We start from the raw sequence: 63,504 nt of genomic DNA on the forward strand, positions 1-63,504 counted from the left end.
TATATGTATATATATTTTTTTTTACCTACTGGATTTTATAAATGCCGCGGGATTTAACGGAGGTTGACAGAGAAAATATCCACGCTGATTCCTTCCCATACAATATGTACATAATATAATATGTAAGTATTGTATTGTATTAGGTGGGTATTGATGCGAAGAAACCGACATTGTGTATTTCGGACACGCGCGCGTACATTAAAAATACAATGAACGCCACCGTTACAATTATTATTATTATTATACTTGCTCCGTCTTTGTCCTTTTTCACAGCGTCGTGTTCGTTGTAAGCCCTCTCTCTCACTTTTTTTTTTATATATATAGAGAGTCGCATTGTACACGACGTGACGTGGAAAGCGCTTTTTTGTTGTGCTCGTTTCACATCGAAAGTCTTTGAAATTCCGCACGGTGCTCGACTGACAATGCTGAACGAGGAGCGGTCGAAAGAGAAGGCGAGGGTGTGTTTTCCTCGTGTCGCGTGCTAGTTTTGGGGAAATAAGTGTAATGGACGGCACGTTTCGGGAAACAACATCCGTTCGATACTCGCATACGGTCACTGCTTGCAAACAAGGAAGTGTACAATTGCGTAATGGCGTAACAAAAACAATAAACCCCGTTTACGACAACACGTGTAAGTATTATGATGGTACTTTTTAGGCGAAATCCAGTAGCAACACGAAATTCCGTTCGGTATGTCAATTAAGTCAAACGCAAGTACTGAAATCCTCTGTAGCTGCGTAATAAACGTGGTAAAGCGTAAATTATAATTGGTACAAAAGTGTTAGTCAAATTCACGTGCGTACCTATGTCACGGTTCTTTTGAATTCGCGCAGATCGGACGGGTTGATCGTACCTATTAGGTCAAATTTAACGTTTAAAATAGAAAAAATCGCGTCCTTTGGAAATTAACGCCTCGGCAAATATTATGGGTTTTCCTTTGCGGCGAGTGTTATTATAAGATCTACCCGCCGGTCACAAGCGTTGACAAAATGACCTTTGAATAACAAAAAAATTTAATGATAATGTCAACGCGGAAATCGTTTTTCACGGCTCGTGCTCTCGTCGAATATTTCATCTGTTCCGACCGAACGAGTCGGTCGTTTATTTTGCATAATCGTTGTCCCCCGCAAAAACTTTTTGAATATTAATAATCGCAAAGAGGAAATCAAGCGTTCAATTTTTTATCACTAGGCGTGTACACACAATAACAATTTAGTAGCGCTGATTTATAATCACTTTGTTTGATGAGCTGAACGAGCTATATAATTGCGTTATTTTTAACCCGATATCGTTCAAGAATATATTTGTTATACCATACGTACTCTAAAAGTTAATTTTTTTTCTTCATAATAAAATTATCATATCATATATAATGATACCTGTTAAGGTTTTTCTACTTTTTCGGTGCAATATTGGGGTTTTTTTTAAACAATTATAATTTTGTCTTAGTAATAATTTGAAATTCATATTTTCAGGGGAAAGCGCTAATGTGAAAAAACGTGACTATCAAAGTAATTTCACACTTTATCGATATAGACTCAGCGTACTATCTAGTTGAAATCTATAATTTTTCAAATTCAGCAACATCGACGTCGATCATTTTAATATCTCAGCTCACCCCATTTAACATAAATATATTGTTATATACGAATAAATAACACCCTGCTGTCATACGCCAGAGTGTCCGGCCGCAACAAGCTTACGGGCAACAACGCAATATTGAGAGGGTGAGAATTATTAATTAAATAATGATACAATTCACTACACGCTAGCTACACCCGTTGCGTAAATGACGGCATTTCAAATAATCCATAATCGTTAATTTATGTATAAAATTTACAATCATTAATAATATAATATATAATATTAATAATAAATAATTCCATTACGTCGTACGTTTCATTTTGTACACTGCAAACTATATAAAACAACGCTCCGTTTACGCGATTAGCTTTTTTTTTTAATGACTATAATCGTATACAATTACTACATAACGTTTTTGTAGTTGGTAATACTTAATGTTATATTATATACGTAATGGCTGGTATGTTTATTTATTAGCATAGTTTGAGTAAATATTTCCAACGTATTGATAAAAAAAAAAAAATTGTAGAAATACAAATATCGATGTATGTAATTGTACGTAGGGATAATAATATACTTAAAAATGTATTTTTGGAATTAGGTACAATACGATTAGGGTACATTGTCTGTCTATAATAATTTACTGTCATACTTACCTATAAATCGTAATTAACCATATCAATGAAAATATTTTTAAATACCTGTTCACTGTTGATTCACTCACACATAACAACCTAAATATTGACTACTGTCAAAGTGTAATTTTGCTTTATTTTTTGTTTTTCCTTAATAAAAAAAAATATATAATGAAAAGTTTCCACCCTTTCTATGGGTTTATGATATTTTTTTTTGTTTTGTCAACGTCTATTGGTAGTAATATGTCTAAACTCTAAAGAATATTCCCTACTAATTTGGAACTAATTCGACCATTTTAAATAAAGTTATTATATAGTTGAAAAATATTATGTACAATATTTGGGTATTTTCTCGATTTTGAAGGGGAAGGGGTGGACTTTTTAAATTATTGACCCATTAAAGTACCTTTCAGGTATGATTCCTGATTCATAAAGTTGCTATACGATGAAATCGGTTCAGCGGTTTGAAGATATCGTGGGCCCAGACACAAAATTTAACAAAACTAAAAACATCATTACAAAAACAATACCTGCTCAGCTCCGCGTCGAAGCTAAAAAAAACGTATCAACTATCAATTATTATGTTAATATAATATTACCTGAATAATTTGTAGGTGATATGTTTGCTAAATGCTTCTAAATAATTCTACGACAAATGTTGTTACGGACCATTTATAAATCCCAGCGTTACCGGTTACGTTACTTTGATTATAATACTGAATTAAGGAATAAATAAAATATCAGTCAACGGTATACACTGTGATCTGTATTTAACCAAATTACATTGTATTTTTTGTTTAATTATAGTGTAATTACGGTTTTATGAATTTCTTGGGAAGTTGTTGCCCATTAAATGTACTTATACGATATTTGACACGCTTGTATAATAATATGAGTAATAATTCAAAACGCCCCTATACCTGAATAACGACATCGGATCGCTTTTGGGTTTTACTATCATAAACCCAATGGTATCATATGGCCGAAAATATTTGAAAGTATTGATTTTAGGGTACGCGCGTTCACAATATGATTATAGTCGGTCGGTGCTCTCGACCCGAGAGAATAACAATAATGTAATTTCTATGCTACCGTCAGCGTCAAGATAATATAGAAAAATTAAATAACGCATCGATGCATTCACACTACTCGCACCTCGCGTGCAGAAACACTATGGCACCCAAAAGGCACATGCATCCTCTTTTTAAAATTTTAAAAACACTCACCACGTTTTTTATACGCACAAACATTTAATAAGTAATAAATATTTAAATAATTAAATATGTATTACTATTTACTGCCAATAAGAGAGTGAGAATAGTGTGTGCAATACATATTATTGTTCACAGATAAGTGTGTAACGACTTAAACATCAGGATTACCGCCGCATACATAACGCCTTGTACTCGGGTTATGTACGTTTGTAGGTGTCTCTTTAACGAAGAATAACATATTCTTCGAAATGTTCTTAATTATTCAAAAGTGTTATATAAAATGATGTTGAGCAGTTGTAGATAAATGTGGTTAATTAAAATTGTTTTAATACAAATAATCAATAATTTTTAATTTTAACTTTTTACTGTAAGCATTATCATGTTACGTAATTGTTTTTTCCATAATACAAATTAGATTAAAATTTTTAAAAATTATTAATGTTTTCGAGTTTATCTCCCCATCACTGACTACTTTATTCTTCGTTTTACATCAATGATAATTAATGTCAATGCTCACGAAAATTAGTGATTGTCATCAAATCAGTTACGCCGTAACCCAAATACACACACTTATACACATATATATATATATATATATATATATATATATATATATGTTTTTATATGTTACAATGAAAGATCGAATTTGTTAAATATGCCGGCAGTCACCGGTGCTTGTTTATATATTTTATGAAAACCGTCAATAAAATAATCAAATGCGGACATTTCTTCATTTTGTTTTTTTTAAATAAAAAGTGTAATTATTATGATGAAAATTTGATAAAAATACATAATACATTTATAATATCATAATTACGTTATGAAAGCGAATGCGATTATTGCCACTATAAGCATTTTATCATTTATACACAGCCAAACTAATGTTAATACTATATTACTTTTTACATTTATAATATTATACGCATGTTAAATTAATTTATTATATGTTTACTAATTTTGTTTAATTTTATCATTAACCAAAACCAATATTATTATCAACTTTATATTGATTTTTCGGTAAACTCGTGATGTGGATTATTCCGCTGTTAATTGTTTAAAATAGAGTTTATTTATACATATTATAATTAATACTCTAACAAATTTGAATTCTACAATATAATTAGTCCGTTATCGTACAGCAGTTTCGACAATATACCTCTGAAGAAAAGTTAGTGTGTTAAACAAATGGTTCAGGCTAAGAGAATACTCAAGAGCCATTGGTAACAAAAACGAATGACGGTTGTCTGACGAATTATAACGTAGTAATAAAGAAAAGACCTTAACGCGGTTTATGTGAATTCTAGTTTATGTGATGAAAGAAGATCTGCTGTGGGCGCGATAAACATTTACGACCCTCCTGTGGGTTTTGGGATTTGACTGCGATAACTCACATTATTCTTTTCCCGCGGAAACCGCTCGAGTATACGGATAACGTCGAATTGAGTCCATCCTACTTTTAGTTATTTGAATTGAGTCCAGTGTAGTATCTTAATATGTTTGAATTGATTATGTAGGTAAGATCGTAAGCATAGTCTCGTTTGCTATTATTAGGATGGAATTTGGACGGATTATATTGAATTGAGTCCCAAATAATGGTGTTGGTGAAGTAAAACGGCGTGCGATACGAAACGATAAGGTATAACCATCAACGGCTCAACAATATATTATACTCGTTAAAAATTACACAGTTCTATAGTTGTGTCGAATACTTCGTGAACGCAATAAACACGATTTATTACGATTGCAAAATCATTGAGTGTATGACAAAAAAACATTTTTATAATCAATGGGTTTAAGTTTAGATTACTTCAAAATTGGGAAAAGAACCAAAAACCGCCGACTAAAGCCACGTCTTTCACAAGATATCTTACTACCTCCAGAATCATCATCGTCATCTTCATCATCGGTATCATCAGATTAATGACCTAATTAAAACAACTCATAATTTATGTACAATTTGCTAAATTAAAATAATTATAAATTATTTTATTACTCTATTATGCCTACCTAATTATGTAACTTATTAATTAATATATTGTAAAAACAAGATTATGTTGAAACAATTAAAATATAATAAAAAAAAAAGTTTAAATTCAATTTAAATTATCCTCTAATAATGTAGTCATAGAAAATTGCAATGAACACAATCACGAAAACGTGCTTACTAGACAAAAAATTAGTAAATGTGTTTAAAGGAAAGCTGTGGATGATATTTCTACCCGACCATCAAAACTAATCAGCCAACCTCCACGCGGTGTCTCCTGGATAACGCTAATACAACCAAAAAATATTTGTTGGACTCAATTCCGACAACCCAAAAATATTCGTAGGACTCAATTCAATATCACCGGAGTATACGAGGTCCTCCTAGCATCAAAAGGCAACTAAATTATTATTTTTTGCCTGCTGAATGATCTCTTACCGTAGTCAGAAAGCTATGTTAGCATTTTAGGAAACCGTTTTACATCAAGAAATGATTAAGCTTACTTAAGTTTCCCCTAATAATTTCCATCAATGTTCCACCAATCACTATATCATAATGAAAATAAATGTGTGACCCAAAAGGTTGGTATATAAGCTAAAAATAAAAATGCCATACCGAAAACCCTTTTTTGTGATGTGATTGGGACTAATTTGACCCAAATCGGTACGCTCACAATTTTTATTTTCTCAAGTGTAGGTATAACCTAACCCCTCGTTTCTATTACAAAGGGTAATCTGTTACTTATCGTTTCTTTCAACTAGTTAAGTATTTAAACCACTCTTATCGTGAAGTGTCGTGTCAAGAAAACAAACATTTAAGTAGATGAAGCATAAAAAAAAATGCATAAAATATTTTAGAGTATAAGTGTGTGTTTAGTCTTAGTTGGCGTCTCGCTTTTTTAACAGGTTTTTCTTAGAAGTTTAGTAGAATTTATTTACTATCCACTATATAACTGTTATCGTTTTTTTTTCATAGTATATAATATAAATACTTTACGGCGCCAAAGAAAACCAAAACTAAAGACATCTTATCAATTAGTATTTTACGTTAGTTGCTATATCATATATATTTAATCTGCATGCTTATAATATTAAGAACACAATAGAATAAACCAAATCGATAAACTGATAAATGACTAATAAGATAGGAAAAGCTTAAACTCAAAGTTCGGTTATAGTAATAGCCTCAGTATCTGGCATACCACATACACACTATAATTACAACTGGTTTTATAACAAACTTACCTGTTCAGATAACTCATATTAATCTTTATACGGCTAGTATAGTCAGAAGGTCATAATAATTATATTGTGTCAGTGTAAGTACTAGTCTATCCGTACGGTATTACAAGAGCTGTGCAAGAGCTGGTCGAGTTGATAGCTTTTCTGAATGAGTTTTCTGTGGGATACCTTGCAAATGATTTAAAATACCATACCCCGTTGTAAAAAATAATGTATCAATTCTGGAATTAATCTCACTGTAATTGTCCACTCATTAGCAACTCGATAAAAGCGGTAAATATTGGTAATGATTATCGTACGTTGCGAAAAGCAATGGAATATGAATCGACCATAACATAATAAACTTTTATTATGTCATGAGTTGCAAGGGGAAGCAGTCGTTCATTTAAAATTATACCTGCACACATTCGCCAAAACGTACTTTTACAACAATGAATCCCATTTGACCGGAGACTCATTAACAGTAGTTGATACAATACCAATAGTTAATCTGTAAATTAGTCTAAAATATAGAATATAGATAAATATTATTCGTTGAATGCCGTATAATGTTACTACCAAAGGGCGAAGCTGTTAAGGCTTTTCAAATTTAAACGGTTCTTATTCCACAGAAGCAGGTTCAAAGCGGTTTGGTTTTTAATTGAAGACGTGTCTTTCGTCAATAGTATTTAAACTCTCTTGTGAATAAATAATAATTTCATCAACTATAAATATTAATAAAAAACGTGTACGGGGTATTGGCCCTCACACGAGCTTGCTCAGTGGGGCCTTTTATACATTATACATTATACATTATAAATAAATAAATTACGGCACGCTCGCTTGTGTGGTGTATTTTTTTAATAGTACTAACTACTATACCATCAAGTTGTAAAAAACAAAAAAAACCCTATTAAAATAATTTTTAAAAACGTGTTTTTCTACTTTTTTTTATTAAAGAAAACTGAAAAACTTTTGCCCTTCCCAGGCGCATGTAATACTATACAGTATATACTAACAAAATACGCCACGTGCCATTCCGCATTCGTATATAATGTATTATTAAAGGCCTCCCCTTAAGGCTTGTTATTATATCACTTATCAGTTAATATCAGTTATAGTAATAGATATCATAATATTATGCAAGTATTAACTCGATAATTCGGTACCTAATAGTTATATTAATTGTGTTGTTAACTATTACCCACCCTAACCGATTACCGAGTATAGTAATTATGTGTACCGTGCAATAATTATTGTACTGTCGATTTTTACACTACAGTTGGACACGTCTTGGCGTTAGCATGTTTTGGAGCGTCTATGCGGAAAAAGTAGTTTTTTTGAACACAATATAGTAATGTGGTTTGTATAATATGCTCCGCCGGGCGATAATCACGTCGAACGGCTAATAATAGGCAAAAAGCGATAATAGTTATTATCTAAAGAGAAACGCCGAGCAAGCCGACGGCCACACAAAGGCAGGCATGTAGTGCGGACGCCCATAGGACTATGTTATGGTCCGATTATGTAGTTTTTGTTGATGACGTACGGGTGATGAGCAACTTTCTTCGAACCGAACACTACACAGTTGCACGACGTACGTACGTAGCTGTACCCACGCGTTTACAGTAACTACAGTGTATTGCACACACATTATACAACAATACATACATAGTCGTTGTTATAAAGGGAATCCAGGCGGATCCAAAAGGTGGGGCTAAGGGGTTTTAGCGCCCCCCACTCCTCTAGTCGTCGATTATTATATATAAAGCAAAATACCCCCCTCCCCCCCCACCAACAATAACAATAAGTTCAATCGAAATAGCTCCACTTATAATACTTGTACCTACGTTCGAAAATCAATATACTATAAACACAATTTTTTTGTATTTAATTTCTTTTAATTGTTTCAACGGTAGAGTTAAAAAAAAGTGATATTGGATCTTCCAGAAAACAATTTTTTTTTACCTAGACCCGCGTCTATTACTATGCGATTGTCGTCCACCGATAATCATTGTGTTAATTATTATTTATTATTGTATTGAATTGTTGTAAAACGGCGACGGATAGAAAAATACGTCTTCCGTACTACGAATCGGAAAAAAAAGCGTTCCCGAGTCTTTGTAGGAATTTTTTTTTCTTTTTATCTCTCGGAAACCGATTGCGAGATACGAATACGGCACACGATGTGTTTCTAATGAACCGCCGATCGACGGGTCGTCGGTCAATTATAAAAATCGAAAACGTTCCTATTTTTTTTAATTTGCAATAGCACTAATTACAAACCGAACACGCGGTATGAATTATTTAATTATATTGCGACGTGTCTGGCGCTGAAGGTCTGTCTAACGTTTTTTTCTTTCTTTTCTTTGTACATTAAAGTCGATTATCTCATAGCGCCGCCGTCAAACACTAATACACAGTACCAGGGACCGAACGCCAACGTTTTTAACTGTGGGAACAACTACACCGGGCGCATCGTTGTCGTCCCTGTACTTAGCAGCGATTCGCCGTCGGTTTGTTTTTCCACCGAAATCTCCTCCGTATGGGTAAACACCCGTGAATGGAAAAAGAAATGGATAGTAGTGCAGGAGAGACGACAGGAAATCGATCAATTATACACGTGAAATATAATATGACAAAAACGAAAAGATAATGAGAAAACTCGTTAATATTTATTGAATATTTTACAACACTCAACAATAAAAAAAAAAAAAATTACAAAGACAATTATTTAAATAAATAATAATAATGATAATAGTTATAATATCAATATTTATTAAAACTATCGAGGACACGATTTCTACGGTCTATAAAATATTTTCATAATAAATTATGCGAACAATAATTTTTTCATATAATATAATATTTACAATTAAAATTAGGCTAACCCGCGGGCGTCAGTGAACCGGTTACCGGTGAATAATAATAATAGTAATAATGTAATATCTAATCTGCAGTCAATGTTCTAAAGTCCACTAGTTCGAAAACAAAAAGAAAGTATTAAAGATAATCTACAAGGGCAAATAAATAACGTTTGTACCATAATATTATTATTATAATAATAATTGAGGATATTATACAAGATAAGTAATTTGTCAATAACAATTGACAAAATTAATAGTCTAAAAATAGTTTATACATCTTAAATAATGTGTTTATTGAATTATTGCAACTTGCCCGGCACACATAGTCGGCGCGCGCCGACCGTGCTGGAGATAAACGATTTTTGTACAACAGACCTTAAATAGTAAATAGTAGTTTTTTCCTTAAAATAAAAATGATTTTCTGTAACTCGTCGGCATGACGTGTTTACGTAGTTTTTGTCCCTTAACTCGGCAGTTCTACCCGCGCACGTCCGTTCTCCATAAAGTTCTGCCTGTAACAATAAAAACCCGACCAATAAGCATACAGTGTTCAATGACTGCCGTCTCGTTATGTATTTTGTAATAAGCATATTATATTGTGGTGTCATTATAGTTTCTTCGTTTTACCTCGCAGTCTCTCCTTCACAAACACTTGATAATACTTTATCAATTACCCAAAAACAAAATTACCCTATGGCTATCCTACGTGAACAGTTTTTTTTCCTATTCCTGATTTCAAATTCTTCCAAACGACCCAACTCTAGCACAGCTTCCAAACTAATGATTTTAATTTCGTTCGACTTCCACAAACCGAGCAACACTAAAACTTGTCTTTTTTATCCAAACGCCAATTCGACACATTATCGCCGGCCTCGGTTATGTTATACTCTCTTCTCACACATCTACAAAGCAGCTCATTGGCGCTCTTCGTTTAACTCACAACTCCAACCGTTTTCCGTAAAACCGAATCTTGCTTATATATGTACAACCATTGATTATAAATACATTAGACAGGCCACTAGCCGTTTTTTTTTGGTTGCGCATAAAATCCAGTGACTGTCGACTATAACCGTCCTGGACGTATTGCGCATGCGCGTCAACAGCCAGCGCTCCCCACGTTACCCGCAATAACTAAGAACACTGTAATTTACGCGCAGCCAAAAAAAAACCCGCCAGCGGGCTACTATTGTACATTTTATAGTCAATGGTACAACTATACCGTTAAAGAAGCACTAAGAATTTCGTTAAGAAATAATAATATATTACTTGTACAGCGCGTTGGCCTTGACGGAGAGTCCGGCCGCCACTTTTTCAATGTTCTTCGTCATGTTTTCCATTTTACGGATCGTGTGTAACGGTATGGCTGCCGGCATGCCAGGCGGGTGCGGGGACAGCCTGGACGGGGACGATCTGGGCGGCGACATAGGATTCCGTTGTTGGCCGGCGGCAGCTGCTGCGGCGGCAGCGGCCGCGAATTGCACCAAGTGTTGCTGGTGTTGTCGGAAGAGCAGTACCGAAGGATTTGGTATGTGGCGGACGCCTTGGTTGGGAGGTCCGTGCTTGGGTTTGGCGTCGTTAGCACGGGATACCGGACACTTGGCTACGGCCATCGAGTACTTTTGATTGGCGGTCTGGTGAGCTTTGAACGACGGCATGGGCGGCACGGGTATCCTCAGCGGCAGGTTCGCACTACCGTTGGACATGGCCGACCGTTTAGGCGAACACGATCCGTTCTGACTGTAGTTGGAGAAACGTTTCTTGTCCTGCCCGGTGGGAGACATCGTGCTGCGAACGTGAGTCGACGTTTCGGATAACGTCATCAGACTGCGCATAGTTGTCGGCTGATCGTATTGTCCGTTGACGTGGGCCGGCGACATATTGTTACCGTTGCGGTTTGGGTACGGCAACAGGACGTCTTTCCGAGTCGATTTGCCGGACAGGTCCAGAGCGTCGCTTTGATGTTGCGACGTGCCGTTTTCCAACGATATGGTCACGCTAGTCTTCATGTCGTCTTGTTTTATCGTGTTGTTGTTGCTACCGGCCGGGTTACGGTTTTGAGTTGTTATGGTTATGGAAGGTTTGGCCGATTTGATTGGGATCACGGCGGGTACGGGTTTCTTGGTTTTGGGTTTAACGACGGTCTCTTGGTGCTGTTGGTGTTCCGACTGTTGGTTGTTGACGGCTGATGCCGGCGACGCTTTGGAGACGGACACTTCGGCACCGGCCGTGGGAGACGACGGCGGACCGTTGACCCTAACGATCTCCAACGAAGGCCGTTTGCTGCCCAAATCGTGACTTCCCGATAACATCAAAGACTTGTCTTTTTCCATTTTTATCTTTTCCTCGGCAGTGATTATGCTGACCGTAATCGAAGACGGCGGCATTATCAGCATTTTCGGTGACGTCTCCTTGGCTACTCGTTGTTGATGATGTTGCGGTTCGGCCTGAGGTGTGGATCTAACGGCTCGCATTTGCAACATCGTCTCCTTGTGGTCGACGACTGCGGTCTTTGGGGGCTCGTCGGCGGTCTTGGGCGACCGATGATTGGTAGCCTGCAAAGACGGTTTGGTTCTGGACTCGGACGAAGGTCTTTCCGTTTTGGTTTCTCGCGTTTCCTTCGGTTTGACCTCGGCGAGTTTCGGCGGTTTGTCTTCGCGAGGCGATTTCTTCGGTGGATCCAAAACGAGCACGACGCTGTCGCTAGAATGTTCTGACAGGTGCAAATCGTCTTCCTTGTACGAAGAACGGGCTGGAGACGATGACACCGCAGAGTAAGCCGGCGAAGCGTTTCCGTTGCAATGTTTGACGTGCCTATGATGTCTGTCTTCCTTGTGGCGATATCCCGGCAAAGTGTTCAACTTCACTTTCAATTTCATTATGTCGCGGTCGGGAGAGTGCACGATGGTGGCCGTTGGCGGAGGCGATTCCGGCGACGATCTCCTCTTGTGATGGTGATGGTGCTTGGCTTTCTTGCTCTTCTTCTTGTTCCGGCCTCCTTCGTGCCTGTAGTGTTTGTCTTTCTTTTGGCATTTCTCTTCTTCCACGTCTTCGATGACAAACATTTGACTAGCCGTTTCGTTCACCTCCTCCTCCTCCGAATGATTCGACGATATTCTTAGACGACCGGCATCTTCGTCGTCGTCCTCTCCCTCGATGATTTCCTCGATGTCCTGCTCGTACTTGGAGTAATCTTCATCGGACTCTTGGAAGTCTTTTTCTTCGTCCAAATCGATGACGTTGTTATTGTTATTTTTAGCGCTTAACAAAAGACTGTCGAACAAACTCTTTTTGGACACGGGTCCTTCGTCGTAGCGGCTTTTGGCTCTGCGTTTCCTCTTGGTATACGACGACTTTCGGTGAGATTCCAGTCGTTCGATCAGCGGTTTCGAATCCAAACTCGTGCTGGATGCATCATCGCATTCGGAGACACTCTGAGAAGACATGAACGGTAACGACGACGAGGCCACGCTGTGCGAATCGTCGTCATTGTCGTCGTCCACGTCAACGTCTTCGTTGGTTTCCACTTCTTCTTCTACTACAGGAACGGCCACGGTGGACTTTTCCAGGATTTGAAAGAACAGTTCCATCGGACATTTCTGTAACATAAAGCAAAACGAACCGCTATGGAATTTCTATACAAACGATAACGATAACTACTGCACGAACTACAGCGGTATACACACCTGGGTCTAACTTTGTACGATGTAAAAAATTACTTTTAATGCATAATAAAAAAAGAGCGTTTACCTGGTCCCATTCGAAACAGTAAGCTACGTCGATTAGAGAAAAATCGTCGGGCAGACATTCGGCCGAATGGATGATTTCAACCTGTAACACAAACACGATGAAATAAGAAAGAGACGAGCAAAAGGTGATCAAAACAAGAACCATCGTCAAACATAAACGAGAAGACACAAACAAAGCGAGTAGCTTACCTTATGCTGATCGGTCAAGTTGTATTTGATAGCTATGAACTTCTTTAAGTGTTCTACGGTGACGGCGGCTGGACAATTGAGGTATTTTCTGTGGGCGGCCTGCAACAAGCACATTATTTATCAGCCCCGGAAAACGAATACAATTTAATATTATGAATAGAAAGCAAATCAATGCTCCAGAGTTTACATATCTCATCTAATTTTTACAAAATTATAGAAAAACTAAAAACACTGTTTTCATGTCTGTATTTGTAAATTTATTTTTAAAAATATTTTACGTCCATCCTACAATTTGCTTAACTATGGCTATTCGTTGAGACACTTAGTTGGGTTACACATACATAACCGTCTACTGGCTTATAGGTCGCCTATTTGTCCAGTATACAAGTTGTAATATCAATATACAAGTGACGTTATATTCACCTTTAAATCCTCGATGACTGCTGGGTCGTTCTGTTGTTGATCTAGTGCGTCTGTCCGGGAACTGCAAAACACAAAAATAAACAAAATATAATTTTAGTGTTTAAGCACAGAATATCCCTGAGAGGGGGTGGGGTAAACCTGTAGTAGTAATTTGGACGTTACAAACGACCGGACGCAAGACTCCGGGGACTAACACGAGATCCGACTATTTGCAAGGGTGGTTGAGGGTGGCGGTTGTTGCACTTAGGGGGCATTTGACTTATCAATATAACGAGATCACCGTGCACCGGGGAGGGTCGAGGGTTTCGGTCGACGGCCACCCGTGACCGCCAGTGGATTTTTATCGCCCTTGTCGTTTTTTACGCACCGTCGGGTTTCACGGAGTACAAAAAAAATAGACGTAGGTACAAGACGGCCGACACCTTTTTTTCAACTTTAACAAAAAAATATACAAAGACGGTAGCCCGAGTAATGCATAATACTATTATATATCTACACATGTTGTGAGTAGACGACGAGGCGTGACGCCGCAGTATACATTACAATTAGCCATACCGAACCGGTTTTGACGAAAAATAAAAGCGTGAGAAGCCAAAAAAATAAAAATAAATAATGGTCATAGCGAACTAAAGAACATAAATAATTATTATTATATTATACGGTTAAGGCATATACACTACCACGGTGTGCGTTACATTGGTTCTTTGGATTACCCGTTTGGCGACAACACAAGCCGGGTTACGATTCTCTTTTGTACATAATATACTGAACAGTATAATATGGAATAACAGTGCACAAATGGACACATACACTCGCCTAACATTAAATCCGTTCATTGTATACGGTGGTCTAAAGCGGACGCGAAACGGATGAGTTACAAAAATTGAATGCGAGATCATCGCAGCAGAAACGTTCACCGCGTCAAGCAAGATGATATTATTATTATAATACTATTTGAGCCAACGTTGTTGGCTCAATAATATGATGTAGGTACAAGACAAAAATTGCAGATAATAAATATTGTACAACGCCCTCGGCACAAATAAATCGCGTAGGCCGCCGGCATATAAAAAAAAATGGGGTGACGGCTAACGTGTTGGAATTTATTACTGTATAACTCTCCCGGGAGGCACCAGCAGAGAGGGTTGTACTTATTTATATATATATAGTATTTAGTATATATATCGGGCGTCGTGGCCGAGAGGGTTACCGCGGCAGTGATTTTACGCACTAGCCGTGGTTCGAATCTCGGTCGCTGGCTATTTCTCTAGCTGGGCGTGCAACCGTCTGGAGAGAGAAATGGCCACCCGACTGGGCGCTTCTAATATCGCGTCAAGTCACGTGGAAGTTCTATAATATGTTATGATATTATAATGTAATTAAAAAAGTCTCGAACCACTAGTATTTCAAGAGCAGCGGTAGTAAAATAAGGATGAGAAACGGACCAAAACCCAACGGCGGTATGTGTAATGATGCGATTAGCTAATATTATATCTATGAGACGTATTATATGTACGTAGGCTTTGAATATTTTATGATCAACTAGAGCGGCGAGTTATAATATTATTATTATATAGTTGTTTGATGAAATTTACAATTCACTTTTGTTTGAAATACCGAAGCTAGAAAGTCTCGTATTTTTTTTATCCAGTTCCTTGTATATTCTAAGTACGTGTTTCGTTCTTATTTCTAAGAAATATCTATTAAAAAAATCAAAAGCTCAAATAAATCTACCATACGAGCTTCGAAAAGGTATATAAAAAACAGATTGTTGAAAAGGACAAAGGTATTTACGCTAAGAGGAATTTGAAGTCGTTGGCTTTTGGCCGTTAAAGAGGACTGCCGGTGATTAATTGAGTGGCACAACAAAATTTTCGGATAAGTCACGACTCCGTTGCGTACACAGTGCTATCCAGAAGCGTAACGATCAATCTCAAAAACAAAAAATCAACGAGCACTCGCTTCTGGCCGTCCGTCAAAAACTAAAACTCTTTTATTAATCCCCTGAACGGTCGCCAACAGCAATTTACTTAGGTCACACGGTTGTTTTTTATTAGTATTTTAACACCATCGTCGCGAACATACAACATCCGCCATGACGGATACACTACGTTCACGTTTAATTTAATCTAACCGTTGTGTTAAAAACCAAAAAGCAACACACACAACCATAAGTACAATATATCTTAGCCTATAATGTAACCGATCGGCGCTCTGCGGACGGAAAAGGTCAATTGTTTCGGTCGTCTATAACCAAATCTCGACATGAACGCACAAAGGTATATTATATACTATTTTGTACGTTTCTTTAGCCGACCCCTTTCGTTATTACAATAATATATTATCATAATTTATAAGATATAATGTATGTTTACACACGGTCAAATCTAGTCACGCGCCGCCACTCGACCCCCGAAAAAAAACGTTTGTTGTTGTTGTTGTTATTGCGGTGGTGGTGCAACGTAAGTATAAGGGCGACAGAGTTGATTTACTCTCTTGACACGCTCCGTTTGACGGTCATGTTATAAACCGGGTGGTTTATGCCATTTTTTTTTTATAGCCGGCTCCCTTTTTTAATAATAATATTTTATATATTACAATATGGTTTTGCGGTCGAAAACGAATACCCCACTTTCGACAACGTGCAATACAAAATGCCCAGTCATCTTAGTTTTTTAATTAATCCCATCTTTTCGATCTCTCTTTCCCTGCTCTCGGTTTTTTATTATTTCTATTTATCAAACGCCGACCGTATCCGGTTTGTATCTAGAAAACTAAAGAAAACGTTTAATAACAAAAAAAAAAAAAGGAATACAAACAGACGCGACGGTTCCGCTACCCGAACTGACGACAAAGTCGGTAGTAATTTTTTTTACACATTTCAAACTTTCTACGTATCTCGTTGTAAATTACAAAAGGGCGCAGGTGGAAGTCGTCACGTTCTACTAATAACAAACAACCCACGCAAATGTTACAAAATAGGTACATACATTAAAAAGGACAATAAAAAAAAACAATATTCTAATGGTTAATTAATATTATGACGTTAAAAAATTAGTAGTGTTAAGTATATTATTGTAAAACATACCCCGCAATACCTAGTTAAGAAACACATATTTAAAAGATGCATAATATCATGACATATAAAGGGTGATTTTTTGTTTTTACTTCATCTTAAGTTCTTTTAAGGATGTATTGTGAATTGTAATATTTTACAAGAAGCTGGATTTCGATTGGGACATCCTTTTCCTTCGCCCTACAGCCAGCTTTCGAGACAAACGCATCCGATCTATTTATTGTAGACACCCGTCAAATTATCTGTGTCCTATTAGATAATAGATAGATAGACCAGCCGGTAAACGTTCGATTGAATCGACCCACTAAACCCCTCTCTCACACGAGGGTTTATCGCTTTTGGGTGCAAACAATTAGGCGATAGTATTATAATAACGCAATAAACGATTATCCTGCGTTATTAGAACAAAAGCAGTGTATTATTTACTCGGTCAATAATTTTAGTTGGATATTCACACCGTCCGTTTTTTTTAAATCCACGCCCACTCAGGGCCTACCTGCCAGTAGTAATTATTAAAAAAAGGCAGCGGTATCGTTTTAATTTTAGCAGAGGTACGTCAAAAAAATGACCGACGGACGGGCCGACCCACGTAGTAAATAATTTGGTAAATTTTTACATGTAGTCATACAGACACATTATTAAACAATACAATCATTTAAACCATCACAATAAAACTGTCTGAACCGGCCAGTTTCGGAATGGTCCACTCATAGAAAGACCGGCCTTGGTACTATCATTTTTTATAGGAACTAAATAAGATTGGACGAATTCGTCTGCACGCGTCTGCCCCCCCCCCCAGCCGCTTTCAGATAACTGCTATACAATATTTAGCAGATGAGCGCCAGCCCGATCAACACATTTACGGTCGCCTTGTAACCGTCAACACTACATTATATCATTATTACACGCACGTGGACAATTACAGAAAAGTAATGAAATGTATGTTAACAAGAATCTGCAAAATTGAAAACCCCCTAAAAAAATTAACGGTTGTCTGTTTAATACTAGCTTATCATAGTATATTATTATGTATTATCATGCTTAGTCTTACCATTCGTGCTGTTCCATGTGATACTGCAATACGAGACTGACGTGGTCGTCCGGTGAAAGGTACAGTTCGTCTTTGGGCTCACGTCTTCGGGCCATTTCTTTGGAATATAAACCGGGTACGATTTTGTACACGAGCTTTTCTAGAATTTCATCTCGCCTATACGAACATATAGTAGAATTAGCAGAAGTTCCACTTAGGTTTACAAAGAAGTGCTGAAAAAATGTCATAATAGTTTTGCGGTATACTCTACCTTATGCTCAACAGAGGTTTGGTTTTGTGTACTTGGACGTCGCATATCGGACAGAACCGGTTGGTTTTCAAGTAGTTGACGATGCACGAACGGCAAACTGCGTGTAAACAAAATTAAACACTAATTAATATTTTCCTTAATGATACTTAACATACATTGGCGATAAATGATAAAAATTCTATGTGTTTAACGAGACGTCACCGCGTTAAAACAACTCCATAAGGTGCAATGTAGTATATTTATTATGCAAGCATTCCTGCGCCACGGTCATACAAATTATCCTTAAAAGGCGCCGTCACCTCGACAGTCCATATTATTATCATCTTATATGCCTTCTCCTGCCGCAGTAGCATCAGTAACAATAAATTTATTCTCTTTCTCTTACTCAGCGTAAATTTCTTATGTACGTCCAACAAGTTATTATATAATAAGAGATAATAAAACACAAACCCGGCGAACAATTAGCTCACACGTCGATCGTGCACAACTTTTACCGGCTTTAGCTGACCACGCGCATTTATATATATACATTTATTATTATTATATTATCCTATCAAACGGTCAGCGCCAAAAACCTTAATACAAACCGAAAATCAAGATTTTCGCACGAGTTTCTTTTGGATTTGATTTGTCATCTCAGTATCACAGAATACACTAAATGGTCTCTTATACATTCAATACAGCCACGGGGTTACAATATACTGTACTGTAATGTAATACCGAATTAACCCGCAATGGAGTAGGAGCAAGCCCTAAATCACCGTCATCTTCGTGTATTTTTAATTTAATTGTAAATTATGCTATGTATAAGATCTATACATATATACTAACATTTTTTATTTACACTTCGATCTTTAAAATAACCGATAAGCGATATGACATCCGTAGAGCCACCGGTGTTTTTCCTCTTAACTAGATTATACTATCATCTAACGACCGGCTCAACGGCCAAAGGCTGTGCCAAGTGTATCCGTTTTTTGTGTAATCGCAGTTTAAAAAAAAGACATACTCGGTCGCCTCTTCTGGTTGGAGTTCGACAGAATTAATATGTTAATTGCCCTTTATACAATACGGTTTGCGCCCTGGCTGTATTTTCAATGATTTTCACGCTGAGGCTCCACTATAATGGCGTCATAATATAATGTGTGATTTTGCGAATGAAAAAAAAATGATAGACTATACAGGTTTTCGTTTCGTTTCGGGTCTAATAATAATAATGGGCAGGAGATCCACCGGCGTTCACGATGGCAAATTACATTGCGACCGCTTGTGTGCGTGTTTTTATATAGGAAAATATAAATATCGTATATATAATTCATACAGATAATTTTGTTTTTATCGTCACGCGTTCGCCGCGGATCGTGTGTCCACGTACGTGACGAGCAGCCACCGTTCCGTCACGACCTATGTAAAGAGGTAAGAGCTAGCAATAAGACGCGAATGAAAAACCGAAGAAAAACCTCCGGTATTATATTATAGCCAGCACAATAATACGCTTTGATACATTTGTATGAAATATATATTATGATGCTCTGCGTCGAGATGTTAACTGTGTATGTACCTACGTATACATGTGCATTGCCGCGAGAACCCAACAATTTAACCCGTTCGTTTCCCCTTTTGTATATTTAATTTAAATTACCATATTATATGCTATCGTGCCAGGATCAAACGGTCCAGATTACAATATAGGTATTGTATAGGCTATATCGATTCGTTTGATTGGCGTTCGTCCAGACAACAAGCGACTAGCGACAAAGATAGTTTCGTTTATTACAGAGTTTATGAAGAGCACATCGTTACCGTTTCAGGTTTGCTTGAACATTTAAAATTTTATTATGTACGATTTTTGAAACAAAATATAGAATTTGTATCGCGCTCAAAAAATTATACGCAGAATACTTTAACAAATTTGAATGATTTCGTTTTTTAATCTTCTGTACGATTAGTCATTATGCACTCGGTAACGTCGTCTTAGATCCAATTACGCTGATACTCGCATACAGTTTTCAAAACTAAATCTTCCTAAACGGATAACTCTCAAAAATTAAACGCATAAATTCGATAGGTATTAGTGCTTTTGAATGTCAGAAAGCTTTTAGACCCAATTGAGATTAAGGCATTAAACAAAAATCCTAACCTTCCGTCGCTTTAATTTGATTTAATACGCCGAAAAATGTTTTTTATATACAACAGACTACGAAAATAATTAACCGCAAGTTGAACGATCGCGAACACATCAGACCATTGGACCGTGGGCAAATGACCTTGCGCCGCCGCTGGAATAGGTACATAATAATCTTGTATTATCATTATATTATTACTATTATTCTATTCGACGGCGATAAATTGAACTCGACGTCGTCCACAGTACTCGAATTATGTTCTAACGATCCCATAATGATTCGCTGCGGGATTAATTTTCAGTTGCTATACACTTGTTATTACTGCGGTATGGGTATTTTGTGCGTTCATAAGCTATGGATGCCACCTAGCTCATACACGTGGTACAGCCGGAAAGAGAACAGCGCGGCTGAGAACGTTCAGCGGTGCCGCTACACAATTTCTGGAAAATCGTTTACCTTTCAACCGGGTTTATTTTACCGGTTAATATATTATTATAATATAAACGACGGCGACGACAAAATAACACGTCTATGGTCGTTTTCTTGTTATTATATTATTTTATTTCCGTTGGACGTCTGGAAAATTGTCGACGGAAAATTATCATACGGCATACACTCGACGATTTTATGAATAGAAAATTAATTTATGCGATTTACACGGACTCGGTCGTGAATGCCATTATCTTCTTCTGCGCGCGTTCACCCCCCCGTCTCGTCTACCGCCGCAGTCACGAACATTTCCTTACCGTCCATCATACCTCGCGTATGTAATATTTATATATCGTCACATCGTTTTACATTACATTATTATACAAATGATGATAGATTACGATTTATGATAAACCCATAAGAATCATTTTTTTTTATCACGCGACGTCTGCGAAAACTATACCTAACATCGTAACAATACATATACATATATATATATAACAAATAATTTAATATTAAAGCCACTCCCGACAAATAACACAATACGACGATATACCTACCAAAGTATTAAGACGCCATTTGTTTGATCGTATGGAAACATAATAATACATACGCTTACAAACAGCATCCGTCCACAGATCATTTCGTCGAAATCGTTTGGAAAAAAATGTAAAATTATTTTTATAAATTCAATTTGAAATGTCTTTTCAGTTTCGCACGGATACTACGACGTGGCTCTACGCTGCAGATTTTAAAAAGTGTCATCGCGATACGCGCGGCTCGTACCATAATAATATACAATACTTATATGTATTTTATTCACACACATATAATATATAGTATGAGGTATGCACGGGCAACGGCAGTTACAATATGTGTATACGAGTGACCCATTATATTTTGACTTTAATGTGTTTCTCACGTATACGACACACATACAATGTCGAGGACGCCCTCGTCGCTTCTAATCGCCGACAATTAGTGACTGAACTATTCCATCGCACACTCGCAGTTGCAGTACAAAACACCACACGCTCATAAATACAATATAATACACATCTCGTATGATAAAAAACACAGGCGCGCGCCGTCTTCCGGGCCAGAGGCTCGGCGCGTGCAATAAGTACACACATACACGAGTTTTTTTTTTAAATATAAATATTCGTCGATAACCCCTTGTGTGCACGCATATATTAATATAATATGGACTTTTCGAAAACGAGCCGGATGTATAATGCCGGGCCGAGCAACGTTTGTGCTGGAAAATCACGGTCTCCCTTCTTTTAAAAAAACTGCACCGGTTATCAGACGTTGCACCCTTTGAATATAGCTACCGGCAGTACATCATTATGTTACCGTCAATATCAATAATAATTAATAAAAAATCAGTATTATGCAATAATAACGTTTTGCTAAACATATCTTTCGCTCACATATCTTTATTGTATTTTTAACGAGAACCCGCTCTACACCGACTGGCTACCAAATACCATCCCCCGTGAATTATTCTATTCGCCATGATCATCTTTGTCTATACTCTTTAGTTCTCTTACATGACGGAGCTCTCAAAGACCTAACACTTATTTTAATCAATATTATATATACTATACTTCCTCCCCAATCACAATTACAATTTTGTGACCACTAGATAACGTAGGTAATAATTTGTATTATTCTCTTGCACTATGTATGACTTCATAAATGATACAACGCGAGGGGGTGAATAAGTGAATTGATCATACTTACATGAATGCAGACACTCGACTATGGTGGATGGTTGTATGTAGTAGCCCCCGCACAGGACACACAGTAAATGCGGGTTTAGGTCTTTCAACAGTCGCCGCTGTGGTTCCTCCTTCATGGCGATTCCGACGGCGTAGGCGGTTATATTACAATGTAATTCTTCTTCTACTTCTTCTCCTTCTGTAAATATATACACACAAACAGAACAATAAATATTTGTTGTTAAACAAATTCGACACGAAACGCGCGTGACACAGGCGCACGAACATAATACACACAACTTAAAATATAAAGAACGGTTTCTTTCTATAATGTTGATGAAGTGGTCCCTACAAAATGACAAAATTGTCCGAACAATATTTATATAGATAAGAACGACGAAACTTCAAATGTATACTATTCGTTATAGTAGCGCGTCTTTTTTACAGTAAACATTCGTCCTTACATATTACAAAGTATGTGGTTTTCAAATCTGATCCGTTTTTAAACTGTCAAATGTATACCGGGGGCTCTAAACATAATATTTTGGTGGCATAATATAATAATAAGTACATCTATTTTATTGGACATTAAACATAGAAGGCGGGGGAAATAAAAAAAACTGTGAAACTTATAGCCACGTTCCCTATAAACCCCACAATTCCTCCCACCGGCTTATGGTTGAGACAAAAAACAAAAACTAATAATTTCAAGTTAAACGCGGTCGTTACCGCAATAACAATAATTGAAACAAACACGAGACACGCCGAGCGCCTCATTATTTGGATTCCGGATACAATTAGGCCGACGCCCGTCGCTTCCTTCTTCTCAGCAATAGCCAACCCGTCGGGGAAAGACCGCACGATACACGTGAAAATTGTAAAACTAACTCTTTGATCGGTAGTCAAACTTAATCCTTAATAAAATAATATTAAGAAAAAAAACCATACTTGCTAAAAAAAATAGAAAAATAGACTGACATGGTTTGGCACGTTTTGAGAGAAGAGGAATCGGAAGCAGTGAGAATGGAAATAAAAAAACGTAGGAAGAAAGACGGGGAGAGGAAAACCGAAAAAAGGCGGTTGGGTGCGATTCAAAATTATATGAGAACAGCTAGCGTATGCGAAGATGGTGTGTACTGGAAGTTTAGGACATGGGCGGCCGACCCCAAATAGGTGGGATGAAGCCGAAAGAGAAGTAAATGTTTTATCCATAATTTATATCCCTACTCTACATATTCGTATCGAAGCGTTTTTTTAAGGGTTTATTTACATATTTCATACTTATATACAATACTTATACAAAAAAATATTCACATATAATATGTAATTACTATAGAAATATTAGAGAACATTAATTATAGGTAATATATGTTGTGTGCTGTGATTACTTGTTAGCGACAATGACATTAGAAGGGTCGTCTATTGGAACGGGGCCTAAATACAAATGATATTGGGTTGAGATTTGTCATAGGGGTTTACATATTTCCACCGCTCCGCTGCGTGTATCGCTGACATGGTAATTTGTATGCAAGGGGGCTTTAGAGCGGCTCGTTAAAATGCGATCAAAATATATTATTATTATTATATATGTCTTGTGACAGTTAACGCCGACCAAAGCAATAACATAATGTATTATCTGCTCGAGTATCTCTTTGCCTGGCTATTTTTTGTGCACAATAAGTCACAAAACTGCAATCTCTGTACAACCATTAACAAAGAGATAACTTGAAGAAGACACGGGATAACACAAAAGAGATGCAGCCCATGACTCGCTGCCGTTAAAACATTATAAACGCGTAGAGAAGGGTTTTTTTTTTTTTTAATTTCGCTTTGAACCCGAGTCCCTACATATATAGAACGGTCCTATTAGTGTGATGTTATACCCGTCATAACCACAAGCTTATACCGCAGGAGGGCGACGACTTTGTAACGCGATCGGTCGATACTGCCAGCGCTTTTCATCGAGTCGGCTACCCGACTCCCGGAAATTCTTTGTGAAGAATGCTAGTGGATGTATAAATGTATTCTCATTTGACATAGATGTTGTAGTTCGAAGCCAACCACTCAATAATATGAATTATAGATATTTCTACTCCAAGGCTTACCTAGAAAATGTCCTCTGCAATTTTACTCAATTTACCTTTATTAATTTGCTATTATTAACATTAGCTCATATATTATTTATTTATTCAAGCGAAGTGCGAACTATATACATCACAGAGGTATGTACAGTAGTCTTAAGCCAGAATAGATAAATGTTCATTAACGATTTAATAGCAATGACCATTTAAATCACCAGTGATTGAACCATTACATTTTCATCAACCATTGTACTTCTCAATTTTTTGTGCAACCCGGCATTTGTCTTATATTTGGGTACAAATTAAATTTAATTGCGGATTACAATTAACCGCTCGTACCACAGCAGTTTTCCACTACCACTATTTGTCAATATTTAGAAAAAAATGGACTTTTCCGGAGAACGCACACAATCGACTGGCCAATTATTTGTTCCACAGTGTTTACTAATTACTATACTTAGGCGCTCGCGTACACGGTGGACCTCTTCGGGTAGGTATAGACTCTATCGGATAAAGTTTATCCGGCTTCGATAGGACTAAAGTGTCGCGAGGATGGACACCACCGCATCGCCCTCTGTCCTAGAACCTCCCCCCGCAGTGTGCACCGACACCTAAATTGGATTAACGCCCCCGCCGGCGCGTTTTAGAGAGGGGGTTAAGAGTTGGGAAGCATTGCGGGCCCGTAGCCTTTTATTTAATCCCATTAAGGGTCCCGAAAGTCTGTTTATATACCTAAAAATCACCTCGTACACATAAATCATCTCACTCGAAGCATCGCACCACCGCCCCAAGTACTCTCACTCGTTCTATGCGTGTATATATATATATACACCGTACCGTCGCTGTCACCGCCGCCGTCACAGCGTGTGCATGCTTGGTTCGTTAATACATAGCATCGAGTTAAGTGTACGCCCTAGGATATATATATATATATATATATGACGACGGGGACAGCATGTTGCATGTGACAAATAGAATTCGACGAGCCGATAATAAATGAAGAAGAGTTTTATTGGAAGTTCAAAATGTAAGCGCATAATATAAAAAACCGTACACGAACTGGTACATAACAGCAGTACTATTGTTTAAACAGGAAGGCGTTTGTATGCGGCACCGTAAAGGAACATGGGAAGTGACGGCCGTCGCTGTGGTCGTGATGGATGTAATTCGGGCAATTGATATCTAAGATGATAATACAGACATACGAACAAACGTCTTGGTCCGTTAAACTTACAAATAAGACCGTAATTACATAATATGGTAGTCGCGTTCGACCAACGTTATTATTAATGTTATTATAAAAAAAATATCTCTAGCCTCAAAACCCAACGCACGACTGTTTTGGCGGTTATAAACCCGTTTGCAATACACAAGTATACTGTAACTTCATACTTCTACAGCGTGTTACCAATTACCTCTATAAGTTATAGAGCGCATAGAAATAGCCGTGTCTACCAACTATGCGGGGAGACAGTATTTTTGATGATCTATTATTATTATCTACTATTCTATACACACTGTTTGCAAACCGTGGCGGAAAAAAGTTTTTCGTATAGGGTAGTTAGGTCATTTTTGGAATTTATTCTAACTGGTCGAGCCGTTCCGCACATAAAAAAGAAGGATGAATGGACTGCATGTAGTGAGCGGTAGGCACTACTGTTCGGGGCAACCGGCATTATTAAAAACACACAAACATACACACACACCGTGACCAACACCCATGACGGCGGCGGTCGTTCCCATGGAACCACAACGTTATTTTTTTCCTATTACAATTATTCTCTGTACTCCGCACAGGTACATTATTACTATGTCTTGAATACCGCGGACATTCGTATCATTAGGTACTACTGTTTTTATACGCAGTTATCCGCGGCTATCGAATTCGCACGTGTACAACAATGCTGTAATCAGTAATGTGTTGTATTATTGCGTTTTTAGACGGCCTTTATGGTCGTCCGAGCATCTTTTGACGCGGGAAATTTCTATTGAACAATTCGTTCCAACAGCCTCTAAAAACTATAGCCAGCGATAGATCCAAAGGTCTTGTGAAGAAGGAGGCACATTTTTTAAAATTTTAGTTTGGTAGGTAAGTAATAGTGAAAGAAACGAGTTCACTAAAATTGTTATTTAATTAACATTGATTACATTGGCTCTTTAATAATTTATCTTGTCCTATTTTTTGATAAGTTATGGACCAAGGGTGGGGGTGAGATACATAATGACATAAAAATGATGTACCCGTGTAGTACTTTAATACAGGATTTCATTTTTACATAATACAATAATTAATTATATTATATTTTTAATACGTATATAGGTAGTTGGATTTTTTTAATTATCAGGCGCCTCTATTAAAAAAAAATAGTATGAATACCTAGCCTGGCGACTGCAGATTTGCCTTAGATTCCATTCAGGCCGAGTACGGCGAAAATCCGTTCGTGTAAGACAAAATGTAATAATTGTAATGTTTATGTTAGACGCCGAACACCTGTAAGCGGTCGGCTTGAACGACACCGGGTGGTGCGACGGAAGGATTGTACATCGAGTCTCGGGAGTTTTCCCCGCAGTGTTGCCAACCCAATGGTTTTCCGGCCGAAAAAAGAGCCGGCCGCTACCACGACAAAAGCCGCCGGCTCGTATTGATCCTGAGCACGGGCACGCGCCCTTACGCACTGCATACGGCTTTTGTACGTTGTAGTCTTGTCGTCAGACGTCAGCAGTAGCGCAACAAGTGCATATACCACTACTGTGCAAGTACAATATTGGATCGATAAAGATGTGGTGTATAAAATTGAATTCGTTTCAGTAGTCGGTCTTAACGTTTATTTACAGGATTTTATCCACAAACGCAAGACCGCTCGACAACGCAGTACAGGATAACACCAGTCGTTCGGTTGTAAAAAAAAGAAAGGGTTTCGTTACATAAACGTGACGCCCAGACTGTTTCGGATTGAAATGGGGTGTGCACGCGCGCAAGACACATAGAGCCGGCGGTAATAATAAAATACGATGATCGTCGAGCCGGAATTCCGGTGCGCCGTGCGGGGTTGATAAGAAGACTACACACGATGACGAATGACGATTATTTATAAAATATACCATAATATATTATTATATTTTGTTCGACGGTCCATAAAAAAAAAACCGTCACGATAACGGTATATTATAAAAAAAAGTCTACGTAAATAGCAAGTGTAGTACCGAGTAGTACGTATGTATAGTAAAATAGTATGTTATACCTTATCAGCCGTTCGGCGACGGCGCGTTCAACGGCGTGTCATTGCGACGTTGCCGGGTCGTTGGCGGTGGCGGCGTCGACCGGAAGGTCGGTGGGTCGGCGGCAACGTTGGTAAGCGGTAAGCGCGCACTTTCCACACGCGAAAAACTACGTCCGCGGCGGCTGTGTAACAGAAAACGGTATGTGCGCACGCGCGACAAACAACACGGACACACTGCAGCGCTCCGGCACGGGGAACGGTGTACGATAATAACACACACACACACGCGTAACGGGTACGATGTTCGTCGACGGGAACCGCGGCGGTGACGGGTGCAACAGACTACGTTCACGTACGGAGAGCAGCTCTAGACTCGTGGAGGCGACGCGCGCGACCACTGCCGGCGGCGGCGGCGGCGGCGTCGTCGTCGTCGACAGCGGCCGCCGGGTCGCCCTCTCCCCCGCCGCCGCCGGCCTTCGTTCACATACACTCGTCTATCGAACCCCTTTCGTCGGTGGGCAGCGGTGACGGGAGAGCAGGGGTAAAGCCACGCCTGTACCCAATGGTAAAGCCGGCCGTGACGTCATACCGCAGTGGGGATACGCGCTGCCGAGTTTGTCAGTTTTATTACTTCTCTCTTTAGCTGCTGCTCCATACAACATGTATATATATATAATATATAACTACAGAGTGAATGAGCGCCGAGTCTCCTCTTTTTTTTTATGATCATTCCGCCGCCGACAGAGGTAATCTTTCATCCCCTCGTGACTCGTCCAACACCCTCTGCCTGCCGCGCGCACAATATTTATATATTAATGTATATGCACACAGACACACGGTTTACGGTCGTTTCCGCACAGCATCATGCTCTCTTCCGTAATACGTCCCCACAGCAGCTCGCGGCGAGCCTCTATAATACAGCCGCGCCACTGCTGACGGTGTACATAATTCAATGGCGTGGAATGAGGAAAATGAACGCGCGCTACCCCGTTAAATCGTCCCTTTTCCTTTTTTTTGTTTTTTGTTTGTTCCTTTCTTATATCCACATACATTTGTACACTATACGCACGCCAATACCAAATAATCATTTATTATTTAATTGATTGACATATTAAGAGGGCGTCGTACCGGTGATTTTCAGTGGTAAAAACATGTTTAAGCAGACTGAAAATAACTCGCTTAATTTTGGTTTTAAAGTAAAAACACACATTATAAAATTAAAAGAAAACAATATTCCGGAGGGTAAGACGGTGCGTTTTTTTTCAAAAAAATTCATTTTTTGAAAAGTTATAGTCATTTAAAAATGTTAAAACAGTCGTTATTTCTAAACTATGTATTGAGCGCTATACTTAGAATAATGAAAAAAACGCACCGTCTTGCCCTCCGAAATATTGTTCTCTTTTAATTTTATAATGGGTGATTTTACTCTAAATCCAAAATTAAGCGAGTTATTTTTAGTCTGCTTAAACAAGTAGAGATAAAAAAACATTTTTAAATCGCTTTCAAGGATGCTGTGATAGTCCAAAAAATAAATTAACTACCAAAATAGAGTCTTAGTTATTGAACTAATAATTACACATCACAGTTTAACCTTTAAATTAAGATTTTGTAAAAAATTGCTTGTACTTTACTCTTTAAAAATGGAAGGTGCGACGCCCTCTTAACAAATTACATTTAATAATACAAACAAAAAAAATGAACCGATACAACATACAAGCCAATGAGGAAAAAAACTAGGGAACTAGAAACCAGGCAGGTATAGCGACAAATATTCTTTGCCTACGAGTGGAAACGCCTGTGTGGCTGTATCTTGTCGTATCTCATTTAATATTTAATACATTTGACTGTTGACACTTGACATAATCCTATCAGCTACATTTTAATTATCGATTTGAAACTGATTACTTTTACAAATTGAAGCAATAGCGTCCAATACTTGTACATAATAGAAAAAATACTATACGTATAACATTATATTATGCAATTGATATGCGGTGGCTATCAATGCAAAAATGACTTAAACGTTTAAAATATTTATATATTTATAAATAACATTAAAAAAAATATACGAGTCGTCGTAATAGTTATACATAGTATATAGTATAAAAATGAAAGGCTTTTTGTAAAGGATTATATTTGTAATTTGTAAACTAATATATTTTATAGTTGACGAAGTAACTCAATTTAGAAGGCATTAAAAATCAAATTCGGCATAAAATGTTTGATATCGAATGATAACAATGATAACCTTTCACGATTTATGAGTAGTGAGTACAATATCATTGTAATGTATTTTTTTTTTATAATGAAAGAATAAATTTAATCATAAGATTTAAATAATTAAATGACGAACTATGACCTATCACCTAAAGATAATACGCGTGTGTCATAATATGTCTCGCGTGAGTGGCAAATACAGCAGCTTTAAATTTGTCAGGACGTGGGAAAATACCATTGTAAAAATATCAGCCTAGTGTGCATAATGGCCAAATATGGCTCTTTAAATGCATACCTTAATTAGCTTAATTCAACCTAACAACCTGTATGCAATAACTTAAATTACCTGTGAACTATACACCGCTTTCGAATGTACGCACACAATTACTCGTATAAATCCGCAATAACATATTATATACGTTTTTCAAATATTCCAATAAAATGTGTTTTCATATACTGATTACAGAGTTGACAGTTAAGCCAAGCATGACGTTTGAAATATGCGTTACCAATTAGCAATTATTATAATAACAACAAAATATAAACATGCTGCGGACATACACTTTTGCAGTTATTTTATGGTATAAAATATTAGTAGGCAGTCGCTATTTTGCTAAAACCTTAAAAATATACTACATCATAATATTGTGATTTATGAAATTCTGAGACTTGGCCGTTCATCAATAATACTGAGTATAGGTTTTATTGAACAACGTCAATCAAAATTTGGCCGACAGTCAATTCGTCTACTGACTTAACATTATCTTTGGCAATCGCATTGGCTAAAATATTTATAAAAATAAAATAGTTTTAATTATATGCAGCACGCGGAATGTACACAACACGAAGGAAGCTTGAATCGTTTGTTTTCTTTTAATATAAATTATGTATTTCAATGATTTATTGTTTGAAAATTATGCGTCAAAAACATTATATAGTCTTGAAATTATAATGGGTGTACTTATTAGTAATCTTTAATTTATTGGCACTTAATTCCTATTGTCAATAATTGATAGATATGTATAATATCTATAAAAAAAAAATTAAGCCTGCACTTAAAATTATGAGCATGTACACATTAATTACAAGTGAATATTACAAATCATCATTCTTAGAAGTTCCTAAAGAGAGGGAAATAAAGAATTACGTTTTACCTGTTCTAGAATGAAGAACAGTAATACTCTGGTTTTGTATTCTATTTCTATTTAAACAAAACTTTTGGCCTCATTAGGTACCTTCGGTAAACGAGTGCTATCTTGAACTGTAGCTGAACAAAATATGGATTAGGGAACCCAATTATTTTGTATATTTAGCTGTATTTTTACTTTAAACGTCAATCACGACCGCGTATTCATCCTTCATACATAAATTATTGTACATAATAGCTCGGAACATATAACAACGCATATTATTCTAATATTCCTGCACGTATTGTGTTTAGCATAGTACAGATGAAGTTTTCAATATGCAAACGATTAATACATATTTATATTGTATATACACATCGATATATTTTTTTTATTTAACATGCTATTTTTTTACCGAACAAAGTCGACCAAGTGACGTTAAATTACACGTGTTGTCGTATAATGCGTAAGCCGATCTTAGATTGATACCGGCACTTTGTAAGGGGTAAAATACTGGTAATATTTGAAAATATTATGATGCTGTACGAGTGTAAACTGTTTACAAAGTAGGTATGCATTAATTCGGTCCCACAATACTGACTTGTATTTATTATTAATTGGTATTGATTTCTTAGTAATTTACGCTTTAAAGATGTCTCGTTCAATTTTTGAAGTCTAACATATGAAGTGAAATAATAATTGTTACCTAGACGACAAATTACACTGCTTTGTAAATGATCAAAACCTTTTAGGCACCTTTCGCAAAAAGCCTAATAGGTTAAAAATTATCTAGCCTATTTATTTGATTTATAATGTATTCATTTGAGTTTTAAGACATTCAAATCAATGTTATTTGTTGGTTTTTTTAACGTTGTATTTTTTATATTGAAAGTTTATCTCACTTGGTAGCTCAATAATTATTATAATTCATTTTCGTAACTAGGAAAACGTTAGAAAAAACCTAAATAAACATATTTCCGTCAAGTTCAGGTGAAGTAAATGTGTTTTTTGTGTCACTACTATGTACCTACTTATGTTCTTTTAATGAAGACCTGTGATCAAAAGAGATCTAAATTGTGGAACTAAATTGTCCAACTTAAACGTTGGACACACATTTTGGGTAAAAAAAATAACTACCACATTATCCTAATATGAATGTTGACATTTTTCTAAAGGCAGAAGAAGTTTTGAACGATGTGTACTTCTCCTCCCGCTTTCCTCTACTTTATCTACGCTAGTGGTTATATATAGTATATTTGGGATAATATATTATATTAACTCGGTCCAGATATTTATCGAAATCGGCACTACGATAATATATTTTTTCGATGGTATCGCCGCTGTCTCAACCGCACCCTCGTGTGTAATATCGTTACTTCGCCACTCTGATTTGCATCGAAATGCTTTCAAGAGGGGCCAACCCTCTTTCCAAATGCATGCATATATATATATACCATCAGCTTCGCAATATCTTTCCCTCAGTAGAATGTCGTGACGTAATGCGCGGGGAATATAAACACACACACACACACATTCTCAATGTACAATGTATATATACATTCATACACCCACACGTTGCACCCTTCTATTCTGCAGGGACCCTTAAGCAGTTTACCCTTAGATATATTATTACTATGAACTGCTGTAAATGACAGATAACCAATATATATAATACATTGATCAATACGACCCTTCATTCTGAAATGTATTGTGTGTATTTAGTCTTTATACATGTTAGATGTGTGAATAAGACCGTATTTGATCTGAAAGCAATGGAATCGCAGTCGAATGCTTCAAAGAGAATCTTAAATTTAATTATGTACAACTAATTGTATTTACAATGGAAAATATATTATAACAACAGCAATTCTAGAGGAGATCCACCAAATATGCGCAATACCATTTTGTTTCTGCTTCCTCGCGGAAACACTTTTAAAACAAATCATTGATCAAATACAATTTGTATAATATTAAAGGAAAATTTGTATTTAATTATTTTTTTTAGTCTGAACACTAGACATTACAAATATTAATAGAATGGTCATAGTGTAAAAATTTAGTTACTTCTAAATAGTTTAAACTACCTAATGGCTCCGTGCGTCAATGACGTATGACATCAACCTTCAGCTCCAAATTAAATCGTCACTGCTTCAGTCACTTAAAAATTCGACCTATACAAAAATTACAAGTACATTGAATTCCTTATTGAATTTAAAAACTTCCATCTAAAACATAAAAGACGCTTGAAACCCCGCTTTCCTTCTTCCTCGCCAAAGAATACTTTATTAGCAATAACTATAAATATATGTATAAATGTAACTATGTATATAAACATATTCCTTTACTCCTAAAAATTTTAAGTAAATACATAACTTAATTTAATTCTAAAATAAAATACTTTAAATACATCGGTATGGTAAACAAATTTGAATAAAACCAATTTTTAAAAAATTAATTTTCAGAAACCGGGGTTATGCAGTTACGATTTATTAAATGATTTTTAATTTTGGAAATTTAAAACAAATTTTTGTCGGTCGCCAAAATCGTTTATAATATGCTACTCTACTCAATATTGTACTTATTAAACATAGTAATATGATAACAATATTATGATTCAGTCCAAATGATCTAGATTAGCGATATTTTTCGAAGTTATAAGACGTATAAGCTTGAAAACCAGTGTCCGCTATTCGGTCGACATCTTTTTTTTCTTCAGGCTCTACAATCGTATTAGGATTTATCGTTGAAGATAGTTCTCTCAAAGTCCAATGTGCTTTGTGAACCAATAACTATTGTTGACTGTTGTCTTTCTTTTGTAAATATGCCATTATTTTTAAACGACGATTATTTGCATCATTCAAACATTTTACATATTTATCTGACGGTTGGTTATTTCGCTGTTTTATAACTATATAATATACACTAGTTAGCATAATTGTTAAAAAAATATTGTCAATAAGTACTTGTACTTATATTAAATATTTACAATTTTCAAAGTTATTTAGAATTTTACACATACCTCATAATTCCCGGGGTCATAGTTCAAGTGTATTCGAACAACAATTGACATGTTGACGTTAGTATACCTGATATCTGTGCTTTAGAGTTTAGCCGTAGCGCCTAACTGAGATGTAAATACTTGAAGATAAATTTTAAATTAACAATTAATTTTGATCAGCAACACAACATATGTAATAGGCGTTTTGTTTTTTATGCATACGACATAAGTGCAGCTCTTATTAGAGTTGTAATGAAGATTGAAGACGGTTATCGATGAAGCTTGTAAACAATGACACATTAATTTACGCTCAACTGACTTCTAGATATATACAGAAGAATATAAGATTGCATTTTCACTGTATAATGACTAATATCCAAGATATAATTAAAGTGAAACTATCGGAAGCGTTTCAATAAAGATATTATGCCTATACCGTTTAGTTTTTTTCCTCTTCAACTATTTTGTCCGTATTATATTATATTATATTCTAGGCGATACTTATTCGTTTCAAACACAATACACGCGAAGCTAACGGTGTACTGTGTATTCGTGAGTTATATTTTTTAATAATTATAATGCTCGGCCGACAACGTCTGTCGTTAATTCATTTTTTAAAACAATACCTACTTAACGAAAATCCGTCATTACCTTATATTATTTATCGTAATCGTTTCGCTGCACAGTCACGGACCCAAATATACAATATCTTTCTAAAAAAAAACCGGAGATCGTTACTTTTGTATACGTGACCGCAAGCGCGTTAAAGCGTATTGTAAAGAAGAAAAAAACCCATTCATTTTTTTATCTCTCTTTTTTTTATTATTATAATTATTTTTGTGTATAACCTTCACGCACAAAACCGGTATATGCGGTTAACTGGTTGGTGAGACAAGATTTTTCAAAATCATTCTACGACAGAATATATTAGTACGGTGCAGGAATACATTTTATTTCAGATTTATTTTTTAGTTTTCATGTTACAAGTTACAACTATCGCACTAAACAAAAAAAAACCTTAATCTGTCCAAAACACCCACGCGGGTCGGAATTGTGTATATGGTCTGTTCACCCTGTAACAACTGTTGTGTAAATCTCAGATCTGATGCTTCTTCCTGGAACGGTTTATTTATTTATCACTAATGTTATTTAGTATAAATTGTCACTCATCATGCATGTAAACGTTTTCATTAAACATTCATCAATGTTTGTATTTACTATCATATAATGTAAATCTGCGCTCATATTGGGTAAAAGCAAATGTCCAACAATGTGACATCTCAAATACACCTTCCTCACAAGCCAACTATAGTACCTACCCATAGGTATTAGAATTATATCTATGACGATTAATTAGACATTTTAAAGCAAAATAAATAAAGACAAATTAATATCTAGACTATGTGTTATGTAAAGCATGTTTGGAAAAAAAGAAAATAGATAATATTGAGGTGTGAATACATTTTGGGATGAATACATATTCACTTTTCCATGATACATATTACAATTTTGGGTTAGGTCATGATAACACCGTCCGATCGTAGACTCATTTAGTATATTGTGGTCATATATGATATATTTGATAAATATAAGAAATGTTAGGTTAGGTGATGATAACTCAGTTATATATTCGATAAATCGTAGAAAAAACAATAAATATCATGGAAAATACAATAACTGAACACAAAATGGCTGCCTCCGACCAGTGGACATTTTCATAAGCAGCTGACTACATGCAATACGCGTTCCATAAATTGAGTTCTGTCATCAGTGACCACAAATAAATACCCAACATACAATTTTAATTTATATAAATAGTACCATATAACATCAACAAACTAAAACACGTTAAAAACAATGCACAAATGGAACCGGGCCTAATTCGTCAAAAGCAATGCATGACGCGGATAAGAAAAGGACATACCCGACTTATACCTACGATTATTTTTAATCACAAAAGAACGCCGGCCAACAAGCGATTACTTCAGCACTATCATTACGGGCGCAGACATTACCAAATAATTATTCTGTGTCACCACTATCAATCACATAATCATTGAATGTCATAGGTTTCAAAGCACGAACACCTCATTAAAGCTTACCACCATCAAAAGGGGAATTAATGAAAAATAAGAAAACAAATATCTTATTAAATATTATATCAATAAAACATAATGTAAATACATTTTAAAAACAACCATTGTAAATATTCTAGACCATTAACTTTTTCCGTTGAGCCTTATTACCCAAGGGCGCCGTGATGGTCAATAGTCTCATAAAATAACTGATTACCAATAAAGAATCGCCATGATTTATGAATAGATATTTTATAATGTATCTATTATGCGTATTAATGTATAATAATATCTATGTAGATATTGGTAAGACACATAAAATTGATTTTTTTCTAGACACCCTTCACTTAGGTTTGTTTCGTTTGGGGTTTCGGAAAATCTATAACGATTCAAGTTACTCTTTTATGTTATAGCGCACTCGGTAGGTAGGTATATCCTGTATACACCGACACCGAATGTTACAATAATATGTAATAACTATTATGTTTATATAATATAATAAATATTTACTATACAAAAGGATATATACATATTATGAATGATGTGTAGGCCCGGCCATTTTATAAGAGCCCTTTCACCCCACGTCCCAATCGATGCGTCACTGTGCGCACCCTCCATTTTATATATAATATATCCACACGTCCCCTTGCCACCGTTCACGTTATACCGCACCACCACCGCCTGCACGCCCTACCTTTTCTTTATCCCCTCCGCCGGACCACCACCATAACCCTATGGTAATAAAGACCACACCACACACGCACGCACACCACAGCCGCACAGCAGAGTCGTCAAACCGTCATCATCCAACAGGGGGCAATAGTTGTACCGTTTGCGAGAGACGAGCTGCACTATTAAGTATGTTGGTCGTCAGTCTTATTTTTTAGAAAGTTTTTGGAAAGCACTATGTAAATAATAATTTAGAGAGATAACCGTAGAGTGTCAGAATGTCAGAAAATTAATTTTTTCTTACACGGGAACCCCAAATATTTAGATTTGTAATATACACGCTAGAAGGTTTGCGAATTCATTCCTCCTATAAAACACCCTCCCCCCCTCACCGCTCCTTTTAATGAAAAAAAGACAGGATTGTGGTTCAGTTATATAATGGTGTATGGTAGAAATTTCGACTGTGATGGCAAGAAAAGAACCATAGCGCGGTGCGCCAATTATATCGCACTTATCTATTAATTATTTGTATAAGAACAATAAATAAGAATGATATAAACCGTCTTTGTACAACAGAGAAACCAGACAAAATTAGCTAATTCAAAAGTAATACAGAGAATAGTGAAAATATATAAATAAAAATACCAAAATATATAACAAATAAATAGAAGATATACAAAATAAATACATATAATAATATATTACCCAAAGACGTTCGGCGTTTATTACGTGAAAATAAATAATAAAAGTAATTACGAATGAAATTTAAAATTCCAGTAGCTATTATAAAATCTAGTGATAGAGAGAATGTCGCAGCGGAGATCATCGTCTAAGTAAAAATATTAATTAACTCTAGTAAGTAAAAACTAATAACATATATATTAGTCGGTAATTAGGATTACCGTTATTTGTTTTTATATAACAACCAGTACAAATTGAATTAACATTTAGTTGTCAATGTAATTTCTTGGCGTATGTAGTATCTGTGTCATATATACAAAAATGTAAACAACGAGATAGTTTTAGCAATTGGCGTTTAATGTTAACAACATCAACTTCGATTATCAATAAACAGTATAAGGGAAATTCAAATACATTTTAATACAGTATGATTATAAACGAGACGAGAAAATCATATAAACATTTTAAAAAGGGGTTTTATTAATTAGAAATTAGAATCGTTTTAATTTGTTAATTTTTAATTATGTAAAACAGCATAATAGGGGTAGAGCAAATTGGGACAAGGCAGCTCACAAGGCAATTGAAATTAATTTTTACAACTTAAAGTAATAAAATCACTTTCAAATAAAGGGTTCGATACGAATATCTATATGATAGAAACACAAAAATTGTAATAACATAAAGTGCTAATAAATTTATCTTTAGTATAAGTGGGTTGATCACCTTTTTTATTTTTATAATTTATTTGTTTTCGTTGTTACCCATACGTCATAACTAATAATATCATAAAAAAAATAATTAATTAATTAAATTTAGACCAAGTTTAATTAATTTAATTACCTGTCTATTTTTTTTTTACAAACTTTAACCAAATGTTTGACTTTGTTTTAACCCTATTTATTTGACTATTTATATTACTACTATAATATTTCTGTTATTATTACTAATGTTTTTTTTTATTGTTATTGTTATTGTTACTATCTACTATTCACTATTTATTATATCTATAGACTATATTTGTTATGTATCCGATTGCCATATGGAATAAATAAAAATAAACAATATAATGGAAATATTTTTAAATACCTGTTGACTGTTTATTCACTCATAGTAATTTAGAAATTAACTATGGTCAAAGTGTAATAGTTTTTTTAGTTTTACCTTAAAAAAAATTTGATCCAAATTTGGTCTAATTTTCAGACCTTAAGCTCTAAAAAATTCACCTATAAAAGCGAAATAAAGAAAAAGTTTTCACCCCTTATAGGATAAAGGGTTTATGGTATTATTTTTTGTTTTTGTCAACATTTATTGATAGTACAAAGTCTAAAGAATATTTTATACAAATTTGGAATTAATTTAACTATTTTTTTTTTTTATAAATGTTTATGTGCGTCATAATTTTAAGTAGAAAAGTATGTAATTTTTTCAGTGTTTTTCTTAATTTTGAAGAGGAAAGGGTGAACTTTTTAAATGTTTGGCCAAATATAGTAACTTAGACCTCATTACCCATAGAGTACCTTTAAGGTACGATTTCTGATTTATAAAGTTTCTACATTAAGAAATTGGTTGTGTGCGATTGAAAAGATACCGTAAGTCCAGCGACAAAAAATAAAAACGCATCATTGTAAAACAATACCTTCTCAGCTCCGCATCAAAGCTAATATAATTTTAGTTTTAAATTAAAATTTATCGAAAAATTGCCTTTACTTAGTCCGTTAATAAATTAAACGTGTCGCGTGTGTATGGAATTTAATAATTGATTTAGCAATATAAAATGTATTCTGTATTTTCCTAAATGGTACAAGCTGTTGTACACGTCATTTATTAGTATTTTTTTTATTATCGTCAATCGAAGAGCTATAGCGATGGCTCAATTCAAAAACGTCATAAATACAATTTTCGCCAAAAATGTGCTTACGGTTTATTCTGATTTTGAATAGAATTTTTTTGCAAAAATTAGTAAATGAAATATTTTGTATTTCAATCGCTAGAAAGCGTAAAAATACAAGTTAAACACTTACTGTAAACGTAAATTTTTTGAAATGCTCTCCTGTTGACATACAATTACCAATTATTAAGAACTAAATAAAATAATAGCGATTTAATAACAATTTCTGGACTGCTAATGTTTGTGCAAAAAATAATTGTAGCACCGGGATTACATAATACACATGCTATAGTTTTTTTTTATATTTACCTACTCAAATAATAATTTTTACAATATAAGCTTAATAAATGAGATTATTGTGATTATAGTGGGGAATTAAGGAGAAGAGATATGTTATTAAACTTAAAACAAGCATAACGAAGGAAATGTAATTTGGATTGTAATAGTTTTCTATTGCAAGATAAAGCTGAGCAACGTAAAAGGACGTGATAAAAATTGCGTAGGGCCTCATTATGAAACACAAATAAGAGGATTTTTGAGAAAGGTGATAGGAATGAATAAGAAGGAGAAAGCGAAGACGGGAAAAGGGAAATAATTTAAAATCTGCATAAAATAATACTCTATGACTTTCAGGCATTTTCGATAAGCATTCATACAATTAATTATCCAAAAATTATCAAATTATATGCTATAATATTATGCTATTGAAATATACATATGGGGTTTCTAGTTATTTTTTATTCTACAATTTTAATAAGATTTTTTAAAAACAATTAATATCGTACCTAGTTGGCCGCCTATCATTAATATCATATTTGTGCAAAAGCAAATTTTAATTTGGTTGAAAACTAAAAATTGATTTTTAATATTTCGATAACAACTAGTCTAAAAATCCAACTATGGATGTACGGTGTTCAATAATGGTTATCAATTTACTCTGTACTCGTATTAAGATTTATGTAATTCGATTGCGGTGTTCAAGAATAGTTTATCCCCTAGAGCGCACCTCGATGTTCGTTAGTCCTTTATTTGCCGCACACAAGTCTCAACCACTCCCCTCAATTACCCAACGCACCCGCTTCCGGTCAGTAATTACATGTCGTCGAGGGCGGTTTTCGTTCCCATGTGGAACGGGCGAGTCACGCGGTGCAGCGGAGAGCTGATCATTATTATGTAGCGCGGTGTTGCGCGTGTGTTACCCTCACCGATTGCGCCGTAGACAAGGGCAACGACAACAACAATGTAATGCGACCAACGCGCACACAACCGCTCGCGGTGGCCGTCAACAGTACCGACAAACGAGGCGTCGTCGTCGCGCAGCATTGTCCTTCGTCTGTGTGCGGGCGACGTTGCCAAATTTCTGTTGCCTCATAGCCGCCGCCGCCGCCAAAATAACGGTCGTGGCCTCCACTGCACGAAAGCGGACCTCCGGACGTACGACCTCGACCACACCGGCGGCTGCGACGCCGCACGTACGCCATTTTGTGTCCGTCACAGCTTTATCGTTACTAATATTGATGTTGTTGTCATTATTATTATTATTAATACCCGTTGGCCGAATAGTGGTACATACAAAGAGACTTACATGCCGTAGTCATTACTTGAGTAGTGACTACGACATGTATTATTGTTTGTATACTGATTGGGCGTAAATACATATTTTCTAAATGAGGTACCTACTCACATTATAGCTGGGTCTATTAAGGAGCAAAGTATAGGCAATACTCGCTTAAGCTATTCTTGTGTTAAATAAAATTCGAAATTAGTATGATCTAATGCATGAATTGTTATTAACCAAATAGTAAAATTTGCATATTTAAAAATTCTATACTATAATATTGTATTTACATTATTATAATTGTTATACATTAGGTCTAAAAAAAAGCGGATATAAATTAAAACACCAATTGTCGAAAAGTTGCACTATAAAGAAAAAAATTTTAAAAGTTTTTGTACATTTTATCAAAAAAATACACTCAAGAAAAATAAAACTATACTATTTTTCAAAAGTCACGGAAATTATGATTGGCTCTTTTATTCTCTAGGTAAAGACGTGCTATACATTTCTTTATATATTCATATTTTATATTTTATAGTGTATACTATTATTATTTCGTAGTATTTTATTTTGACCGGAAGTAGGGTTTAAGGCCTAGTTCGGTCATCTACAAGGCGGATAGTATGTAGTCCCCTCTTCAGACAGTTGCCTGACCAAAGACAGAAAGTGACCACCCGTAACCGAGTGTCGAACCGGCGACATTGAGCGCTAATACACTTCCGCCTTACCCGCTCGGACTGTATTTTCTTAATAACGCATAGCCTTTTTTCAATTACCGGTTTTTAAAAACTAATCAACTAAAGCGTATATTAGTAGTATACTAGTTAAATTACTTATCTACACACAAAATTAAAGATTTTGCAATAAATGTTTCAGTAAAGGCATATGTTTGTGGTCGACGACCTCTAAAGGCCCAATGTATCCCCACTAAAACTGAATAATAAAAACTGGTCTGTGGTGTGCTCCACACCGTGTGCACTCTCACATTCAAAAATAACTTACAGAAATGTTTTTTTTCCTATAAAATTTTATGATAATCAATAGTAAATTAAAAATGTTTTTTTATTATTGAAAATGTTCCTCGGGGACATAGGTCATTGGGATATAAATAATAAACATTTGAATTGTTACATTAAGCCAATTGTATGTACCTATTATAGTAGACACAATACGTATATCGATGCGTCCTATTACTATTTTTGTGGTGATCCCACGCCATAAAAAACCAAAACAACAGACTGACCCAACCCAGTTAAAAAAAAACCCCTAACCTGAGTCGGTTTAAAAAAATAAATGTTTCAACTTATAGTTCTACTCACTCCGATGAAAACATTTAACTTGGTTTGTATCGAGCTACTTAGGACCAGGCTGAAACATTGTTATAGGATATCCAAACGAATGTGTTTGATCGGTTCATGAGGCCTTTGGAGTAGAAAAAAATCTATCCTAATAATCGAAAGCAAATGATACGTTGACTTGTTTTACGATTAATATAAAACGGGTTCTTACTTCTTTAATAATTAAACATAATAATGTTTAGTTAATAACTTGTTTAAATTTTTAGTATAAACGAGTATATTACAATTACGCAGATATGATAATGGTTTTATGCTATTAAAATATAATATAACAGCTCGAACATTTAACCGATCGAATCGTTCTATTTGATCAACTATTCATTGCATTTTGTCTAGGGTAGTCTATAGTTTTTCTCGACAAATTCAAACTAAAATACCTTTATCTGTTTAACAGTAGGTAGGGCACAAACTAATTAGTTCGCTGCATCTTACTGGTGGCCGCATAAAAAATTGTATTGAAAAACTTATAAGCATTAATCAGAGGTCAGGTACAATCATAACACGATAATAATAACGCATATAGAAAATTAAATAATAATAAATATTAAAAAAACCGTGTAGTATAAAAGAACTAATAGTGAAACGCAGTTAAATAGATTATTACTGTTTGTAGTCTACTGATAAAAATTATAATAATTAAAAAAAGCTCAAAGTACCGAATATATTGTTCCGTTTGTTTATTATTGAACAAAACATAGTAAATATTCCACTTAACGTCAATTCAGAGAAACGAAAACCGTCTCTAGGTATATTGTATTTAATAAATGACAAAAAAAAACTATGAGCGCATTATTATCAATTTTTTCATTTAATAAATAATAAAAAGGGTCTATATGAATTATGATCATATGCTTTATAAGAGATAAAAATAATAACTAGGTATATAGAAATTTCAGTTATTGTGTTATGATTACTAAAAAAATCTATTAAAACTTGTCATTTTTATATTTTACTTAGACTTGAATAGTAAGTTGCTAAAGTACCATTTAGTGTACCCTGCAAGCGTATAAGACACTTTACATTCCCTATCTTTATTGAAGTTAAAAAACCACATCATCATCAAACCCCTAAAAATACCCATGTCGAAGTTTTCCATCCCTTATTTGAAAGCGTTTATCAGTTTTGCACTGTGCACACTCTAATTCAGTTTATAGATGTGTTATAGTTTTGTAATCTGATAAGGTACGTTTTTTTTTTAGTAGTGCGAGTCCAATTCGCTATTTTACTTTTAAAAGTTACTCACTAAAACTGTCCTTTAAAAATACATTTTTCACTTGAACAACTAAATTTTTTTTCTTCTAATATAATAATATTATATTTTATGGAACATTTGTAATTAAAACAATTATAAATTGTTTCATAGAATCATAGTATATTATGAACGTGTAAAAGAATAACCTGTAAATTTTGTATTTTTAATATATTTAACGTTTTATAAATAGCAGATACCTTCTGTACCAGTGGTACGTGGTACTTATCTCAAGCGGTCCACGAAGTAAAACAAATATTTTTCATGTCAATACATTTTTTACAAAATTACTCTAGTGTTAATAAATAATTAGGAAATAAGAGATAGGAGAATTGTAACTAAGTATAGTGGCTTGAGTCGTGAACCAATGTTTTAGTACAATATTATTACAGTACTATAGAAAAGTCTATAAATAATGTATTTATATGATTTTTATATCCTTATTTCCATAGATACCTACTAGAAATTGTTATTTTGGGATCACCAGACCGAATATGGATTGTAATCATTATCTTGTATTATTTGACAGTAAGTAATTAGAGATTTAAAAGTTGAGTATGACTTGATCTAATATTCCAATGTTGTCTATACAAAACTTTACTCTTCATAGTATATAATACCCAAAATAATGACAACAACACTTTTATATAGTGATGTGAATTACTTAATACAATTATGTTTTATTCTACAATTTTTTTTTGTTTTGTCAAATACATAAAACAAACATTTATTTAAATGTTTCAGAGATAAGTTTTTTTGTTCATTTTTTTTACACGTTTATGTAAAAATTCCATATAAACACTTGTATAAAATCAGTGTATACCATAATATTGTTTTTTCCTTATTTTACATATCGGTTTCTCGAATTTTTCAACTTATTACAAACGTTTGCAATTACGTTTTCTCTGACAATTACATAAACAATATGTTCCCACTATTGTATTATATATACCTCAACAAATGCAAAAAAAGTTGCGTATAACAATGCGATTTGGTTTTCTGGGACTTCATAAAGTCATTTGAATATCAATAACGGGATTATGACCATCCCCTATATAATTCGTCGTGTTATGATCGGTCGTAAAGGGACCAAAAAAATGGAGACCGCACGTGGCAATATTATACCAATGTTGTTTCGCATATTCAAGATTTCATATCCTTTCTTATCATTTTAAACTACCATTAACAGGTGGCATTTACTCGTACTTTTATATGTAAACAATATATACTACATTACCCCTCCATTAGGTTAGGTTGTTGGTAGTTTAAGGAATTATTAAAGGATTAAGGAGAAGGTAAAATCCTAAAAAAATATGCCAATATAAGTGTGATAATTTTTATTAAATAAGTTTTTATAAAATAAATTGAAATTTTAAGCCTTAAATCTTCTGAGATAGAACTTTATATTTAATAGAGTAAAATGTTTGATGATTCAAGTAGCTGTAACATTATTATTAATAAAAAAAAAAGAAGATTAAGATGGAGTTGATCATGACTAAGAGTATATCTAAGTAGTCGACGCACTCAAGAAATAAATGTCTACATTTAACTCAAAAGATTATACCTTAACAAATATTAAAATTTTTCATTTATTTGTTAAGCCTATAAATTTCCAATTTCTATGTGGCTTTATCTTTGAAATTTCACTTGTAACGACTAACGTACATACGTGACGACCGAACACGCAAGGTTTTTTTAGTTGTTACAATTGTTTCATAGAACTATAGTAGGTATAGAATATAGTATAATGGGCTATTAATTTCTGAAAAACAGTAACAACCTTTTTTTTAAACTAAAACAATAGTACAAATATACTATTTTGTATTTAGAAAGAATATTGTACCGTTATAAAAGTTACAACTTACATGAGTCAACAGTATCAGATGGTAGGTTAGGTACATATAAAGTTGCAAAATTCAATGAATATAGATAACATTTATTTATAAATGAATGTATTAAAAAAACGTTATGGCACTGTCTTCTAAATTATTATTGTAAAAAATGTATACAAAACCTCTACGTATTTAATCGGTATTTTAATAAATATAAATAATTTATTTAAGTGATAACAATACAAACTAAACAACTCACGCACCCTTTGCCGTTCCAGATTGTAAATAAATTATATTAAAACGTCATAAAGGGCGAGGCCGTGAGGGACGAGGGTTAATAACCCAATCTCCTCCTCTTTCAAATGTAGTAAAATTATGTTTCCTCTTTCCTCGTCATACACCATTAAAAAAAAAAAAGTTTTAACACTGCCAAGTGCAATAACAACTGCGAATATACCTAACAAATGGTTTATACAAATATATACCTTTCTATAGATTCGTAATATATTTATATATTTTTCAATTTATTCATTAATAATGTATTATTTTTGCTTCCATGTGTAATAAAGTCGATCTAAAATCTAAGGTTATTAAGGTTTAAACATTAGGATAGGAGATGGAGTGCGATTAAGTAACTCGCGCAGATAAAAAGAATACTATACCCCGTACTTCCTCCTGTCCTAAACTTTAATAACTTAAAAATAATGTTTCAAAGATGGTTATCGACCAGTCGAAATTGTTGGTAATTTCATAATTTCTTATTTAAAAAGTAAATAAAATATCCATATTACCATTTAATTTTCAAAATTTGATAAAACAAATGGTAACATTTTTATGAATTTACCCAAAAAGTTTAAATCTGAATATTTTCTAATGTTGTAAAACAACATAAATCAACATTTCTCTGAAAGAAAAACTACAAAAATTGTAAGATTTGTACCTTACGTTAAATGGATCACCATGTGCAGTAAAAATAGTCAAATAAATAGTAAGGGCAATTAAATAAAGAATTTTTTTAGTTTTATGCTAACAATACATCTTATTTTATCCCTATTTTAATATTGTTAACTCCTATATATTTTTTCTGTATGACCATTGTAAACTATTACACTGATACGCGTATTATAATATAGATATGGTTTTTTAAACTACAAACAATTTCCCTTCTCATATTTTCATACCAGTTCAAATGTGTTCATGCGTACAAACAGTTTATAACATTTTTTGTTTTATACATTTCGGCCATTACTATTTGTGAAGACAAAATTAACGTAATTTAGTACATCGTTTTCCTGGCAAGTGATTCATGGGCTATGTCATAATATTAATATAGTTAATTAAACACCGGATGTGTGCTTTTATAAACGTGCAGCACCCTATTACACTGTATGTAGGGCGTAGGCGTTAGGACACCCTTCGCCTTTCGACTGTTCGCATATCTGTCTGCAAACACAAGCCCATTCTAACCACCTTCTCCGCCGTCTCACCTTCTTTGGTATTACCCGCAACAAACGCCTGTACGTCTACGCGTGTCAACAGCACGCTCTAACGAATATTATCCTGCGCTGCTGCAACAACTCCTTTGTGGTGTACAGTGTACACACACACACACCCTTCACGAACCTATTTTTATCGCTCTGTGTATATACACGTTTATATTTACATAATTAAATGTTCTCCGTGTTAGGGCGCAGACAGTCTATGTACGAGATTATTTTTATTACCATTTGGTTTTTCGAATTAAGCCAAACACGTTGGTACGTTATTTTTAAACTCGTGAATCAAATGAAACCTACGTCATTAATGCTTTCCTTACCACTTCGGCATCCCCGATGTCACCAAAACTCGGGGTGTCTAAAATTCGTATAAAAATTATTATTGCTCTCGTACTATACAAAATATGTACCATTATAACAACTAACAAGCATGCAATATACGATTGTATAGGCCCCTATGAAGTGCAGCAATATTGCTTCCACAAATCGTACCCTCTTCAAAATATATGAATACCATATAGGAAATGGTCCAATTAAAAAATGTCAAAAGGGGTTGTTGAAGGATATAATGCTAAACCCCCGTGAGTAGGTACACTCGTTCCTTTTCAATGTGAAAAATTAATATCCTTCAATAATGATTAACATTAATTTCTATCAAATGACACTTCTGTCTCGAACTCAGAGACATACAAGTAATTTATTAACACAGTAATCAGTCACTAGGAATGATTATTTAATGTTATTGATTTTTATGTTAAATTATTTCCTTTTTTATTTTTTTTTTGTCAAGTCACCAAACAGTTATTTAAGATAAATGGCCTATAATATAATTATTATGTAAACATAATATATACATTTATAAGTATATATATTTCTAATGAATATTGTAGGTACGCCAAATTATATTTTGACATTTTACTTGTAACACCTTATAGTTTATACCGACCGTATAACGTTCAAACAACTGCTTAAAACGTTTCAATATCGTTCATAATATTTGCTATTTTCATTAAAATTTACAAGTGATCGATTTAAAATTCTACACGTCAAGTCACCATCAAACACTAATTTTTAATAAAATCGAGAATTTCTGATTGTTCACTGTTGATTTTTTTTTTTTTGTTTCTTTCTAAATTATTCTGCGCTGGTGGCATTGCATACGAATTAGCTTTCTGGCTTCCGTGCACAACACCATATACTACAGCTGCAGCCGGCATTGTTTTTTTTTAACTCTCATATATTTGCAATCATCGAATTTACTAAAACCTACTATAACTCATTATTCGAATTAAATACAATTCTATTTCACAGTAGAACGTCGGTTACGATAAAAACAGCATTTTGTTATTTGCTTCAAATTTTTATAAATAATACAAGATTGTCTATAGCTAGAGCGTAAGAATTTTATATTTATTTTAAGAAGGCTTGTATAGTTTTAAAATAGGGGTTACTTAGTTTCTATAGAGGTAGGTCACATATGTTAAAATAATAATAATAAACTAAACTAAGTAAAATGTGGAATATAGTTTGTGTGGAACTACAAAAATGGCCCACTCAATTTAGAAGTTGGTTTAAGTAGCCGCTTATCCAAGAAGGTCGGCCTGCAACTTTCTTACAAATAGTTTAGTAGTTATTAGATAAATATATTTTAACGTTAAATAATGAATCACTGCAATATACTACTATATAGCGTGCTGCTGATAATAGCAAAATTAATAATCCGGAACGAAGTGTTTCTGTCTGGTAATACGTTATGTGCGAAAGCCTTGAATATATTTTTAGTTGGTGGATAGCGTTTTGAGCAACAGTGGCATGTGCTATAGTAAAATAAAAAGGTGTTCAAGTACAAAAAAAAAAAACGCAACAACGCGCAAAAAACTTGAAACGTCTCTACGTAAATACCTGTTATAATTTTGTAGCAATAATTTTTGGAATTAATGAGGTTGACACATCAATTGATACTTCATAAGGAGTCTCCCTTGATATTTAAAACTCGATTTGCTAGTTTTATCGATTATATACAGTCATATAGATGTTTAAAAAAGTTAAGCTAAAAAAAAAAACACGTAAATGCACAAAAAAATAAACGACCATCTAATTATTAGAATCTTAATCTAATATAAGTGATCTAATCTAATTTTATACTATATTCAATTTGTTTTTTTTACACGTTTAATATTCTTAACGCAAATATTATTATCTACTATTAATTATACAGGTTTAATTACATGTATTAGGCAGGTAGGCTACACAATTACGATCACTATATTATTATTAAATAAAAACCCTAACCATAAAACGATTCACTTAAATGCAAATACATATTTCAGCAACTATATTGTCATCTTCAACACTATAACGGCGCGGCAGCCTAAATTTAGTGAATATTTTTGTAGACAGGGTTTTTATTTAATAATAATAAATGCCACAAATGTCTATACTGTTATGCTAGCACAACGATAAAAGTATTACTCTCTTGCCGTTTGCCTGTATAGGTACACTTGACATTTGCTATGTAACTTATATGATAAACTTCTAATTTTCTAGTAAAAGGTTATCTAATTGTTAGATACGCTTTTCGACCACACCATTCGTAGTCTGTTCTCAGCTAGTTTTTAGTTCGCAACAATGACTAGGTCATGCCAATTACACAGTGAGCTGCTAACAAATCTCTATAAACATAATATAACATTGTCATACTTTTCAATTATATTACACTATAAAAAACATGCAAAAATAATGTATATGTTTTTGAGAATGACGTGACTTGATAGTTAACATAATGTTTTATGATTACACTGCCTAGTTGTATAATGTCTAATAGGTTGCATAACTATTTCCTTTTAGTAAAATATAACATATGTGAATATATAAATGCATCATGTATTTTGAAAACTTGTTTTATTGGCCTTCGACAAGCAAGACTTCGGCCGATTCGTGTTTGCGTGTCTACATTCAATATAACGAGAAGGTATGACAATGAGGCAAATTACTGATTAATTTTATTATTTTATAAAGCGTCATGGTTATAATAGTATCTTTGGAAATTTAGATGGACATTCGCTGAGCTCTCGCCGATGGCTGAGCATCAACAAGCAAAAATTCTCAACTCCAAATGGCAAATCTAAAAATAAAATAATGATAAAAAGTATTCCGCAAATTAGAACTGTATACAGTTCATATCTGACCTCTGGCTACACTACATATTACCTAATATTATCATAAAATAATAATATTAAAATGTATTATAGTTCTTTATAATCATATGAAAGGTACAGAAAAAAAGTCACTTTTTAAAAATGGTCATTTGGTTGTTTTAAAATTCGTTTAGATACGATACGAATCTATACATTATTTTTAAACATGATTATAAACAAAAATAGAAGTATTTTTTTTTACATTTAAAAACATTTATTAGCATTATTATTATAATACGCCGATCGCAACTACCGACCATGGGCCACTGGACACCGGCCGGCCAACCTTTTGGCAGCATTTCCACAATATCATAGAAACGTAACTCTTATTGTATTAAGGACAACATGTATATGAAGGGCACAGGAAAAAAACGGTAGTTGTCACATTATGAATTTTTTTTTTTCAAATAGTTTTTTTCAATTTATGTCAATAATTTTTTTAATTTATGTCAATAGATTGTTTAAATATACATTTATTGTTAGACTAGCATTTAATGTGATTTTTTTTGTTCTTATGTAAAAGGTAGAGGAATTCACGAACTTTGTTTTTGTTATACTTTAAAATTTTCATAATGTGACAACTACCGTTTTTCCCCTGTGCCCTTCATATATATACAAACTTTTATTTTTATTTTTTATTTGGTGTATACAATCTATACAATTACAATGTACAATAAGTATATATGTTAATTTTGGTTATAATAGCGTGTTAGACTTGAATAAGAAACCGCCCACCGACAGGTTGGTTTTAGTATTGTTTGTATGCTGTGGCCTGTGGCCATAAAAGGCACCTGTCAAAGTGTATCCCTAAGTACTTGCGTTGGAAGAGTTGGGAATTTGGATGTTATTTAAGTAAACGGGGGGGGGGGGCAGTGGCTTTGTTTTAGGATAAAGTTCACTTGTATTGATTTGCTTTCATTGATTTTTAACCTCCATTTTTTGTATACATTTTGAAGTTGCTCTAAGTGAAATTGAATATTTTTGGAGGACTTTTTTGGGTATTTGTGAGAGGAAAGAATGACTTTGTCGTCAGCATATTCGGATACTGTTGTGTTTGGGGAAATAGGTTGATATGTCGGAGATTAGCGATTCGGTGAACTAAATATTTGTGAGAAAGATCCTGTTGGGATTTTGAAAATTTTTGGTGTTCTTGGATAGCGAAAACCTTCGTCGTCTTCCGTTATATTTTATGAATTTTGATCTTTAGCGGAGGAACTTTGGGATTCTTATTCGACGGCATCGTAGATAGATAATGTACAGGTGCTACCTGGATTAAGGCCTGCCGCGGCGGCCTTCTGTAAGCGTGGTTTGTGTAGGTTTTGATAGTATGCTACCGGGAACTGGTGGCGGTTTTATTAGTGGTATTGTAACGGAGAGAGAAGATAAGATAAGGCCAGCCGGCGGCCGGTCGTGAACGTTTGTTGTTTGTTTTTATCAGTAGACATTTACTTACTAAGTATGATAACTTGAGAAGTCCGAAACGAATCTTGGTTGTTTCGGCTTTGTTAAACGCGGGAAATTGTTTTCGTCATTTCTTTACAGAGTAAGAAAAACTTCATGCACTTTATCGTCGAGGATTGCCGAAAACTTAGGAGCATTTTTTCACGTTCGAGTGATCGGCATCAAATAACACAGATCAATTTTTTTTTTAATATTTACATTATTATTATATACATGCCTACTATGCTTATAGATTTCCATATATTACCTATAAATTGTATAAAATGACCAAGAAATTAAAATTTTTTATATAAATTCTATACTTTGTCAAAAACATTAGTTATTTTAAAGTAACATAATAAATTTATTTTATCCTATACTCTTATAGGAGGTTCCAGAAATTACTCTTTAAACTTCTTCTAGTCACACTTCATGCATTGGGGTAAAAGCTATACCTATGAAGTATGAATTTTGATTAGGCTTTGAGCCAGTTTTGTTGCTGACTACGTTTTATATACCCTAGACTCCCAAGTGCCCGGGCAGTCTAAATATTTGCAATATTGTACACATTCGTCACTACTAAAGCTTTATAAAGTTTTTCTAAAGACGCGCCTGTAATAAACAGCAGACTCATTAAGCCTCTGGTGCTTAAATGTGATAAATAAATGAATAAAAACTTAGGTTTTTGCACGGAAAAAAATATATTGTTGAAACAACTAAAACTATTTAGTTCAGTCAACTCAATGTTTAGTGGGCCCAACTGTTCATTTAATTATTCAACTATAATTATTTATAAATCTATTTGTGTCTCTGTATCATAGAGACACAAAATAATCATAAATAAAAATAATCATAATTTTAGTTGATTCAACAACAGACTAATTTTAATTAGAACGAATAGTTTCAATGTAAACAAAAACGTTGCGGCCATATTACAAAACTTGCTATAATCATACTAAATTATATATGTACATAACTAAAAATGAGAATGTATAGACTACATTTATTACGATTATAGCAGGTTTAGAACATGGCCGCTTCGTTTTTGTGTGATAAGTACCTTTTCCGTGTCAATATTTATCACTTTCTGGGGCCAGTTTTTTTCGTGTGTTATAACATGAAATAGTGTGCTAAAACATTGTAGGTGTGTGAAGCGAATAAAGAAATGGCGACGGATTTGTGGAGAAACCAAATTTATCTAATAGTGCCACATATTTGTTGTGATATGGAGAAGGAAATATATGGTTAGATACAAATAACAACCGATTAATCTCTTGAGAGATTACTTAAAATGCGAGTACAAATGTAAAACGTTTTATTATACCAATACTTGTATAAAAATGTACCTAAACACACAAACAGGTGCGAATATGCTAATTATAGATCTACGTGCTTTGTAATAATAATGCAATAAATCTCATTAAATATGTTTTTCTTTTTTTTTAAGCAAACAAAAGTATAATACATATAGATTTGCAAATTATCGTTTACGTCCTGTATTAGTGAATATCACACATCAGCTAATTTTTTAGAAGTCAAGAATATATAGAAAATTCTTCGATACAATTCAACATGAAGCTAATATGTATTTGTGTATTCGGTGTCTCACAGACCGTTACTACTAAGATTACGTACTAATATTGCAATAACTCTTGAAAATTTTAAATGTTTCAGTTTTATCATTTATGTTTTCAAATAATTTATTTTAGACTATACTAATTGTATTTTTTGAATTATCATTATAATTCAGTGAGGAGTGTGAGGGACCCGGTGAATTAAACTTTTATTTTTATGTGGAATAATACTCCAACCGCTAAAATATAGAATTACTAATAACTCCATATATTGTATTTTATTTATTCAAATGGGTTATTAAACAGTCAAATTACTTTTAAAATATATAGTCTTTAAGATGGTTACCTTGATTTTTAAATTTCAATTTAGATAATTAAGACATAATATATTATTTATATTTTTCACTCTAAAATGCAAAAAATAAAAAATCTATATAGCAATTTCGATTTTTTTTAAGAGATATGAGATGATAATTAATAACATTTCGTAGATTTAAGTTTATAGTGTAAATATTAGGAAAAATAAATCCATATGTTTAAACTTAATACCTCATTTTTTCCAGCTTGTACGTTTGTTGAACATCCATTTTTGTACAAAAAAATGTCTTGAATTTTAATTGATGCAGATTATTGAAGAACTCGTAGCCGTTCTCACCTGTTAGTTTAATATATTAAAATCATAAGCTTAACTCTACTAAAATGTAAAGCCAAACGGTCATTACAGTTTTCACGTAAAATTTTCCCTCCAAAATAAGTACCTAGACTTCATCTACATTTTAAATTTTGATGTAGACAATTTTCAATTACATAAATTTGGTTACAGTAATAAATGTGTAGTTTAATATCATAAATCTTAGATTCTAACAAATTTAAAAAAAATCGCTTAGGTTAAAATTAAAGAAGAGACACTACAAATTAAATATAGACTTTCCTAATTTTACCCTATAGTATATAGTCCACGACGTTAAAATATTTTATCTTAAAAGTTTTGAAATGTCAATAAAACTCTTCATCAATTTTGCCAATCGGTTTGATAGGTAATAATTATTCTATAATTATATTATTTTGTTTTATTTCTGTACCTACTTGGGGTATAAAAGACGTAAATAATTAAATTTTTTTCTAAAATTAGTCAACATAATATGCTTATACAATAATACATTTTGTTAATTATTTAAAACAATTGTTTAAATCCATAATTACAAAAACCTAATCCATTCGCATTTATAGTATAATAGAAAATGTTTTAACTTACTTTTCTAGTCACAAATGATAGAGACTGATATTTTTACATCAAAAAGTTGTATTTAATGTTTTTAAAAACCGATGTCGCGTATAGTAATTGTACCCTAGAGCCCGCTTTTTTGCCCCTTAATTTACAACACCTTTGCGGCCGTATATTCACATAAAGAAAAATAAAGGTGTACCTCTACACAATATCGTGAAAAACCAATTATTTATTTTTGTAAGACGAGTCGCGAATGATTTACCGCCTTGTCGTACGACATAAAATATCGTTCGGGTAAAAAGAAAAAAAAAATAGTAGGTACAATGACGAACGGTCGTCCCCGGGAGTTCCTACCGTAGTATTGTTAGTATTATTAGTAATGATTTTTTATTTCACAGCCGTACAAATGTGGTTTAACTATGCTCAGCGTGTGCCGGTAGCGCGCAACAACGGCGGCGGTAGTCGTTCCAAAAACAATTCAAGGTCGACACACGCACAATAATATATGGGTATGCGATATAATATATATCTTATATATATACACACACACATAATATACTTTGTGTGTTCGCACTTCGCGTGTGTAATATAATAATATAAATGCGGATTTCGCAGCACATAGCCGCTGCCGATAGCGGCTATATGATGCGCTCAGTGTGACCATCTTAACGGCGCGACATTGTCTGCCAGACGTGGTGTGAGATGTCCCACGTCATATTTAGGACAACTGCGGTGGCGACACCTCGGTCGGACTGCTGCCCCGTTAAAAACATTCACAACAGGTATTATTATACATATATGTTAATATATTACACATTACATGTGTAATATGTTTATACAATTTGTATACACGCGTTCACCGTTTGCCCACCGGACATCAGGCGTCAGGCGATAAAAAAAAGTGAGGAATGATAGGTCAAACGATAAACCCTCGTGCATCAAATCAGATTGACATATGTATTATAATACCTAAGCATTGTTGGTCAATTCATAAACCATAGTCCGACTAATAATATAGTTAAATATTTATTTTAAATGACAAATGCAATATTTATATACATTTCAAATGTCAGACTAAAGGTTTTTAGAAATAATAATAATCGACTGAGATTTTATCACTTTACAAATAAACGCTTCGACACGTATATGTAGATACCAGATGATTAGTAGAAATAATAAATATCGATAAAAATATTGTAAAAGACAAAAATATGCTTAAAATTGTATTTTTCAATTAAGATACGGCATACGATTATAGTTGATCGTCCGTCTAATAATTCGTAGCAGTTTTTACTAATAGCAAAATGAATGCATTCACGTACTCTTATAGTTTCGACGGGGAGCTAAGATGGTAAAATTATAATACAAAATTATTTTTAGTTTTTATTTGGTTTGTTTTTGTTGATATTTTCTAAACCACTAAACCGATTTCTTTTAGCAGCAAGTCCATAAGTCAGAAATCGTATCCATAGGTAGGTTACTTTATTCGAATTATCTTCAAATTAAATGGTAGGTATATTCTTTAGACTTAGAGTTCAGATTAGAACAATTAATAAACGTTGATAAACCAAAAATCGATTACAGCTTTTAAAATTCCTTTCCTCTATAGGAGGGATGAACAAGAAAAAGAGAGGCAAATTGCTCTTTGACCAATGTCAATTTCTAGGGTGCTATGTGTAAGTAAATTAACAGTCAACAGGTATTTAAAAATATTTTCATTGTGTTGTTGATTACGAAATATGGGTAACGGCGGCAACACATTATGATAGACAGACGATCAACTCTAATCGGTACCTTTCTAATACCTAAAATATAATATTAAAAGTACATTATAACTCTTACAATACTTTTATTGACTTTTGTATTTTTACAATCTACAGTCGAAGCGTTTCTTTGAATGTGATTTTATCACATTCAATTCAATTAAACAAATTCCTGATGACTAGTGGCCACCCCGCTCAAATATGCTTCGACACCACTGTACTGGCTTTTTCCTAATAAAAAAGTTTAACTACAGCTTTTTAAAAAAAATGTAAATGTTAATGGTTGAGCCCTACTATATATTTATAGTGTTTATTTAGAACTAATTTAACTATTTTCAAAAAATGATCAAGTATTTGATTGGATTTGGTGTTCCAACTAATTTAATGAAGGACTCATTCTTCACTAAAATTGTTTGTTCGGTGCGATTTAAACATTGTTTGATCTTTTAAATTCCAAATAAAAGGAAGGAACCGGGGATTGTTACTATTACCACTAACATTAAGTTCTGTTAAAGTATGAAATGAGAGGTAATAACTTTCGAGTAAATGTTGTACACCTACATATTATGACTAATTTCAATAAAAATGACGTTAATAGGTAAAAATTTGCCGTTATTTTTCCTTGACACGTAACCTCAGAACATTTCCAACGTACTTGGATATCATTAAAATTGCGATTCTCTAACTCACATAACTTGCCCATTATTTCAGCCAGCGCGTCATTTAAGAAATACACTCATGTTAGGATATCCCATTTCATATATTTTGTTTTTGTGCATTTGTATGGTTATTGCTGTTGCCTGTAATAATTTACTATTATATTATTTGTAAATAGTGTTCATGTTATTTTTTTAAATTAAAAAAACAACTTGCCGAAAATTTAATTAACACTGTTTCATATACTTTTATGAAGATAATTGACATCAAGTTGTTAATTGGTAGATTAAGATCTAATTGTCATGTAATTTGTCTACATTATGTTTGTTTTTATTCTTATGTGGATTTAAACATAACTCGAGGCAGCAAAAGTCAAAACAAATTTCCTGAAAAGTTGTAAAAATGTACTAATTCTCTTTTTCGAACGTTGTCCTTGAATTGGCCAATTATCAACACTTTAATGGTAATGCGGTAAAAGTCCAATAATCCACACGACCGTGTGAATATTATCAATATTGATTTTTAGGTATTGTGAGTTTAATTCTGTGTTACACTCTCATTATTAATATTATTACAATTTAAAACTCCAGACGTCAATCACCATCCTCTCGAACCACCTAATTCAGGAAACGAATAAACGGCTATTTCATATTATGTTAAATACATTTTTTTAATATACCGTTTAGCGACAAAAATCGCAATAGTTAAGCATACGTGAATAAGGTATATTTTGTGTATGTTTAATTATAAGTCAACTAACCGTAAAATAAGCTGTGTACTCAAACATAAGTAAATGCAAATATCATTTAACAAAAAAACATCAGGCATTTCATATTACTATAACAATATTAATAATAAAAACGCGCGTTTCCGGGGTGTTTTATTTTAAATGGGACATTGCCCGCCGCTTTTGTTGTTTTGTGCGTTGACCGTGTACAAGAGGGACCATCGCAAAAAAGTATGGGCGTATGTATACTATACGCAGCGTTTACTTGTATATTATAGTACTATGGATTAATATTTTAAACAGCCGACGGAGGGGATTAACAGCACATCAGTAGAGGGACTACTGTCATCTGTTGAAGAGCAGCCGCTTGTCTTGTTTCCGTTCACCCTGGGATTGTAGACGCGCTTGTGTGGGGCACACGTCCTACAATATATTATACACATACATAAAATGAGCGAGATTATAAACAAGTGTCTTTTCCCCCACTATAAATAGTACATATAATAGTATATACGAAACAATCGAGTGGCCGAAAAATCGATTGGTGCGACAACCGTACATGCATCATCAATTTAGCATACGTCGGGCTTTAACTAAATATTTTTCATTTTTTATGCTATATTGTTATTGGTATATCTTATTGTCTACGAGAAGCTGAATGACTATCGATTAAAAACTACATATCTTATAGTATTATAAAACATTATACAAGCATTAAAAAAAACACTTTATGCGGTTTTAACCGGACCTATCCTAACCATACTTTATATCAGAAGTTGTTTAAATAAAAAAAAAATAATAATAACTGGTCTGTGACAGTGAAAACATGAATAAAATAATATATTTTGTAAAAAGTAATAAATTGAACGCTTCCTCAAATTTACCGGGATTGAAATCAAACACCAGCAACTAGGATATAAAAACCTGAAATGTTTTTGTACGCTAAAAAAGTAATTTTAGAAATACAAAGGAATATCAGCATTGGCAATATTATGTTTGAATAATTGCCAAATAAATATATACATAATATTATAAATAAATATCTACATTTATAAATGTGTATATTATATAAAATATATATAATATATGCATTCACGTTCTTGGGTAATGTAATATTTTGGTGTAGGCCTATAGGTAATTCGTCATACATTCACACGCTTTTCATACATTAAATCCAAATAACAATCAATTGAATGGGTGTCTGTAAAATGCGCTGATATTACACTTTTATTTTTAAAAATGTGTTTTTTAAACTACTAAAATATCTATAAAGCCGGGTACACACTAAGGCAACATTCAATAACTACCACATGTTTCGCTTTTATCGAAACATGGAAACATACTGATTACTGCAAAACAGTAATGTTGGTTTATGCTTAATGATAAAATTAAATAATATTTGCAGTGTGGTTTGTTGAAAAAGTACTATGACTATAAACATAACAGACCTATTTATAAACATAACTGACATGCCAGGTAGCTCTTAATTTGAATAGGTATAATTGCGAGTAATATCGAGGAGCCGTTTCGTCAAAATATTGGTTCAACGAGTGACTCAATTAGAGAGTTCAAACCCTTTGGATAAAACCTATTTTCAAACGGCAATTGCTGAATTATTGTGGTTACCTATGTGTTATCACTTGATGTTACTTACTAAACGTTAATTATGGGAATAGCTGGTCAAAAACTTTATACGGAACATAATTATTTAATTATATATTTAAATTACAAAAATCACGTGTCACTTGTTGAGTCAATAGGTATAGAATGCAGGCAGTATAGGGAAAAGCTCCTCTATAATACAACATATTGCATATTATACAACATAACTGTACAGTGACAACACGAAAGTAAATAATACAAATCAGTTTTTCATATTCGCGTAGTTCATTACATTATATAAAATCCTATAGTTTGTGCATAGTTAGATTACTTATTTTTAAATATGGAATTTTTGAAAAACGTGATGTGTTAATGTGTACGGCTGAATTTCAAGTTATTCAAAAACATCCTGTACAACAAATATACTGCCCGCGAGTAGGCAATTTAAATCATTAATTTCTGGCGGATAGAAATATGAACCACAATGCGACAATATACATATAATATGTATAGCCGGTATATTTGTAGCATGGAAGATGGACGACGTCCTTCGGTTCTACAAAATGACAAACTATATAAACAACAAAAATGTCAATTTGCTTACATAGACTTTTAAGTATATTTTTAGTAATATTATACTACTCATCTATGATATACTAGGCTAGGCTATAACGGTCGCCGATATAAGGATAGGTTTTTAAGGTTTAGAAACCAATCTAAAGATTTTTATTTCTTCTTTGAACTCGAGCTTTAGAACAAACAATTGTTATAATAATTATGTATTTTTTATTGTACATCGTTGTCCTATAATTAAAAACCTTTCGAAAAAATTGTGTTGGTCTCTGACACGAAGGAAATAGTAAATTTCACTGATGGCCATAAAAAATTAGTATATCACATTTTTTTCCCCGCAAAAACAATTATATTATTACACTAAACAAATTTTACATTGCACCGAACATATGCTATTATTCACGGGAAAAATGTATAACAAAAATAAACAAATAGTTATTGTACTATATAATTTGTGGCGTATTTCTATAAATAAATAGCTGGCAAAATATGATGGACACACACAACATGACGAAAAGTTAACGAACACCAATTGTTATAACAACGTAACAACTCAACGCGATTATATAACGTAAAAACATAATCATAATAATGCTATACAAATTAAACTCTCTTTGAAGTTTTAACAAACATATTTTAGCTTGACTACAGTCATGCAAAACATAATACGATCTATATGTGATGAATACAAAATAGCTAACAAAGGCGCTGTACAAAACATGATATTGAACAATTTAATTATAAATTTCAATAAATTATAACGCCAAACGCTAAAATCCTTTAATGCGTCACATAAATATATATATATATATATATATTTCACATAGGATTAAGTATTAACGATATAGCTCAGTGACTCATTTTTACATTCATAAGTTTTACCGACTAATCTGTTGAAATAAGACCAATCCTTTATAAGGTACTAAAAAAATCACTAGTGTAATTTCTAAAGAATCAGTGCAGTAGGTTTTGTCACGTTTGAACGATAACAATAGTTTTGGACGTTTCAAATACATCTCTATTGTATTTATTGTGTCATACATACATGATGCGATTATTTCTTGTTTGTAAATTCACATTTCCTACTTTGAGATAATATTATATGCGGAAGACTCTCTAATCGTTTTATACGAAGTATGATATTTTTTAAGTTAAATAATTTAAACTCTAAGATATCACTCAGGCATACTAAATGTAGATATTATGTAATATGTAGGTACTCGGTCACGTGTAGTAGGTATTCTCTTTATGCCACTGTACGTAAATTGTTTGAGTTCACTTTATGAGCATTAGTTATTTAATAAATAATTTCACTGTGTTGCGATACACATGCGATCACTATTAAATTAAAAAAAACATGATAAACTTCTCAATTTTTTTTTTTATAAATAAATATTACATGTTAATATACATGTTTATGTAAAAATTAAAATAAAATGGCATATAATGCACACAAATGATAAAAGTAGAACATTACATACGGTTTAACAAAATACCTACGGTGGAAAATAATGCCGACGTATGTATACAATGCTAAATATTTCATCGACGCTTAATAATATTATGACGTCCGGTCATTTCCTAAATTTTACAACCTTACACTGCAAATTATGTTGTTTATGCTTTTCGGTGCGTTGTATATGTTTCCGTTTAATTTAATTTAGTATGATTTGTCTTTCTTTTAGTAATCTTGAACCAGTTGCGCCGAAGTCCATACTGGGGTCGGGCCTAGACCCGACCACTTTTTCAAAAATTTCGCATTAATATATATAAACGTTCATGCTGAGGCCGCTAAGTTTTGGAATTGCCCGATCACATTTTCAAGACTTCGGTGCCACTGTCTTAAACTATAGTGTCTATAACACATATGAGCACGGTAGAATGTATACTGTATAATTCACTTTTATGTGACGTTTAGTCTAAATAAACTATTTTTATTTGAAATTTTGACAAAACTTTACTTGTAAAACGAAAGGATGTTTTTTTAAACGAACGAGGCCGATAAAAAAAAACTAACTATTAATATAGTCCCGTTTTTATAATAATATATTTTTTCAATTTAGATGTTGTGTAAAATGTCTTGTTCTATTACCGCCGAACCCCATAGCAAATAGATGGTGTCATTGTGGCAACTCCTTTATGTAAGGTGGGTTGGTATATAATTATAATAATAATAATAATAATAATAATAATATAAATATTTAAACGCCTCAATTGCATGAGTGTAACATACAAATAAAATAATTAAAAATTATAAATGGTATAAACAAAAAGAAAAAAACATGAGATACCATAACCATGCATAATCTTTAAAATAAACATTACCAAACCAATTGTATAAAGATGACATTAATTAAATTATTAAGTAAAAATGAGCCTTAATCAGTTATGGGTTAAAATGGGTAAAAATGTTGTATCGTTTAGTTCGCCTGTGATGTTTAATTTTTCACTAAAGTAAATAATAAAACAGTTTATAACATTTTTTTATTAAAACGTTTCACACGAACATTGTATGAACGGTGAACAGTTGAATTATTATTATAGATACTATAATGCTTTATATAATGTTTTATATTGCTGAACAACAGTTTATTAAAGCGAGTATAACAGCTTTCGCCGTCTAGTCCCACGATGTTTATGAGATAATCACAATGCATAACATGTATAATATTCGTACTATTGTCTGCAATTATAAGGTAAAAGTTACCTGTATAATACAGGCAATAACGACCAGGAATTAATGCTTAAATGTATCCGTCCATCTATGTATTCCGGAACTAATCGTTTTTACAGTTCTTTATTGGTTCGGAATTAATAGTTATAATAGCTATTCTTTTTTTATTTTATTTTTTTATCTTTTGTTTTGGAACAAATTGGTACAACTAAAAAGTGTATTTTAAGTATAATTAAATATATTTATAATTATATATTATACATATATATATAACAAAAAAAGATAATTATATTTATTATGTACACAAGCGGTAGCTGCAGATAGTATTATCTAAAACGATACACCGCTTGACACATGTTATTTGATACATCGTACTATACAGTAAAACGTTAGCAATTACAATACTCATAGCCCATATTGTACAACCAACTTATAGCATGATTATTGAACAATGAATTACTATTATTAAAAAACAAAAGGTTTTAAACAAAAAATGGTATTGAGATCCACAAAAATTACAATGTGGATAGCGCTCGGAAAATAATCAATACATTTATAGTTGGAATAACCTACTGTTAATTGGATTGTCTCCCTATATTGATTTTCTATTTTTTTGGGGAAGGTCTGTAGTTTTCCTAATATAACTTAAGAAATATATAAGATTTTTTATAATCATACTTAAAATTGTAGTTGAAAATTGGTAGTGCGTAGGTTAGATTGCACTTTGGAGATTTCTATAAGTGTATAATATAAGAATAAAAACTACTTCAAGTTTAGAATGAATGAATGGTGTTAATATGAAGAAAAAAACAGACGAACGACCTACTTGGTGATTTACTGCAGCACACACTGTGGAGGACGACGACAGTTATTTAAGAAAAAAGTAAATCGGTCCGTAGCCGTAGCCGCTTACTCGGTGCTTAAACACACACGCACATAACACGGTAGGTATATACCGCATTCCAAGGTGAAATCGACCCGATGCACATTACACCGCTGCACATAGTTCCTATGTATGTACATCGCATAATAATGTAACTGTGTACGCGTACGTATTCTTGTATATTTTAACGAAAGTAAGTGGAGTTTACGAACTAAGGG

The 63,504-nt window shown here is 33.7% G+C and overlaps 1 protein-coding gene across 2 annotated transcripts; it reads right to left on the bottom strand.

Moving 5' to 3' along the window:
- Window positions 1–9,345: 9,345 nt before the first annotated feature.
- LOC126835901 (polycomb group protein Psc-like) lies at window positions 9,346–54,688 on the bottom strand. 2 transcript variants are annotated; one of them, XM_050568773.1, is made up of 10 exons: window positions 54,435–54,688; window positions 53,729–53,834; window positions 22,541–22,717; window positions 18,240–18,336; window positions 17,990–18,145; window positions 13,863–13,923; window positions 13,440–13,538; window positions 13,252–13,332; window positions 10,771–13,100; window positions 9,346–10,016 (listed from the first exon to the last, which is right to left on the bottom strand). In XM_050568773.1, exons 3-10 carry the CDS (start codon window positions 22,653–22,655, stop codon window positions 9,968–9,970), a joined length of 2,988 nt encoding a protein of 995 aa, XP_050424730.1. In that variant the 5' UTR covers window positions 22,656–22,717; window positions 53,729–53,834; window positions 54,435–54,688; the 3' UTR covers window positions 9,346–9,967. The 2 variants fall into 2 exon arrangements, with proteins under 2 accessions (XP_050424730.1, XP_050424729.1); XM_050568772.1 differs by lacking the exons at window positions 53,729–53,834; window positions 54,435–54,688 and adding an exon at window positions 27,842–28,181.
- Window positions 54,689–63,504: the final 8,816 nt, after the last annotated feature.

The sequence above is a fragment of the Adelges cooleyi genome, unplaced genomic scaffold (assembly GCF_023614345.1).
Source record: "Adelges cooleyi isolate 19-005CV unplaced genomic scaffold, UGA_ACOO_1.1 ACOO_flye_CR_arks_rails_tigmint_CR_PRNA_23, whole genome shotgun sequence".
NCBI lineage: Eukaryota > Metazoa > Arthropoda > Insecta > Hemiptera > Adelgidae > Adelges > Adelges cooleyi.

What these genes read in the sequence shown, in the direction of transcription:
- LOC126835901 (XM_050568773.1), bottom strand. Translation starts at nt 22,655, where the DNA reads ATGAAGGAGGAACCACAGCGGCGACTGTTGAAAGACCTAAACCCGCAT. An exon ending in AGTCGAGTGTCTGCATTCAT is followed by an intron (nt 18,337 to 22,540) that starts GTAAGTATGATC and finishes GTTTACACGCAG; the next exon opens with TTTGCCGTTCGTGCATCGTC. An exon ending in AAACCTCTGTTGAGCATAAG is followed by an intron (nt 18,146 to 18,239) that starts GTAGAGTATACC and finishes ATGTTCGTATAG; the next exon opens with GCGAGATGAAATTCTAGAAA.